General features: G+C 43.2%; 1 long non-coding RNA gene across 1 annotated transcript; it reads right to left on the reverse strand.

Moving 5' to 3' along the window:
• Positions 1–1,804: 1,804 nt before the first annotated feature.
• On the reverse strand, positions 1,805–33,068 carry LOC123652788. The gene is made up of 3 exons (XR_006742279.1): positions 32,710–33,068; positions 22,106–22,193; positions 1,805–2,098 (listed from the first exon to the last, which is right to left on the reverse strand). It is a non-coding gene; the product is annotated as an uncharacterized LOC123652788 (long non-coding RNA).
• Between the last annotated feature and the right edge of the window lie 39,021 nt (positions 33,069–72,089).

Raw genomic sequence — 72,089 nt, forward strand, 5'->3', positions numbered from 1 at the left:
TATGACTACAAAACCAAACCAAGTCATAGTTGAAGCCAGTTTATTACCATAATGTATTGCTTAGGGAATGCTAGGGGTACCAGTTGTATCTCAGGGAGGGCCACAAGGTGACAACATAATCTTTTCTATTGAGCATCCCAATATGATACCCTAAGAGGAATATTACTGGTTTGGGTATTTTATTGAAATAGCCTAAATTATACACGAGTAGCGTTTCTAAATTGCAGCTGTAAGTAAATTCTTGTGGAGGAAAAAAAAATGGTGCAGGATGAATAAAATGGTGGTAATGCCAACCAGTCAACAATGAAAGAGAAAGCTACTCTGGGCTGCACCATGCCCTGGACTTATGTAATTGAACAATGTTTGTGCTTGTCTTCTATGCCTTATTTACATTGTTTCATTTTATTTTCACAATAATCCTAATAGTAGATTTTATTATATTTTACCAAACATAAGAAAATGAACTAGAAAGTGACCCAACTGGGATTAAAACCCAGCCTTGTCTCCCACAAAAGCCACTACTTTTTCCACCTTCCACCTTGCTAAACCATCATCTCTAAGCACACAGTTGAAAACCAAAACCAAAGAGTCTTGGAAACAACACAAGAGAAGCAACTAATCATGTATGAGGATCTTCGCTAAGATTTTGTAAGACTTCTCATTAGAAAGCATGAAAGCCAGAAGGCAGTGGGGCGGCATATTCAGAGTGCTGAGGGAAAAGAATTGCCAATTTAGAAATCTATCTGGCAAAATTATTTTTAAATGATAAAAAATTTAAGACATCCCCAAAGAAATAAGATGTGAGAGAGTCTGTTTCTACTATATGTGCCCTACAATAAATGCTGAGATAGATCTTCAGGATGAAATGAAAGGACACTAGATAGTTATTTAAACACACATGAATAAATAAGAACACCAGGAAAGATAACTACATAGGTAATTATAAAATATAATATTAATCTAATTTTTTTGCAACTTTTCTTTTTTTAAAATCTGATTTAGATGACAACTACATAAAGCAATAAATAGAAGTTGATAAGGACACAATTTGTAAAAATGCAATGTGTTACCAAAATGATATAAAGTGGAGGTATAGAGTGGTATAGGAGCAAAGTTTTAGTATACTATTAAAATTAAGTTGGTATTAATCTGAACTGCATTGTTATAAATTAAGATGTTAATTGTATCTACCTCGCAACTACTATAAATACAGTTAGGCACCAACTAACAATGAGGATATGTTCAGAGAAATGCATCATCAGGCGATTTTGTGATTGTGAGAACATCGTAGAGTATGCATACACAAACCTAGATGCAGCCTACTACTGAAATCATATGTGCTATACTTTTTTAGGACTGGTAGTGCATGCAGTAGGTTTGTTTAAACCAGCATCACCACAAACACATGAATAATGAAAAATGCACTGTCCTATGATGTTACAATGGCTACACCACTGGAAGGAGATAGAAAAATTTCAGCTCCATTATAATTTTATAGGACAGCTTTCATATATATGGAACACTATTGACTGAAATGTTATGTGGGATGCAAGCACATTTGATATTTAGGTCCTCTGGCTGCTGGAGAATGAACTGCTAAGAGTAGTTATGCAGAGACCGGGTGACTGACAATCTGAGCAGCCCAGGTGAGGGTCAGGGCCATTAGCAGTTCCAATGTAGCAAAGCATAGTGCCCAGGGCCCATGGCACATTTTAGTGGCTGGCAAAAATGTTTAGTTCTAGTTTTTCTTAGAACCAGAATTTTAAAATAAATATAATAATGATGAACATATAAAAATGAATCAAGGATTACATTTGTCTTTATACCAACAAAGTCATAAATCATAATTTCAAATATTTTGCCATGAAGGCAAAAGTGCCTAAGGCCCACTGAAATCATATATGGCTCTGGCCATGAGAGCAGAGGTAGAGTGACCCGGATGAATTCAAGAGATATTGACAAGGTTGGTGGTTGGCTGTGGTGGTTGGGTAACACAGCTGGTTGAATGGTGGTTTTGTGCTGAGATGGGAAATGGAGAAAAGGTTGAATTTGGGTGAATAATGTTGAGTTCAGGTTTTGTTTGAGGGCTCCATGGGAACTGAAAAATACAAATGGACAGTTTGTCTGTTAAACCATGTTGTGCTCAGATTAATAGTTTTATTTCTTTGATCTCTGCAACTAGAACAAAAAACTATTTTCTCTAATAGAAGCTTCTTTTCAAATGGCATTCATATGCTTAAATTTTACTTATCTTGTTTTTATTAAAGTAATCTGAGGTCTGGGAACTGTTTGGAGAGATTTGAAGAAGTAGCATTCTTTTGCTAAAATGCATCAATTCTATTGGCACTGATTACATTTTGCAAGGTGCATGAAACCCGTGCTGATTTAAAAATGGAAAACAAAAACCAGAAACAGTTATCCACCCAGCCCCTCTTTGCACATCAAGGCAATAATACCATGAATGCTGAAGCATAGCAATAAATTATATTAAACAAGCCATGCAATGTACACATTCATCGAAAACAGATTAGCAAATGAAACTCAACAGCTGCAAATGTTCTCAAAGATCAGGCTAGAAGGATGTAAATATCTTTTTGAAGCTCTCCAAAAGAATTTACAATTGAGGTGTTAAAAAAAATTAGGGAGATAATATGCTTTTGATAGTGACTTTAGAAACATCTTAAATATCTGTTGATATCTATAATTCAGGTTTCACAAAAATCTTTGTTTCTTCAATTACATCTGATAATATGAAGCATTTTGTACATAACAGAGACATGGATGTCTTTTGCTCACATAAAGATACTCATGTTTAAAGAAGATATGGCTTTCAACTTAGTCTTTTTGCAATAAAGTAAAACCTGACCCAACATTTTGTAATAAAAGAGCAGTTGAGCCAGATCAGATGATCTACCTCTGAGAAACCCACAAGTCATCATTTTAATAATTTCTTCTTCCCGAAATACCAGCAGAAGCGAGTCTTTTGGAAAATTAACTCTATGCTAAGAACCTTTTTTTCTTTAAACTCTTTCCTGAAAATTATTCATTTTCAGGATCAACCAGAGCCATAAAATGCATATACATTGTGATCTCACCATCTCTTTTCTTCTCTTTGACTCTGATGCCTGGGGTAATGGTCAGACCAAAAACAATTAAGGCGAATGTAGGTCAGTTCACTAGGTGATAAATTTACCCATTCCTTTGGGCCCTCATTCTGAAGTTTCTGAGGTTCACACCATGGCAGGTGCTATTTTAAGCAGACATAAAAGAAAAGCGTCTTCAAAGAATATGACTGCACAGTGCACAGCTTGTAGAGCACATGACAAAAAGGCCTGCAGGAAGGTCCTCAGCTTCAAGAGAAGCCCGCTGTCCTGGAAGCAGCCGGACACTGAGAGGCTCCATCGGGCAGCGTGTTTCTTTTAAGAAGAGGGAGGAGCAAATGTGGGCTGGAAGGGTTCAACTGCTCTGTGGGGAGTTAAGGGCTGGGAGTTAAGGGCTGGATTCCAAGCCCTGGGAGATCACTCAACAGCTCTGTGTATGTGACAAGTATTTCACTTCTCTGGGCCTCAGTTCCCTCTTCTTGAAATGAGGGTGTTAGCTGATCATTTAAGTCCATTCATGGGCTTCTATATAAGCCTGAATGGCCCAAGAATCTGCTGTTAAGCCGAAACCGGTTTGACTGAATGGATAGAGCGTCAGCTTGGGGACTGAAAGGTCCCGAGTTCGATTCCGGTCAAGGGCATGTACCTTGGTTGCGGGCATATCCCCAGGGGGGGTGTGCAAGAGGCAGCTGATCGATGACTCTCTCTCATCGATGTTTCTAGCTCTCTATCTCTCTCCCTTCCTCTCTGTACAAAATCAGTAAAATATATTTTAAAAAAAAGAAAAGAATCTGCTGTTAAGTAATCTATTAAGTGTTTACTTTTTCAGTTAGTTCATCTTGTCTTCTTCCCTAGTGTGGGAGGCAGAATAATGCCCCTCCCCCACAACATGTCCACACCCTCAGCCCTGGGACTTGTGAATACGTTTCCTTAGATGGTAAAATGTCTTTGCAGAGGTAATTAAGCTAAGGATCTTGACCTGGGAGACAGTCCTGGATTATCCTGGTGGGCCCCATGAAATCGCAGGGTCCTTTTAAAAGGTCACGAATGTGAGGGCTTGAGAGAAAAACCTGAAGATGCCATCCTGCTGACTTTGAAGGTGGTGAAGGGGGTCCATGAGCCATGGAATGCAGGTGGCTTCTAAAACCTAGAAAAGGCAAGGAAACAGACTCAGCAGAGTTCAGAGAAAGAAGCTCTGCTGGCCCAGTTTAGATTTCTGACTTACAAAACTATAAAATAACACATTTATGCGATTTCCAGCCACTGAGTTAGTGGTTAATTTGTTATAGCAGCAGTAGAAAACCGATACACCTACACTATAAGAACTTTGGTGCCTATATCTTCCCTCTGGTGTGTGGTCAAGTAGCACTGTAGCAGCTCAGTCAGAGTCAATCCATCCCCAAGGAAAGATTTTCGTTTACAAGAGAAACAGAAAGCACTGCAGAGGATGTGCACTGAGCAATGGAGGCGAAGCAACCTTTCAGGCAGCACTCAGCCAGAGGAGAAATCCTTCTCTTTGCCTAAAGCCATAGGAGTCTATACACAGAAGCAGTAGATTTTCAGTGGAGGGTTTGCATCTGGAGGCTGACCCAGGGGCGGCAGCGGCATCTTCAGGTGGAACCTTGCTTAGATTTGCACAGTGTCAGTAGGAACAGAGAACAAGAGAGATGGAAACACCAACTCGGTGTACTGCAGCAGGAAATATGGACTTGAAGAGATGAATTTCAGAAACTGTAGACAGAGATTGATCTAGTCTGTCAAATGGACAAAGTCTCCAATAATTACCTGTTGATTGGTAATGCTCCTGGGAAACAGAAAGGAAGGTTGGGTGTGTGTATGTGTCCCTGAGCTGGTTTGAGCCACCCAAAGCAGAGGCCCAAGAAAAATGCTAGCCAAGGTGCTCTTCAGGCCTACATGACATAACGCATTAAATGATTCAACAGTATGCCCATAGGCTGTGGCTGTTGAAGGGGCATTTAATGGTGCCACACGGGAACTGCCAGTGCTGTGGCATTCACAGATCTCCCACGTAGAGGACGCTTGAGGTTCCAGCTCTCACAAGGAGGCCTGCATGCCCACCATGCTCTTCCTGGGAAAGCATTTCTAAGAGTACCTGATGCCACAATATCCCAGAGAACATACCCAGAGGTGAAGTTCAACCCAGAGAGCTCAGACTTCCCAGACGGGGGCTGCCAGAGGTTGAAGGTAGAACTTGGCAATGCATATGGGAAGAAAGCAAAGATACCCGGAGAAGTCAATTATTATTGAGTCAATGCTGGAAATGCTTAGTAAAATCCATCAGCAAAGATTATACTTGTTAGGGTGAGACTTAAGGAGACATTGCAGAGCAGGCAATATTACATGAGGCAGGATTGTGTGTGACACTTTGGATTATTCACATCTCTAAGATGACCAGAGGAAGAATGCCAGACTCTATTCTAAATTGCTTAGATTCCATTGGATGTACACTGAGTGGCCAGATTATTATGATCTCTGAACGCATAATAATCTGACCACTCAGTGTATATCCTATATAATAAAAGTCTAATATGAAAAGGCTAATGTATCCTCTATAATAAAAGGCTAATATGAACTCGACCAGGAGTTCAACCAAGAGGCAGGCCAGCCAACCACCCATGTCCCCTTCCCCTGGCCAGGCTGGAGGGGCCCTACTCATGTGTGAATTTATGTACCAGGCCTCTAAAACACACCTGTATGTATGTATGTGCATATATATATATATATATATATATATATATATATATATACACACACACACATATATATATATAGTCTAGTTGTGGAAACCCTTATCCTATTGGGGAGTTTCTGGGAAAGCATTTCTAAGAGTACCTGATGCAACTGGCAGCACCAGTTTCTCACTCTTTTCTAAACCCAGCTGTGCTGCTGCGAGTATCAGCAGCCGTGTAGTGACAGTGAGGTTGTAAGCCAACATTCCAGAAATAGCAAAGAGGAAAGATAAAAAGAGCAGGGTTGATCTTCTACACCAGCTTTGACTGCCTGTCTTCAGACTTACTGCATGAGACAAACTCCCCTTTTCCCTCTTTCTATCTTTTGAGCCACTATTTGTTGCAGTTTCTGTTACATTGTTAATGACAGGACTAAACACACACAGTAGTTGTGGAAACCCTGTGTCCTTATGTGTGTCGGAATGGGCTTAGTTTCTCATCATTTCTTCTCTTCCCTCCCTGCCTCTCTCCTGCCCAACACAGCTTTACATTCAGATTAATTGACCTCTTCTTCATCCCTCAGGATCTTCTGTTCAGTGTGGATACTTTGTCTCCTGCTAACAATATGGAGAGCATGCATGGAGGCAGCCTCAGCCTTACATTTTAATCTCTGATCACTAGAACTAAAAACACACAGAAAGACCATTTAAGTTGAAGATTTAAATGAGCATTCTGCTTTCGTGCAGCAATGTCAAGACAGGCTAAATTCCTTATTGGAGTTGTGTAGATTGCCTGGAATTAGAAGCATTTTACCTAAACATGTTATACATTTGGCTATTAAATATATATCAAGCTGGCTAGGGAGATGGATGGCCTATGGTTCATTCCCCCCAGCCAAAGATGGCCAAAACCACCTGGGAGCTCAATATGCAAATTTAAATAAAGTAGTGTAATACAAAGGATTCTCTCTCTCTCTCCCTCTCTCTCTCTCTCTCTCTCTCTCTCTCTCTCTCTCTCTCTCTCTCTCTCTCTCTCTCTCTCTCTCTCTCTCTCTCCCCCAGACTAGTGATTGAACCTAATTTAAGTGTGCATGGGTTCATGAAACACATTCAGGCGATATTTGATGACAGGCTTTAGAGGAGGCTTTTCGGGGCAGCAGAGAGAGTGCTGGGGTCAGGCAGCCCAATTTTATTTCTGATTTTGCCACTACCCAGGTGGGTGGCTGTGGTTGGGTCCCTGAATCTTCTGGACCCCACCTTCCTTCCCTGAAGCACTGGGCATCGAACAGGATGTCTTTCTGGCCTCTATAGGTTTGACATTCTGTGACTCCAAGTATCCTGCAACCATTACACCTTTCCATAATTTTTTTTTCCAGAGAGGAAGAGAGAGGGATAGAGAGTTAGAAACATTGATGAGAGAGAATCATTGATCAGCTGCCTCCTGCACACCCCCTCTGGGGATGTGCCTGCAACCAAGGTGCATGCCCTTGCCCGGAATCGAACCAGGGACCTTTCAGTCCGCAGGCCGATGCTCTAACCACTGAGCCAAACCAGTTTCGGCCCTTTCCATAAATTTTTAAAGAAATAGTAACAAAAACACTGGCTTTTCATGTAATAAAAATTAATCTCCTTAATTCATACCAGTTACAATGATATATTCAGAATGTACTATTGGGAAGATTTTAAAATATTATATGAAGAAATAGAAGAGACTTTGTTTATAACTTTGTGGGTAGGGGTAGCCTCCTGAAAGGGATACAGAAAACCAAACCACAAAGTCAACAGACACAAATTTAACAATATCAAAGTAAAAACTTCCACATTACAAGACATAGCCTGTAGACTGGAGGACTGTATTTGCATATGTGAAATAGACAACAGATTGGCAACCAGAGTATATGTGGGAGTTGATATCTACAAATCAATTTCTGTTACAGGGCTCACCACATTGATTTTTCTCTCAGGCGTCACAATTTTTCACTTATTATTTCCAATGTCTGAAAGAGGTTGCAATGATATCAATATTGGAAGTTGAAGTCTTCTCAAGTTAATGAAACTTTAGTTTCTCCAAGTGCAAAAAGTGGGTCAAATATATGTCAATTCACAGAAGAGGAAATAAAAATAACCAATAATCATATAAAAATAAGCTCCAATCATTCTTTTTAAAAATATATTTTTATTGATTTCAGAGAATAAGAGAGAGGGAGTGAGAGATAGAAACATCAATGATGAGAGAGAATCATTGATTGGATGCTTCCTGCACGCTCCACACTGGGGATCGAGCCTGCAACCCAGGCTTGTGCTCTTGACAGGAACCGAACTTGGGACCTTTCAGTCTGCAGGCCGATGCTCTACCACTGAGCCAAACCATCCAGAGGCCAATCATTCTTACTTGGGGACATTGAGATAAAAACTAGATCACACATTTCACACTGTGGTGACTTTAAAGGCAGGTGGTGAATGAACACCATGCAAGGTTGTGTTATTACTGGTTCATTGGTACTACTGTTTTGGAGCATAATTTGTTAGTAACTACAAACTAAAATCTTGGCTGTGCATTTCTTTTTTTTCACTTTGCTTTCTTGTGGCCTCAAATGCACAGACCTGAATTAATCATAATCTTGTTTATGACACTTTCAATATTGGTTCCATGTATTCCTCATTCATCCAGAATCAAATCCAGGACCCTTCAATCTGCTGGCTGATGCTCAATCCACTGAGCCAAACCAGCTAGGGCAAAATTTCAGTGTTTTTAAAAACTAATAATAAAAGGTACAACACTGTATAAAAAGAGTTGTAAAAAAGAAAAAGAAAAGACCTTTTCCATCTTTTCCAAGATGTATTAACATATAACCACTACCAGGTTAAGCCCAGAGAGAATCCAGTTTCATGGCTATATATTTATAGAATTATTTTCATTTTAAAATTGTTTCCCAAATAGTTTAAGAAGCCACTGTGGGAGGCTTTTAAATTAGTGAAAAGAAAAGAACTCATGCCCCAGTGAAATTTTTATTAATCAGGAGTTACTGTTGAGAATTTGGAAGAGCTTATATGAGATTTATAATGGAAGTAAATTTTGAAATATTCACATGAGGGCTCCATTAGAACATTTGAAAAGGCTTGAAAAGACAGGTTAAAAATAATTCCAAAAGAAGAAGAAAAGAAAGAGAGAGAAAGAGAGAAAGTAATTACCAGATAGAGAGACTCTTTATATGGTGGGGGATAGAACAGGCAGGCATTAACCTGGCAGGTGAGAAACCCCATTGATGGTAATTGGGGAAATGAGGGCTCAGCATGGTAATTATTCAGCTCTTCCATTCTTCTATGGAAATAAATGCTTTATTGAACTGGTTTCATGAGAATCTGTTAAATTTCTTGGAAGAGTTGATGATTCAAGAGGGTTTTGTGACTACAAAACAATTATAAACAATTTCCTGAGGAAAGAGGTTTGGAAGACATTTTAAAAAATTGATGCCAATTTAGCTACAAGTGTGGAAAGTGATCAGGACTTGAATGGGTGTTACCAGTGGCACTGTGCTTCCTGTGGCTTCTAATGTCACATCTTGGCAGGCTTGAGATCTGAGTTCCACCATGGGAAACTAGAAACCATCCCCCCTCCCTAAAAGGTTGAATACCACAATATAATTCTAAGAATGTTGCAAACAATATAATATTGTATCAGGATTTACAGAAGGAAATACACACACACACACACACACACACACACACACACACACAAGGAAAATCAAGCTAAGTGACCTACATTTCCTTTCCTAATGGATATTCATTTGAAGAAAGACAAGCTTATGTTATTACTGCAAGTTTAACAACTTTGTGCTTTGGAGACCAACATCAGAAGACAGTGAGATCTCATGTGATGGTGAGGAACATAAAGTCCTTTTAGTACAGAGCTTAGTACAGTGAATACAGTCAGCCTTCTACTTCCGCAGGTTCCACATCTACAGACTCACCCAACCTCGGCTAGAAAATATTTGGGGGGGGGGGGGAGTTACATTTTTGCTGATGTGCACTACGTAATTAGGCCTATGATGGTTGCATCTGTGCTAAACTTATACACACTTTTTTCTCTTAATCTTGTTCTCTAAACAATACAGTATAACAACTATTTATATATGATTTATATGTATTAGGTCTTTTAAGTTATCTAGAGTTGACTAAAAGTACTGTGTATGGGAAGATGCAAATATCACACCATCCTATATAATAAAAGCCCAGCGACTGAAACAGCAGAATGACCAGAGACCAGAATGGCTATGGTCCCTTGTCCTGGCTGTCCCTGTCCCCCCAGCAGGAACTCTTACCCCAATCAGGGGCATGGCTGGCCTGCAAACTGCCCACGATGCCTCATCTCAGCCAGCTTCAGCCCCTGGGGAGACCCTTACCCTGATACGGGGCCCCCATCAGGGCAGGCCGGCTAGCCCCCACCCATGCACCAGGCCTCTCTCCTATATAATAAAAGGGTAATGTGAAAATTGACCCTAATGGCAGCACAACCAGAACGACTGCTTGACCAGTCACTATGAGGCACACTGACCACCTTTTGTTCTCTTTCCCTGATGGCAAACAGGGAACTGGGGTGGGTGGTGGTGGGGGCATCGAGCCAGTTGTGGGCAGCTGGGGAAATGGCCATGATTGCAAGCCAGGCCTAGGGACTGTACCTGCACACGAATTTTATGTGCCTGGCCTCTAGTTTTATATAAGGGACTTGAGCATCTTCGAATTTTGGTATGAGGAGTGTTCCTGGAACTAATCTCTCATGAATATTGGGGGATGACTGTACACAGCCTGTAGAGAATGGACCAAACAGTTTTGGAAAAGAGTAACATTGCTGGATTAGATTTGTCTAATTTTTTTTTAATTTTTAATATACTTTTATTGCTTTCAGAGAGGAAGGGAGAGGGAGAGAGAGATAGAAACATCAATGATGAGAGAGAATCATTGATCAGCTGCCTCCTACATGCCCCACACTGGGGATTGAGACTGCTGATTTCTAAATATTTTAAATAAATAATTGTGATTCCACAAGATCTTTGGGCTAGGTCATGCTATAATATTTTCATCCTGGAGGTAGAACATGGATTATCTCATCAATTTTTTACAATGCTGCCTGAATTATAAGCATCTGTAATTTGGCTTATGTTTTTAAAAGTCTATTCCTAATTTTCTTTTATCAAGAAAACAGCTATATGCACATTTGTATTTATATCAGCATTTTCTTGCCTAGTTCTTTCAGTGGTATGATATTATTGTCTGCGTGTGTGTGTGTGTGTGTGTGTGTGTGTGTGTGTGTGTATGACATCATGTCCAGTTGGAGAGTGATGAATTGGGTGTCACTTTGAAGCAGTCACAGTGTATCATGTTCATAGTTTGCATTAAGTGGCCAGTTAATTAAATAACCTCTGTCTTTTACTGCAAAAAATCTTGAGCTTTATTAAGTTAGAAAATTTACAACCAATAGCATAATCAATAAAGCATTAACAAACATGTCACCCTCGACAAACCTTTCATATTGATTTTCACATTCTTACAAAGCCTGCCTGTAGCCTGAAATAAAATCACCACCACTGCTACTGATGTAACCACATTAGCCAATTAGACCATTGCACAGGACAGTTGTGAACTTTTGCAGTTACTGCTGGCTCTGATTATCTGGAAGTGCCTACTTATAGATGCTTTTGAAATGGTTTCAATGTCCACAGAAAAAGACAGATGTAATAGCCAGTGTGTCATTTGAAACTTCATTCAGAGGTAACTAAGATTGAAGAAAGAATTGGGGCTTTTTTTTCTTGCTCATCCAAATAACAGCTTTGATTTCAGCCTTAGTTGTCTGAATTTTTCAGGAGGCTATCATTATTTCAGCCTGAAATAAGCAAATGACAGCTTTATGTCTCTATATATGCAGAGATGACCATTTTGTGGATTAAGTATTAGGGAGTTGGTTTAAGAGACACTGAAAATGGGTGGTCCCTATGCCAACCAGTGAGAGCCACCCATGCATTCCTGAAGATCCATCAGGGAAAGTCTACAGTGTTCTATGAAAAGAGAATTTCTAGCTTGGACTTACCATTCTGAGGTTGGAAGTTGCCTGGGAAGATTTAGGAAAGCATTTTGTCTGTGACTCTCCTACAACCTTATTCAAAGATATGGGGTGCCCTGTGGAGGTTATGCTGACCTCCCTGGAAGGAGGGGGACCCACAGGAGGAGAGGCAGCTGGGATTTGGGCCCCTCACATGTACACTCAAGGGTCCTCTCCTTTGTCCTGATTCTGCAAATGCATCTCGGGCAGATAGAGGAAAGGCTGCCTCATCCCCACAGTTCAGTTTCCCATTTAGGGAAACCCTTACTGGTGGATCATTTACTTGAAGAATGTACATAACTTGTCTCATGAAACTTACTTCTTGAATTCCAAAGTTGAAGCCTTCCAAAGTCACAAATACATTTATTCATTCACTCCTTCCTTCCTTTATTCATTCAACAAAACATGCTATGTACCTACCACATGTCGAGATGCTTACATCTTTATGAACAACCTTACAAAATGTTTTAGCCCATTTGAAAACTAAAACAGTTAGAAGGAACTTCTGTTATTTCAGCTTTTTGAAGTCAAGGTGGGGTGTCTGGTGGAGATAACAGCAATCTGCTTGGGCGAGTCTGGAGAACTGCTGCTAGAAGGTCGTCAGCAGGCCCAGAGGGCCACTCCGGGAAATGTGGCCTCTTTCTTCCCAAAGCTCTCTCCCTGAGCCTTTGGAGGCCCTGTCTCAAAGGCTTCCCTGTACGACAAATGTCTGATGCCTGAGGTCCAGTCTCTCCTGTGCCCTTTTGAGAATAGTTATTTGTTTGAAGACTGTAAGTTCACTGCTGGGGGGAAGGAACAATAAATTTTGTAGATTAAAATGACTCTGTGGGATCCCTTTACTTAATCTTTAATCCTGGTAGGACTTAATGCTGTTTTCCTCAACTCTCCCCTTTTCAATGGTAATCACGGTCAACAGAATTGTAGGGCCCTTTAATAACAATGGTTATTGAGAGGGAGATACTTCATTAAAAATTACTTAGGTTGGAAATTGGAAAGCAAGGGGCTTCTCCCAAGCAAGTCTTTATAGAGAAAATTCTGGAACAGAAGCTTCCCAAAGAACTGAAATGAGACAAAAACTATATTTGTTACGTGTCACATGTTGTTTTAAGTTGATTCTATAGGCTGTAATGGGCTGAATGGTGGTCCAAGATATCTCCATGTCCTAAAACTAAATGCGATCTTGCTAGGAAAGTCTGTCTTTGCAGATATACTTCAGTTAAAGACCTCAAGATGGGATCCTCCTGGATTACCCAGGGATACCTAAATCCAATTACAAGTATATTTGTAAGAGACAGAAGGCACAGGGAGAGAAGACAAGGCCACATGAAGACAGAGGCAGAGATTGAAGTGATGCAGCCACTAGCCAAGGAACTCCTGCAGCCACAAGAAGCTGAAGAAGTGAGGATGAATTCTCCTCTGGACACTTCAGAGGGAGCAGGACATTCTGACACCTTGATTTTGGATTTGTGGCATCTAGAAATATGAAAGAATCAGTTTTTATTGCTTTAAATCACAGTTTGGGGTAATTTGTTTCAGCAGCCCTAGTAAAATAATACATGTATTAAATTCACTCCTCAGAACCACCTTATAGATGAGAAACACGAGACACAAGGACAGTAAGTGACCTAGGCAAGGTTTCTCTGCTCATAAATGGTGGCGCTGGGATTAGAACCTGGGTCTACAGTCTTTGTGCAGTATCACTGCATCAGGCTTCCTCGGCTACCCAGACAGAACATCTGCCTTCCGTGGGCTCCTCCAGCTTCCAAGTAGACCTATATTTTTAATGCTAAATTCAGAGGACATAGACATCGAAGAAAAGAAGAAAAGAGTATGCTGAAAGTGTCCATTGTCCCACCTCCCATGGGAACTATTGTTTATGTGTAATTTTCATTCCCCCAAACATCTTTTAATCCATGGGTTGCAAGCCCCTAGATTGTGATATATCTTTCTACAGCCTGACTTTTTTTTTTTTTTTTTTTTTTTCTGGAACCTATTGCAAACATTTTCAAATATCAAAAACCAGTTCTAAAAAGTGACTTTTAATGGCTGCATTTATACCTTGTCACCTGAATGAGCCTTGATTTGGCTGCCCATTCTCTTATTGTTGATGATCTATGTTGTTTTTTCTTTCTTCTCTCTCCTTCTCCCACTCTCTCCTATTATTGATGCTGAACATTCTTGTACCTACATATCTGTGCAGTTGTCTGATTAATTCTTTATGGAATATTCTAGAAATGGAAATGTTGGTTCAAAGTAGAAGCACATTTGAAAACATTTTTAGTGCATTTAGCATAGTTTCCTTTTATCCTAAGCCAGCCCTGAAGTCAGGAATTGTTCTTCAAGCATGAACGTCAATATTGTATCTTCTAAGAAGCCTTTCTTTTCTTAAAAATATTGTATATTTGTATTGGTTTCAGAGTGGAAGGGAGTGGGGGAGAGAGAGATAGAAACATCAATGATGAGAGAGAATCATTGATTGGCTGCCTCCTGCACTTGGGGACGGAGCCTGCAACCCATGCATGTGCCCTTGACTGGAATGAAACCAGGACCCTTCAGTCCATAGGCCGATGCTCTATCCACAGAGCCAAAACAGCCAGGGCATCTAAGAAGCCTTTCTTGACACTCCATCTTGCCTGCCCAGCACCCTGGTTTCTTCTTCTCAGCAGTTAAGACATATTCTTGTGATTACCTTGAACTAGTAGAGAGCATCAAGCTTCCTGAGCATGCATCTGAGTCTGTCTGTCCATGGTTCTCAAAAATGTATGTTAAATGAATGAATAAAAAAGAGTCCTAACAGCCTTTCTAGCTCATTGTTTGTTGAATGACTAAGAAGCATCAACTAAAATAACTCAGTCATGTAAACAAAAAAGAGGGAGAGAATTTCTAATAACTTTTTAGGCCTCTTCATATGTACAGTTTTTAAGTAGGCCTAGGAATAAACAGAAAATTATAGTATCTGTGGCAATTAATGCACTCAAGTTATGAGCCCTGTTATCAAGTTTAGCTCATGCATTCTCTTCCTTAAAGCAAGTGGTGGCCTGCTTTACTTTTTAATGAACCTCTAGAATGTTTGGGAGAAGGATGTAATATTTTAACATGCATGGTCTTCATTCTCAGTGCCCAGCGGCCACCTCTGAAGGCCCTTCTCTCAATAATGCAGAGAGAGGCCTGGAGCCTGCAAGCTGGTTGTGGGTTCTGAACTTGGAAATCCATTTGGGAAAAACAGACCCTGTGCTCTCTGGGATGTGCCTCTGCCAAAGGCAGCAGAATGACCCACAGAGAGCACTGAGGCCCCTTCCTCTCTGGTGTTCAAAGGGTGTCAGTGAATACTCTGCAAGAATAGCTAAAAGAAATGCCAGAGAATAGGGACTTGGGAGTAGAAGGAAAAAGCTGAATTTCAAAATACAAGGAATTTCATATGTCCTGGTGTTTGTTGAAAACGATGGCAAAACCCTCAGGAGCACCAAGATGGCCCTTTTCTATGCCACTGTATTAAAGAGGGAAGTTCTTTTATTTGATTTGATTACTACCTTTTGCATTGCTCTGTCTCAACTGTGAACATTATGCTGTTCAGATGCACAAAGCATGTTAGCTGGTAATGTGGAAAGGTGGGTATATATATACTAGCAGTGTTGTGCACAAATCCATGTGCCAGTAGCTCTCTGTGGGGCCTGGCTGCTCTGTGCCCACTGCCCAGAGGCTCTCTGTGGCCCAGAAGCCCATTCGTGGCCAGGTGCGATGGGGTGATGTCTTACATGTTTTGTGCCTTGGCTTGGCCAGAGGCCCATCTTGCTGTGGCGATGAAGCAAGAATTCTACCAGGCTGCTCAAGCTGCCTGCTCTCAGCGGCACACCCACCCCCCTGGAACAGAGGGACTCTGGCTGGGCTGAGAGGAATGGGCACCACCATCTTGTGGCTATGGGTGCAGCCATCTTTATGACAAAGTGATGGTTAATTTGCATATAATTCTTTTATTAGATAGGATATATAATCCTCATCTGTGAATATTTTTCCCATTGATTTTTAGAGAGAGTGGAAAGGAGCAAGAAAGAGACATTGAACTGAGAGAGAAACATTGATTGATTGCCTTCCAAATGAGCCCCAACCTTGAGGCTGGAGTTTGAACCTACAACTGAGGTACATACCTTTGACCAAGAATCAAACTCTCGACACTGGGGTCAGAGGGCTGATGCTCTAACCACTAAGAAAAACCAGCTAGGGCAGGTGAGTATTCTTTTTTTTTTTTTATGGCTCTTCACCAGGGATGACAAATATATGACACAAACATTGCCACTGCCCATGCTGTGTCACTATACTTTTTGTCACTATTCTCTCTCTAAATCTGCCCCAGCTTCCAGGGCCTCACACCCAGGGCTATTGGGAGTACCACTCCAGGAGGCACAGGTTGTGCTGGATCTAGGGAATTGTGTTTCCCATCCTGGGAATAATAGAATGTAACAGCCTGCATTGTGCATGGGACATAGTAGGCACAAAATAAACACTGCTGGATGAACCCAGACATGACCTGTGAATCCTTCTCAACATACCACTTCAAATAGCCACTGCACAGAGATTGGTTTGGAATGCAAGGCGAACCTATTTGCTATTCCCACTTTAAGGAAGCAGAGTAAGAGGCTGCCAGTACGGAACATATTTAATCATCTTTGCACAAGTGTGTGTTGGGTACATGCATAATGTGTATGCAAATACAGTTTGCTTAGAACATGCAATTCTCGTTTTTCCTTCCCAATCACTCCCTCCCTAAATATACAACTTCATGAAAACTGCACCTGTGACTGCTTATTGGAATGGGAAGGAGTCCAACGTATGTTCTCAAATTTATAACATTTGCCTGTGAATTTTTAAATCGCAGTTCCTGTCATAAACTATGGTGCCTGGCAGAAAGGAACAAAATATTTATATCTGGGCCTAACAACGTTTTCATTGGCTCCCACAACCTGCGTTTGGTTTCATCCACATTTGTGGACATTGCCCTGTTCTCTCTTCCTCCCAGGTTCGCTTTCTTCCTGTTCCTTCCCACTGCCCCAGCTCATCAGACTGAGAGAACGAGGAGACATGATCCATACGAAAGCAGAACTTGACAAAATCCATTATTTGTTAACATTCCCATGAAAATCAACTGTGAAAGTAGCCCCAGAAAGGAAGACAGAATTTGCACATTTTATTTTTGTCTTCTGGGTCCGTCAATGTTGCTCAGTTTCCTGACAGGAGAGGACATGCACCGATTTACTTGCCATGAAACATTTGGAAAACAATTTCACAATAGATATCTTTTCAATTCCATTTCGCATTTTCCTTTTCTGAAAAACAGCACTCATTTAGAGATGTGCCATTCCTAGTCAATCATATAAAACATTTATGTAAAACATTGTCTTTCCTTCTCAGGAATTCTTCCCTTTACACACCCTCATCACCCAGGGGCTTAGTTGAAAAGTTCCTAAACTGATTGGGTTCCATCATTTCCAGAAGCTCATACTGAGTTTACAGGTCTGATAGCATGATTGTCTATCCCTGAGTCTGTGGCCTCTTTTGCTAAAGAGCAGGAGTTACATTCTTAACTTTGCCTGAAAGAAAACAGTACAGGCAATAGAAGGGAAGAAAACTATTTGGCATAGATTGACTGTGATTTGGTTTAGTTAGGACCATGGTACTGGGTTATTAAGAGAGCCTCAAGTAGATAAAATTTGGCCCTAAATTTTGTTGTGATGTTAAGAGTACCATATGGGAAATGCAAAACACCCTTCATTTATTACAGTTTTGGAACATTTTAAAACAAATTCATAGTCTTTAAACACTATTAGAATTGACAAGATTTTTCTGGTGAAAGATTGGATAAAAGCAAGGGCTTGAAGTTTCCTATCAGTTCAGACAACCTTCAGTAGCAGTTGATAATATGAATTAAATGAATCAAAATGGGGAAAAAGCTAATGACCCACTTGGGGACAAAAAATAGCTCCTTAATGAAAGAAAAGGAGTTAGGAAATTTATGGAACATCGACTGATGTGCCCTTTGGAAATCATAAATTTGCCAAATACCCGTATGCAATTATTAGTTGGAGTCGAATTATCACCAAATCTGACTCTGGGGATGTGGTGGGAAGGATCTAGAAGACCGAAACTCTTGCTCAGTCTTTGAAGGCGAAGTGGCTTTTGCTGCACATGAGCAGCATGAGCTGGGGGCTGGATAGAGTCTGAGTCAACTTCAGGTTGATTTTCTCAACTTTTGTTAGTGCTCATTGAGTGTTGGCTTTGCCTTTCTGTCTAGTGTTCAGACATTGGACTCTTGAGAGCACTAATCCTCCAGTTAGGCTTTCTGGGAAGGTTCTTGCTCAAGTAAAGCATGAATTTTCCAAGACAATTTGATTGGAAGTTGGTCTGGATAGAGAAGCTTGCTTTACCAATGGGTACAAATGAAGCTTGGAGTATTATGGTACGTGGCTCAGGGAGAGGATTCAGGTAGGCCATCCTCACCTTAGCAGAGGACTGGGAAACTGTCTCCAAGGCAGCTGAGTATGGCTCTTTCATTACATCCCTGTAATGACCTTCCCACCACCAGTGTAAGGATTGGGTCATGGCAAGTGGCATGTACAGTTCATGAGAATGAAGCCCTTTTCCACCTTGTCTCTCCAGCATCCCCAGGGTCCTGAAAGTCCAATAGGCTGTCAAATGTTGGAAAGAGCACAGGTTCTGGTGAGCCAGCCCCTGCTTCACCATCTGTGGGCAAAGTCCCTGGATCCACCACTTACATTTATAAAACTTCAAATTGTTTGTTTCATAAAACGAAATTATAATAGTTACCTTAGAGCAGTAAGCCTAACTGGAGGATTACTGCTCTCAAGAGTCCAATGTCTGAACACTTGGAGGACTACACAATACAAATAGGTAAAATGCTTATTGTAGTCTCTCTATAAATGTTCACTATTTTCATCATTATGTATAAAATGAGTGACTAATAATAGTTCTTAAGCTATAATTGTTTCAGTGACACATAAAAAATGAATCTCTACTATGTGCTTGGCACTGTCCTGAGTGTTTAGAGGGATATTGTAACTCTCCTGATTTAATAAATGGAAAGAAGGAATTTAAAGGGACAATAACAAGGACTGTGGCTCAGAGAAGAAACCACATAGTCTGTAATCACCACGTGGGGCTGAGAGAAGACACCGGCCATGCAACTTTCTCTCTGACAGGCTCCAGGCTCTCGGTCCTCAGCCAGGCGACCAGCCTCCCTAGACCTTGGGACTGCAGAAGGAGACTCCCATGAGCTGCTACAGCTCGTGCTAACCAAGAATTTATGGAAGATTTTATTGCTATTTCCAACTGAGAACTTTTCTTCAATCATTTATGGAAAACATAAAAGCCAGTGGGAATCAAATAGGATAAAACAAGGTTGGAACCACTCTTCCAGATGCTGCACACAGCTGTTTTTTGCTTAAGCAATGGGAGCAAGAATGGAGGATATTCATTTGCTAGTTGGGTCAGAAACAGCACACTGTAAAATCTCTCCTTCATAATTCATCTCATCTCAAATAAAATGTGAGGTCAAATTTCAGACCCTCAACCTTTTTGTCAGTCTTCCTCTTTTTATCTCATGGGACTGCTATGAAAAATAGTAAGGATTCTATTCCATAAAGGGGGGAAAAAAAAAAAAGAAAAAAAAAAAAACCACAACAAAAATACATGGAATGCACTGGGGGTGGCCTGACGTGCCAAATCTCAGATGGCTCTTTCCTCCGACTGCGATTGGTAGAGCCAGAGGAGTCTTAACCCTGGGAACAAAGGGAAAAGTGGGAACAATCCTGATCTTAAAGTGCATGATTCATGGGCAGGCTGAAAGTTTCTCTTGAAGTTGATGGCCATCCTTTGAACTTCTATTGCCCCTGTCACCAAGGGGCTTAGGGGTGTTTGAGAAGATGCAGCCAGCCAGATTGCTCTTCTCTCTTCCTGACCTATATAGATAGAAGCCTCTCTGGGGACTCAGTATGGAGAAGGCATCTGTCCATCCCACATGGGCTGGCTCTGAGAGTCCAGAAGAACACGATTCTCACTGCCATCAGTAGAACTTTCTTACGCTGCTTGAGTCCATGTGTAACTGCAGACAGGACCACAGGTGATACCAGATTGGCACAATCACACAAGTAGTATTCTAGCGTGCTGGTCCTAACACAAAGCCCTTTCCTCCTTTGGGGAAATACCCTGGATTGGCCCAGAGAGAGTTGAGGCCCCCGCCCGAAGTGTGGTAGAGTAGTGTGGGCATAGTCTCCTGGTAGGGAGCTGTATTGGCTGATTCCAGGGATCTGTGCCTCCTGAAAGCAGAGGAAAGCCTGGGTTTGTACTCTGACTGTCACCATGCCAAAGGGTCTAGAAGAGAGGCCAGTGAGACAGAACAGAAGGATGATTATTTAAAAGATGCAAGCATTTGCTTTTATAGTGGGAGAGGGGAAGCATGGAATTTAAAATACCCTTGAGTCTGCTCATGGGAAAGCATTTAGGGAGTGACGGGGAACATAAAGGAGGCCTGTGGGGGAGGACCAGAGACAATTAGAGCCTTCATTCTTGCTCTTTCTGGGGATTCTTGTGAGCTATGGACAAAGAGGTGCTGGAGAAGAAAAAGCAGGAGTGAGAGAAGTCTGAGACAGAAAGGTGTTTGCAAACTTCAGCATGTACCATAATGAACCGGGTGTATTCATTAAGGAAGGTGACTTATTCAGTGCATTTTCCCAGGGCCCATTGAAGGTGCAGTGCAATAGGTCCAGGGAAGGGGTCGGGAATTTTCATTTTTCAATATTCCCCCTTGTGATCATCCTGTGGGCACTCTGCAGACCACACATTGAGAAGCATTAGATCAGAGTGGGATTTGCTTAGGAGACAAGGGTGCAGAACCAGGAAAGCTACCAGGGGCCCAGAATGAAGGAGGGCAGATGCTGCCAGAGCAGCAGCTTCCAGGTAGCAGGTCTGTGTCTTGTAGCCCAGGTTGCGGAACTCAGCAGGATCTGCAGGGTCCCAGCGTGGACACGAGGACAGTGTGGAATGCGTGGGAGGCTGGCGTGCGGAATGCATGAGAAAGCTGCGCTGGGACTCCTGGCTCCACCAGTGTGCGGATCGTTTAGTGGTTTGCAAATGACTTAACATCCCCCCCAGCCAGAGTTCCCAGGGTAACTCCTCTCCACTCCCACCGCGAGAAACTGTGCTGTCCGACTGGGAGCAGGCAGGGAGCCTGCTGTGCTGGGTGCTCTGGCCAGACCTTACTGGAAGTGACACTGGAGCAGTTACTGCCTAAGAACGAACTGTAATTATTCATTGTAATCCTAACAACAACTAAGGTCATGCATAATTCTTCTCGTGGGCTGCCTTTTGCCTGCAGAGCTCATTTCTCAAACATCTCATTAGTCTTTTAATAGTCCTCCCCACCCCTTACATATTTTTCTTTCCAAAATCAGTTACATGTGAAAAAGGACTATAGTGAGAACTCTAGTTATTTTTCTCCCAGAGGTGGCAATACTCAAGCTTTGGGTGCAGTGCTCCTTCCCCTTTTCTACTTACATATTCAAATCTATTATTATACTGGGATTTGGCCTCCTTATTGAGGTAAAAGTAGCGAAATAAAGGAACACACTTAGAAACTCATAACGTTATACACTTAAGTGCCAGGATAAAGTATATAAGTTATAATTAGATTCTTGATTTTTACTGTGGATAGAGTTCAGAAATACTACCGAAGTTAAAAAGTAAAAGCCCAACATATTACCTCCAGGAAAAAAAAAACAAAAACAACAAAACCACACACACTGAAACCCATGACACAATGCATTGTACTTAGGCATTTACAAGCTTAATTGTTTAATCTTTACACAAACAAAACTGCCTGAGTGGTAGCTAGTTTCTTAAAACCAAGAGAGGCGAGTACTATAAGTGCCCGTAAAACGTGCCTGCTCATCACACTGCGTCCTCTTCTGGTGGGAGCCTCACGGGGCCTCCCCTAACATCAAGCAGGGGCTTAAGTCACTGAGCGGCTCCCAGCTGCTGCTGACATTGCTTCAGAAGCACAGAGCCCTCCTGGCTGCTGCAGATGTAGCTCCGGGCTGGAAAGGAAGTGGGGAGAAATCATTTGCATCAAAAAACACTAGCTGTCTATTCCCATTAGAAAAAACACTTTGTGTTTTAGTGCAAATTATTTTAAAAGGGAAGATAACTTACGGATGCAGAAAGGGTAATCCATAAAGATGTATGCAGTTTTGTTTAGTTGGATGTCCTCAGGGTGAAAGCATCAAGGATAACAAGTGCACTAAATACAAACAGACACAATCATAAAACATGACACCCGTGATTAACATCCCCTTTTCAAGGGTTCTCTGCACTTTGGAGGGACGCTGCCTTGTTAATATCAAGGCCCCTCATTTCCTAGCTTCAGAGGCAGGTTAACACAATTATATCTTTTCTTTCTAGACTGTATTCTCCGAAGGTCGTGAAATTCTGGGGCTTTAATCAGATGAGCAGAGAATCAGAGCTGGGCGGTGGGGGGATTAGCTCAAAGGCTGGGAGCTCAAGCTTTGGAGAGGACGGACCAGGTTTAAAATCCCAGTTGTGATACTTATATACTATCTTCTCTGAAGCCTGGGTGGCTTCATCTGCAATTGGGAAATTGAGTTGTTGAGAGAATTAAATACAACACAACAAAACAAGAAACCCAGAGGTAAAGTGCTTAGTGTAGTGCCTGGGGAAAGGGGAAAAAAAAGGATATTGTGTGTTTTTCTTCCCTTAGAGCCTGATTACAAAAAAGATTTAAGAGTGGAAAATCACTAGTACATGATGGGAAAAGATTTGTATGGTTTCAGGGAAATTGCATAAGATCTCGGTAATTATAGATAGCAAGCGGAAAATGGACCCTCATTACTATCTAAGTTTGTGGATGACACAATTGTTCGTTGCCAAGGCTTAGGTACATCTGCTTCATTTATATGAGAATAACAGTTAACAGTACCAAGCACTTACTTGGTGCCAGGTACCATTCTAAATGTTTTATATGCCTTGTTCCATTCATTCCTCAGGTCATCTTCATGACTAGGTACTAATATTATCCCCATTGCACAGGTCAGGAAACATAGACACAGAGAAGTTAAGTCATTTGTCCAAGGTCACACAGCTAGTAAATAGTGGGACCATCATTTAAATTCAGGCACTTATCACAATCTATCCTCTCAGCCATTGAGCTGTGTGCTTTGTTTATTTATTTTTAAATCCCTCAGTATTATGCACAGTGCTCTATATCTAATGGGCATCGAATCTTTACTCAATGACTATTTAAACTACAGCCCGAGGGCCACATGCGGCCCGCAGAGGAGTCTGATCCGGCCCGCCAGGTTTTTTGGGCAGTGAGCGCAGCCGAGGTGTTACAGTAGGAATTAGTAGTTCATATAGTCCGGCCCTCCAGCTCTCTGAGGGACCGTGATCTGGCCCCCACTTTAAAAAGTTTGAGGACGCCTGATTTAAAGGATCAAACATTTTCTTTTAAAGTGGGGCAGACTGAAAGGGCTGGCTCGTTTCTGTTGGACTTCAGGGGAAAAGGCCAGGAAACTGTGTAGCCAGAGGACAGATGGCATCCTATCAAAGACCAGTGGATAACACTGTTCATGCAGCCCCGTGGGCAGGGAGCAAGTACTGCACACTAGATTTAATTATTCAATTCAGACCCAGACAAGTATTAGCAACAAATGCATGCAGTTGAAGAACTACCCTCAACACAGTACTACAGAATGACCTAGAAAGTTAAGATCAATGTAAAATGATCATGGTTAACATCTTGTAAAATTATCATGGTTCAGTGGAAAGATCACAGGGCTTGGGTCTCACTAGACCACATGTGTCAAACACAAGGCCCGTGGGCCAAATCCGTCCCGCCAGGCCTTGCAATGTGGCCCGCACCGCGCTGTCATCACTGCACTCCGCTGCGTTTCCATCACAATGACAGTTTATGACTGTTCAGTAAACCATTCGGCCCGCGATTTAGGCTGGATTTTAGATTTTGGCCCCTTCTCTGATTGAGTTCGACACCCCTACACCAGACCTAAATCAGATACCTAACTCCAACTCTTAACTGCTATGTGGTTACATTATTTAGCCTCTCTGAGCCTTCGTTCACCCAATTTGCAAAGGGGTGTGTGTAAAAAAAATAGTACTTGCTCCCAGCTTTATCACATGAGATAAAAATATATGAAGCTGATGTGTTAGTAATAAAATACTGAATATGCATTATTAAAGTAACACTAACAACTGTAACACATAACCCCTGTGTATCTATAGTGTAATGCCATAGAAACCTTTTTCCAAAATGGGACATCTTAATCTTCAAGTAACTCCACTCTGTGTGAAAATGTAGAGACCCAAACTCCATGTAATGGCTCCTCCATCTCCACAGGTTTGCTGAGGAAGGAAAAATGTGGAGGAGCTCCTGTGGGAATTTTTATGGACCAGGAAGTGGCTCTATCCATGGCCACACCTAAGTGTAAGGGATGCTTGGAAATTTAGTCTAGCAATGTATCCAGGAACAAAAGGAAATGATTTTGGTGATTGGCTAGAAATTCCAACCTCCATCTTTCCACAGGGCTGCTATGAGATTACATGAGTTAAAGCATAGGAGAGGGTTTTGTTAATCATAAAACATTGTAGAAATATTAGTATAGCTGATTGCTTATGTAGATGTGGAACCACAGGAAAATTCCAAACAATGAAATTTCAAGCTCTCATCCATTTTTTTTTTTTTTTTTTAAATACCACTACCAAGAACAGTTTGCTAAGGCACATGGTATGTGGTGATTTTCCCACCAGAAGAGCAACCTCATGGTGATTCAGTGTGGGCAGTAATGGGCAGATCAAAAATTACTGTAGAGCGCATTTAATCTTGTGCAAAGAGCCCAGATCTCAGAGAGCAATGCTGCACATTACCTACTGTGCAGCAGACTCATCAGATAAAGAGGTTGAGAGGAATCTGAAAAAGAAAAGCAGAGCAAGGGTCAACCAATGACACAGATAGTTCTTTGCGAAAGAGCTGTTGCCCCTGCCTCCCCCCTGCTCCTTCCCTTCCATTTAGAAATGCCATAACAACACCATCTGAGGATAAATGCCACTCCATTGTGCAATCAATAAGGATTTCCTGATGAAGAAAAATTTCATATATTTTTTATTATGCCATACATTTTTATTTGTGTAGGTCATTTTTGAAGGAAGTGAGTATGCACTGAATATCCAAATTTTCTAGGAAAGAATTGAAAAATGACATATTCATTTTGTTTCCATCACTAAATAATGTGTTATTTTTTGTTTTAAGGTAAACCCAGATGTATTCAATGGATATAGAATGATAATAGATTTTTAATATATTCTGTGGTGAATTCAAATGGCATGTGTATATTATATAAAGAGTTTTCTAAGGCATATCTTTTTTGGCACCTTTATTTCTTACCATTTTTTTGTTTCTCAGATTATGTGCCATTTTAAACCTGGGAAATATATTTTTTTAATTATTGTACTCTTTGGAGCCAATAGGTCTAAATTCTGGAAGTAAAGTTGATGTAGGGGTAGGTTATTAGAAAGGCCTTTTGTGACTACTTGACCTAATATACTACACCGGCTTGTCTCTCTGCCTCACTGCATTGTTTCCTTCTTAGCCTCACATATATTCATGTTTATTGAATGCCTGTACCCACTAGAATGTAAGCTCTACAAGGGCATGAATTTAGGATGTTTATTCTTGGGTGCTTGGCTCCTGGAATTGTGCCTGGAACCTGGCAGATGCCCATTAATATTGGCTAAAATATAAGCATACATGAAAATTAGGTAGGACATTCTGGATCAATGATCTTTTGCTGTATATATTTTTCACTCTTAATTTCAGGAATTTTTTTATGTTTTAAGAAAATAGAGGTATTCCTTGGAATCTACACCGAAATACTGGTAATTTTAGGTAGGGAAGGAAAAATGACTTTTATAAGGATCTATGTTTGTAGTTAGTACTGACCCATAATTGTTCATAATCAAAGCGTATGCACATCTGCTTTATTTATCTAAGAGCAATAGTTCGCAGTTATCTAGCACTTACTAGGACTTGGTGCCAGGTGCTATTCTAAGCACTTTATCTGTGTTGTTCCATTTAATTCTCACAACATTTTCATTAAGTAGTATCTCAGGAAAATGACTCAGCCCTGTCCCGCCACCTGCATTTATGTTATTGCAAATAAAGCTTCCAGATGTCTCCCCCTGCCATGGGTGGGCAGCTCCCCTCTGCTTTCTCTCTCCAGATTCAGCCAGTTTAAGAGCCACACCATCTTTCCCCTTAGCTCGGACAGAATGAAGCATGGGAAACAGGAGGGGGAATGTGTGCAGGGACAAGTAAACTCACCAGCTTCCAAGGAGTAAATATTTCTCACAGGAAAGGGGCACTGTGATCTTGGGTAGGGAGTGGAAAAAGTTAGGAGAAGAATTTAAAAAACATTCAGTGCTTTATGTTATTTAAAGTTTTCCCTTTTGTTATCATGGGCCAGTAGATAAATAAATACATACATAAACTATAACACAGGGTAAATAACTTGCCATTTAAAAAACATTTGCTAACAATTCCTCTTAGAGAGAGAATTGCTCTGGAAATGCCTTTTTTGGGGTCAGTGTTTCTATCCTACAGGAATAGACAGAAATAAAGATTAGGGGAAGAGTTCACTGCTTTGAGGAGAAAAGTTGGAGAAGGAGGAGAGAAGGAAAACCCACCAAGATGGCTGGACTTAAGAAAGTGAGGGCCAAAAAGGTCCCATGGTAGTTGTGGTAGCGAGCCTTCAAGATGGTCCCCTAACAATCCCTTCTTCCTGGGGTTCACACCCAGTATTCACACGATGTGACTGTCCCCAACACTGTGCCACAGCTGGTCTGTGTGATTAAATATTGAATAGAATATGGCAGGAGTGATGCTGTATCACTTACAAGGTTAGGCTGTGAAAGACTACAATTTCTGTCTTGGACTTCAGTCTCTTACTCTCTCCTCCCCCACCCCCCACCTTGAGAATAATTGCCACACTGTGGGCAGCCAGGAGAAGCCTTGGTGTGGAATAGCATTATAGAGTGAATGCCAAGGCCCTGTTTGTGGGTGGTGGGTGGGACTCTGTTGTTGTTGTTGTTTTGTAAAGATATGTTTTTACTGATTTTAGAGAGAAAAAGAAGAGAGAGAGATAGAGAAACATCAATATGAAAGAGAAACATCGATCATCCTCTTGTATGCTACTGGGGATCAAGGCCACAACCAGAGCATGTGCACTGACAGAGAATCGAACCAGAAATTTGATGGTGCATGGAATGATGCTCAACCATTGAGACACACAAGCCAGGTAAGGGACTTTGGTTTTAATGTAAACACCTTTCTTTTCAGGTCCTGGGAACCCAGAGAAGGAGAATGATGAACACTGACTGTAGGGAAAGGAGAGTAAGCATTGCATGTGGTTTATTCACATACAGACTCGCTGGAACACCCATTCCTTCTTCCCAAAGGCTCCTCTTTCTCTGCACCTGGGATCTGGGGGGCTCCTATATTCCCTCTGAAACTGGAACATTTTGTAGATGTGTGGTCAGCAAAAACGTGGCTGCTTCTGCTGTTGCTGCTATCTTGCATCTCAGCAGAGACGCATTTCCAAGGGGTGAGGCTTTTCCAAGGGGCCCGGATGTTATTGGTACACATGCTGACTCTCTGCTCCATCGCACACAAGGCACAGAGCCCTGCCAGCAGCCTCTATTGCCACTGGGATGGAAGATGGGTCTCTTATCACCAGAGGAATCATTCTTTATTGAACTTCTCTTTCTTGCTGCTTTTATTTTTAACTAGCTCTTTTAATTTTTAAAAAACATGTTTACCCAAGGACATGTTTTTATTGGAAAAAAAGAGAGAGAGAGAGAGAGAGAGAGAGAGAGAGAGAGAGAGAGAGAGAGAGAGAGAGAGAGAGATGTGAGAGTCAAACATTAATCTGTTGCCTCCCACACATATCGAACCAGCAACCTGGGTATGTGCCCTGACGAGGAGGCGAACCTGGTGGACAGAATGATATTCCAACCAACTGAGCCCTCCAGCCAGGCACCAGCCCTTTTTCTGATGAAAATATTTGTAACTGAATCAGAGGACAATAAATGGGTCTATTCAATGTTACACCCCAAAAATCCCACAGCAACAGTATTCAATGTGTGCTCCAGATGGAACCAGAAGCAGCTCCTTTTAGCTGTAATCTACCCAGGGCATTTACTGGGAATTAAGCATTAGCCTTGGCCCTTGCCTGCTTTTTATGTACTTGTTTCCAGGGTCCCAAGCTCAGCCTCCAGTTCTGAGTGTTCTTTCCCATTCCTCCCAGTCGATTCAGGATTCTCATACTGCAAGGAATCCCTGCTTTTGTTCATGAGAGTTGGACAAAGACTGGGTTTCAGAGTTGGAAGAAATCTTAGAAAGATATCTAATTTTGCTCCCTTGCTTTGCACAGAACTAGAGAGGTGAAGTAATTTGTCTGTAAGTTCACATCTAGTTGGGGGCAGAGCTGGAATCAATTCTCGCTCTCTGAGCATCGAAGTCAGAGTTCTTTCCACTGGAACGTTCATTCATCCCTCCAGAGGGATTCCCCAAATAGTAATTATCACCTCAGGGAACTGACAGGGGGTTTCTATAATATATGTGTGGTCAGCAAAATGTGGGGCAGTTTTTAAGCAACTAAAAATAGACCAGAAGAGAAGTACATCTTTTCTGCAAAATTGAATTTATTGGAGGAAGTGTAATTTATATCCACCATACAGACTCAAGATTAATCTAATATAAACAAGTAATGGAGAATTAAAATTTTCCACTTTATTCTTGAGAATATGTCTAATTGCTTCCTCTTTCTTGATAATGAGTAAGATTTTTTATTGTTTCTGACAGTTCCAGTATTTTCAAGACAAAAAATGTGCAGTTTCTTGAGGTTGACATTCCTCAACGGATTATTTCTACTTAATCCATTAAATAAATGTTAATCATTTGTGTACTATAAAAACAAAAAAAAATATACTTTCCTCTCTCATCTTGGTGGTCTTAGGATAACTGGCCTCACCCATGAGTTGCTTCAGGGAAGGAAAGAGCTCTGGCTGGCCCTGGGAGACAGTGAGCTTTGCAGAACAGGGACTATGTGACCCATCTCTCCACCATGATTGTCCCTTGCTGTATAAATGGCCATTTTTAGTCTTAAACATTGTGGAAACCAAACATTCCCCAAGGCCTGTGGAAATTCTGTTTATATCAGCAAGATCATTTCATTCCAGGGACTTCTAGTCTTCAGTCACCTGGCATGTTATGTAAGCAGTGCTTCATCTGATGGAACATGTAGACACGTTGTGCCTATGAAGAAGCAATGACCTCAGATGTGGGGAGATCAGAAACCAAACTGGGCTTCCCCATGCCCTGTTCTGGACACTCCAGCTTCCTGAGCAAGAGGGTTCATTGCTATTCCTTAGCTATACATGGCATGATGGTAACTAGGAAAGGACTGGAAGATTTAGAAGCCAGGCTTAGTTTCAGGGATGTATTGTATGAGAGAATGTCACTGAGTTCCCCTGTCACTCCTAGCTAGGAGTTTTGGGGGAAGCTGTTGCCGCCTGGATTCTGAATGCTGGGGCATGGTCACTAGTCTAACCTCCTACTTAGTCCTCACAGGGGTGGGCAGGCTGTCAGTGAAGTACCTCCCTCTCCCCAAGTAGATGCTTCCGCCCTTTTCTGCTTCAGCAGACTCTCTAAAGATCAGAGAATAGTAACTAATGTAGGCGTGATCTCTATGAGAAGCTCCAAGGAAGTCAAAGTGAAAATTTGATATGAGGAAAAAAATTAAGTTTCCCTTTTTGGATGAACTCTAAGGCAGTTCATTAGTATGAAAGGGGTGAGTACAGCTTGGGAGCTGGGGAAAACTAGGTTCAAATGCCAGATCTGCCACTTATTGTGTGACCACAGACAAATTTCAAAACCTCTCTAAGCCCAGTTACCTGATCTGAAAAGTGGGGGAAATAATTTATATATTACAGGGCTTCTATAATGAAAAACTGATAAAGAATACAAAATTCATGACTCAGTAAACATGAGCTGTTATTATAGTTAAGCTTTGTGATATAAAATATGACCCAGTTTAGCCTCTCTCATTTTTCAGATGAACAAACGTGAGGCTCAGAGATGTTATGTTATGTTCTGATTGCCAGACAGCCATAGGTCATGGTATTTACAATTAGCTCCTGTCATCCCGAAATACAGTTCAATGCCTTTCTATATCATACTTTAAATCAAAATTGAAATGTGTCTCCCCAAACCATGAAAAAAAAATCAAGTGAAAAAAATGGTGTGTATTTTTCAAAATATTTCTGATGAATAAACTTAAATATAATCTTGTTTTATTTGTTGCCTTCAACTTATGACATCCGATCTGTGCAAGTGTGTACTTAATAACTAATTGTTGACTAACTGAAGAAAGCTAGAGTTGATGGTTTGAGAGGAGTTAATATTAATTAATTAATTAATGCATTGTTTCCCCCAAAACAGGCACAGTTAAGGATAGCAAGTCTCAGTTTTATTTTTACCGTAAAAGTTTTTCTATTCCAAGAACAAGGAGACTTTTTTTTTCATGAAGTCAGATTAGTGAAAGTCAAATTGTATGAACTTGTTTGAACTATGGGATTAAGCTAGAAGACCTGCCTGCCGATAGGATTGTGGGATTAGAGGTCACCAAGAAGGTAGAACTTGTGCATCAGTTGAATACCATATTGTTTACTGCTTGGAATAAAATCCCCTCTGCTGCTGCTCTTAAGCACAGCTTCATACCAATTACTTAGGTCCAAAGTTTACTTCCGATTCCAGCCTTAACAGACAAGTGCTGAGCCCATCAAGTTTTATTGCAGTCAACACATCTCCCTTCCAGAAGCAACTGGTCACAGCCATTTCCAACACAAAGCTGCTTGGGACACCCTTTCTTCTTTTATAGTCTGTTTCCAGACACTCAGGGACCCATAAAGTTAACTTATAACCAAGTCACAGCCATGACCAGCGCTGTTGTTTTTGTGTTCACCCCTAAAGCTTCCTGGTTTCCCCGTCAGGGCCTGCAGCCTTTTCCCAGGATGTGCACACTTGGAGGCAATGAATCATGCTGTCGGTCCCTCCTTGGGTCACACCTTTTGTCCAACCCCTGGGTCCTTAACCCAAACTGTTTCTTTAAATATTCTCCAAATACAGATTTTTCTGGTTTGCCCGTAGGAATGGCCATACTGTGTTTAATGCCTGGCGGAACCCTGATTATGGAGATGTGGCTCCTGCTTGGTGAGTTGGGGTCAAGGCACACTGTGGGCTCCAACCACCTGTGCAAACAAAACAATGATCAGTTGATATTTCTAGCTTCATGTCCATGTGGTGTCATTTACAACCTAATTTGCCTTTAACTCCCCTTCCTCTTTAAATAGGATGAAAAAATATATATGAATGAAAGAGCAATAGAATAACTTGGCCTGAAGGCAGGGTGAAATTTGAGAATTATTTAATTTAAAAGAAACTTATTCTGGTGTGAAGTTCATAAATGACCCAGTATCTATGATTACTAAGTCACTCAACCTTCTCATTTAAAATATTTGGATAGGTAAGTAAAGGTCCTTGATTCCATCAAGGTTGTGAAGATAGTTAAAGGCGGGGCCAGGGTTAGAACTGTCTTCTTACTCCCAGTCCGGTGTATTTCTCATTACACAATACTATACTCCATCAAAATCTAATTTCATTTTGTGGCAGAAAGATTGACTTCACAAACAGGGAGAGAGTAATGAAATGTGTTTTGGTTTCAGTAAAGCTGGTAACTATCTCCCGCAACATATTAATAAATGAAGAAAAAAATAGGGGTTAAATCTCATCATAGAAAACACAATGTTAGAAAATTATGATTTACAGAATTTTAGAACTGGAAGGTACGTTATAAAAGAATCATCCAGCACAGTGAGTTTCACATTGTGTTCAGTGGAACCCTACGGCACAAAGGGCCTTCTCTAGCTAGGGGAAGAGAGTGTGTGGGACCTGGAGCCTTCTCCCTCAGGGCCACAGGAGCAAGCCAGTCTTCATCTGTTTTATAAGTTGGGGTTTCACGTTACATTTTATTTTAAAAGATGAATCTACTTCTATAGAAAGTTTGCAAACCCTAAACCTAGTTCAAACACCTTAATTTACAGATGAGAATATGGTGCCCTTGAATCACGCCCTTGTGTGATTGAAAAGCAAGAACAATCCCATTTTAGGGATGTAGAAACCAAGATTCAAATCTTAAGTTATTTGTAGAAAATTATGGATTTCATCAAGTGGCAGAACCAGGATTGGCACCAAGTATATATATTTTTATTCATAGCCTGTGACTTTTCCCATCTCTTCGCATTATTTCACATTAAAAATATGTGAGTGAGTTGCCGAAACCAGTTTGGCTCAGTGTATAGGGCGTCAGCCTTTGGACTGAAAGGTCCCGGGTTTGATTCCTGTCAAGGGCATGTACCTTGGTTGGGGGCACATCTCCAGTAGGGGGTGTGCAAGAGGCAGCTGATCGATGATTTTCTCTCATCGATGTTTCTAACTCTCTATCCCTCTCTCTTCCTCTCTGTAAAAAATCAATAAAAATATATTAAAAAATATGTGAGTTACCTTATTGCTCCATGATCAGATAAGTCCCCCAAAAGAATGAGGAACCAAAAGATAGGAGATTGAGGGGAGCAGAAAAAGAGAAAGCAACAATCAACTAATGATGACTTACTCCTGCAAGGAAAACAGGTTGATCCATTCTCCCTTTCTTTGCTCATGAGTCCACTTCTTTATGCAAGTGCCTCGCTGCAAAGCTGTATCTCCAGGACCCAAACAAAGGTGTGCATCTAGTTAAAGCTCTGTAACTATTTGTTGAATCTTCCTTACATCTTCAAAACCCTTTGCTGGTCAAAACCCTTTGCTGGTCAAGAGTTTATGTTTAAAAATCCAGTATTTGTCAAATTAGCATAAACATAATTACCAGATATAGATTTGTTTTCACACAGGGTATGTGCACAGGCCTGTTCACTGACTGAACCCAAGAACTCAGCTGGCATTGCTGGAAGGAAGGAAGAAAACATGGTACAGAGCGGGTCACTACTCAAAGCCGCCTTGCCCTGGCCAATCCCCACGGTGCCTGGGTACCAGTCAAAGTCCCAGTGGCAACTGGCACTGCTGGCCTCTGTTCCCTGACATAGAGAAGTGCAAAACCTGCCCATGAGCTGCTGGGCAGATGTTCAGCTCCCCTCTGTGGTGGTCTGACCCTGAATGAGCTCAAACAGGAACAAATAAGCCCTGGGGTCAGAAACCTTCTATCACATCTTCCCTAGAGTGGTTAGCATTTGCTGTAGATTACCACAGAGCACTGTACAACACCTTTCCCTAGGGAACTTTAAGAGTAGGATGGGCCCGGCCCGCAGGTTGGAATGCTCCTGTCTCACTTTACCCCGGTATCTTGTTGTAGTCTTTCAAAAAGCCCCAAGCAGGGCAGTGCATTGGATGCCCTTCTGAAGACACCTGTTCTTCAGGTTCGTTTTAGAGAAAGAAAGCACAGGGTGGACTCTTACACAACAAAAGCGCATTATAAGGCCACCACCACCACACCACCACCACCACCATCACCACCACACACACACACACACACACACACACACACACACACACCCTATTAACAGGGGGAAATATGTGCCTGCCCATGAGACCGGAGAGGGAGGGTCTGATGGAGACCAAGTTGCCTCGGGGGGTCAGCCCTGACACTGAGTGTTGGGTCGCCCTCCCCTGCTCTCAGGAGCCGGCTGGTGTATGTCACCCAGTGGCATCACCGCAGAAGTCATCAGATGCACTTCTGGATGTGGCTTTTCCATTTACAATAATTAAAACCAACTACCAAGCTGATTTTTTCCCTTTGACTCCATTCCTGACTTCCAGCTGCTTTGGCCTCTGGGGGCCAAGTCTTGACTCTGTCTGGGAGGAGGAGCTACGGTCTTAGCTACCTGCACGATCAGCCACGGCCAGGACCCTCGTTATTCTTTTTGTTTCAACCCCCTTATTGGGTCCAAGTGGCAGTGCCAGCCCTAAGGCGCTGGCAACGCAACAAGTGGCTGGTGCAGGGGGAAGGGAGGGGAGACCGATGGGCTGGGTGGTGGGGAGGGAAAGGGGGGCCCCCTGCCTGCTCGTCCTCCGCTTCCACCCGCCGCCCTGGGTCGCTGCCTTGGAGTGTGCGAGGGAAAGTCCTATGTTAAAACGCTGCTATTTTCAGTGCTTGGCTCCCCCTCCGCGCGAGGGGCTCCCGGCTGGAAGGCACCCTCCCTTCCCTTCCCGCCCCACTTAGCGGGTGAGAGGCTGCCTCCGCTCCCAGCCCGCCACTCTGAGGGCGGCGCGCACGGACCACTGGACTCGCGCTCCCATTGGCTCTGCCTGTTGCTAACCCACGTGACCGGCGCCGGTGCGCCCCGCCCCCGGACTTCGCCCCCTCCACCCCGCCCCCTCTAGGCTCTGGCTCAGCGGAATCCAGAGGCACCCGACCCTCCGCCGCCCGCCCCGCTGCCTGCGCCGCCGCTGCCGCCCAGAAGGTGGCAGTGCCGCGCTGTTTGTGCCCGGCCGGGGTCCCAGCCAGCTGCACTGTCTGGTAGATGCCTGCGCCCGCCGCGACCTCCTGCAAAAGTTTTCATGAATGCAAACACGCCCAGGCCTTGGGCTCCCCCAGGCAGCCGGTCCGCAACCTTCCGATTTCGAGGGGACCCCCTGCTCTTCATGGCTCCGATGGCATCTCCCTTTGTCCCCAACTCAGAATCAGGACTTGGGCCTGTAATTGAAGCCAGGTCAGTTGAGATTTGCAGGAGTGTTTTGTTTGTTTTGTTTTAGGGACCCTATGCTGAGAATGGATTCTTAAAGAGACACACAAGCAATCCGACAATTATTCTTTGTGTCTTGAGAGCCTTCTTGCCAGAGAAGCGCCCCTTTCCGAGGTGGAATCGTTCCCTGCACCGGTGTCCTGGGATCCTGGCCGGCTTAAGGAGAGGAGGACACGGAAGCCTCCGCTCTGCAGCTGTCCCAGGATGCCCTTAATTCCAGGCACACGGAGAGATAAGCTCCTCTGACCTCATTTGACACCGCGGCAGGCGCCGGGCGTCCTCATTTAGTGTGTGAGGCATTGCAGGGCCCACATTTCTCTTGCTCAGGGCATGCTTTTTTTCTTCCTTCGTTTTTTTCTCCTTGGTTGTGACTATGTCCCCCACAGCTGCCCAAACCCCCTTCAATACCTCACCTCAGGCTGTATGATTGGAAAGAATCTAAGGATCTAGGAGAAGCCAGCAGTGAACTTTTTACATGTTGTGCTTTTTCATCTACTTTGAGATAAGTGAGGAGGGCTCTAGAGAACAGCCGGGTGTCTCCTAGATTTGTGGGACATAGGGATCCATGCGACCTGAGGGCAGAGAAACCTGTTTGCTGTGGTGGGAGAAGGAGGTATCTGGAACAGCCTCTACTTCCAAGAGTTGGCAAGGTAAACATGCACTCACTCTTCCTGTTGACAGAGTGGACCTACTTCCCCTGGCAGGGGCAGGTCAAAGTGAGCAGCACAAATAGGACCCCTGGAGGAACAGGGTGTGGCCAGCCAGCACAGGCTGCCTTGGACCGACCTCTAGCTGTGGGGGAGGGGCATGGAAAAAACCTCAGACGTTCTTTCCCCCAAGAGTAGGCATCAGCATTTGTACATTTGCCACCAATCCCTAATTACAAGTGAGCCCTCGAAGAGTTTTGTACTTCGGGTCCTGAGAGACCTGTACCACCAACCAGTGACAGGAGAAGGCTGAGGATCCAAGAAGGAACCAACACAGATCGTGTTCTCTCAACTGCAAATTCCCATGCCTAAGCCCGCCTCCAGCTGTCACTGCTACATGAGATGGTCAAATTTTAAATTTTGATTAGAACCAGCTCTTTAATATCTGAGAATTAAGGCGATTCAGAGAAGATTGTCAGTGAGACTTCATCCTTAGGTGACAATAACACGGACAGCAGCAAATACATTATTCACGTCGCACTTGGTGTTTCACATGGATTAACTCATTTAGTCCTCAAACAGCCTTGAGAGAGAATCTTATTATTGCCATTTTGCAGATGAGGAGGCTGAGATCCACTGAGGTTAAGTACATAGTGCAAGGTTTGTAGCTTGTAAATGCAAACCCAGGATTGTAATCCTGGCTTTGGAGTCTAGGTGTGGAACTAAAGTGCTTCTTCATCTGGGAATCTTTTTTTCCGGTCACCTGGTGTGAAGGCCCAAGTCTAACTGCCCTGTCTGAGAACCTTCCTGACTGTGCCAGCTGGAGGAGCTCCCAGGGGAGTGGTCCTGTGCAGAGAGAGCATCACCGTGGACAGTGAAGACACCTTCTGAGGAACCTGGGGCACATCTGGTCCATGCTGGCAACTGCTCTATTGAAGATGGTCATGATATTTGTAACTATCCAGAAGTCATTTGGAGTTCAGTCAAAAGTAGTGATCTAGCTAAGAGAAACCATTTTTTGGTAAAAGGAAATAGGGTGCATTCTATCAGAATGATACTAGTTTTTCTTCAGTGGTTTAAAAACTTGTTTTAAATGTAAGTCCAAAGAAAAAAATTCCCCCAAAAGGTAAATCATGGCAGCCTTACTAAGAACACATTATTCGAAGGAATCTTGGCTGGGTAAGACTCACCTGGAAGTATATGTTCTTTTTAAAAATACAGTCATTTTCTAATCATGCTCATCACTTTATATCCAACTTTCATTTATATGCTTTCGATACAACTAGATTATGAAATGGGAAGAGAGAGAGAGACTTTCACTTCTTTGTATTTCCTTTCATGTAACTTGGTGACTTGCACATAGTAAGTATAAAATAGGGATGTTAACCTTGTATGTTGGGAAAACTTTCTACTTGAGTAGAATTAAGAGGGGAGTCATGGCCATGCAGATAAGCCGGGGTGCAAGGCTGAAGAAGAAGTACCAGAGTAGAATAACATGAGAAATACTTGACCTACTTGAAGAGAGCGTCTCTTGGGGGCAGAGTTTATCTAGTGAAATCATGGGAGCTATAATTAGAAAAGGATGTTTGATGAACAGATTGAATCTTTATCTTCTAGGCCAGTCATTTCTATTTTTTTTTTTTTTTTTTTTTTTTTTATTACTAGAGATTTTCCTCTGCTTCCTCCTACAAAGGACCCTAAAACAGAAACACAATATGTAGAGCAGATAAAAGTAAAAGGTCTCTGGCCAAAGTCATGGATGCGGAGACCTAGGACTGGCTCCCTCCATGGGATCCCTGAGGTACACACTCCTGGTGCCTCTGGGGAATCCTTGGCTCTTCCAAAGCAGTTTGAGCCATTAGTATAGACACCAGGAAGCCCTCAGACCGTGTGCTTATTTTGGGTCTTTATGTAAGTGCAGCCTCCAGCTCCCTGTCAGTTCCAGATCTGCTCTTCACGACTTCCATCTCTCCTCTTTCCCGGGAGTGCTGTGGGATACCCTGCCAGCAGCCACTCTCCTTTCTTCCTCGCTGATGGAGCCACGGTAACCTGTGCAGCCGTGCATTCAGTGACAGTATTGAATCATGATTGCTCTAAGGCAGGGATTGGTCAAATCCAGCTGCCGACTCTTAGTAAATGAAATTTTATTGGAACACAGGCATCCTATTGTTTACCTCTTATCTATGGCTGCTTTCATGTTACAACAGTAGTATTGAGTAGTTGTAACAGAGAGCCTTTCGTTAGCAAAGACTAAATTATTTACTATCTGGCCCTTAACAGAAAAAGTTCGTAGGCAACCAGGCAATCCCATTCTCCTTTGCCAGGATTAAGGATAGACATAGTCACTTTTGACCAAAGAAATGTAAGGTAAAGTTTGCTGGACATATCTTTCTTCCAGATAAGAAAGAGAAACATGAGGAGAAAGTTATTTTTGTCTTCTTGCCTTCCATTCTATCACATGAGTATATGATGTCTGGAGCCGTGGCAACCATGTTGTAATCATGAAGAAGAATTGATGAGCCAGATTTCTCATTGGTACCTTTAAGTCTCCAAACCTACCACAGGACCATCTACGTTCAGACCTCTTCCTGAGCAAGCAAATTCCAATGGTTTAAGTAAGTCTTCATTGAGTGTGTGTTACTTGCCACTATATGTAGAATAAATTAAGATATTTTGTTTAAACCCTAATACTAAAAGGCAGAGTGTTTTTATGGAAGTTGTGCCAATGGAGTGCAATATAGCAAATCTAATTGATACTAATACTGATAACCAATAATTACTGAAAACTTATAACATGCCAGTCACTGTACCCAGTACTTTACAATCATTTTTCATTATCACAAAACCTTAGGGAAACACTTTCATTATGACTTCCATTTTACAGATGAGGAAAGTGACGTTTAGAGAAATCTAATGATTTTCTCAGTGGCAACAATTAAGTTCAAATTTGCACCCAAATCTGCTGACTTCAAAAGCCAAGGTCTTAAAAAAAAAAAAAAAAAAAAAAAAAAAAAAATATATATATATATATATATATATATATATATATATATATATATATATTATTTTTTTACAGAGAGGAATTGAGAGTGATAGAGAGTTAGAAACATCAATCAGCTGCCTCCTGCAACCCACCCACAGACTACTGGGGATGTGCCCACAACCAAGGTACATGCCCTTGACTGGAATTGAACCTGGGACCTTTCAGTCCGCAGGCCGATGCTCTATCCACTGAGCCAAACCAGTTTCATCAAAAGCCAACGTCTTAACCACAATTTTACACTACCCTCTCTACTTTAGACCTGAGGTCAAATTCCAACTCCTTCACTTAGCAGACAAGTTACTTAGTCTTCTTGAGCCTCAGTTTTTCTGTACTATTGTAAAGATAATACCTTCCTCACAAAGGAAAGTTTCTGCTCCCATGCCTGAGACACAGTGGGTCACTGCTTACATGCTTGTTCTTTAGGGGTAAATGGATGGATGGCAGTTAGTGAGCTACAGGGGTAACCACAAGTCAGAAAAGAGAGTAGCCAGAGAAGTGAAAATAGACTTCAGTGAGCAGAGAAAGACACACCAGTTCCTGAAAAATCAAAGGCGGCCTGGAGCAGGGTGGACAAGGGAGAGCGTGACACGGTGGGAACCAGGACGCGCATTCCTGGCTTCAGGAATATTTGAACAGGAACTTGACAATCTTACGGTTCAGCTATGTCCTGAGAGTGTTTTCTAGTCAATTGTCCTGTCTCCAGGTGCTTTGAATAATTACAAAGAACTGAACAAAAGGAAATTCCTTTGGTCATAATCATTCCCCTTTGTGCAAAACTGAGTATGTGTCCTTCAGTGTGTAGGTCTTTGGTCCGATGACATTGGCATGCTGGCATCTTCCTGACTGTGGCGAGGCCATTCGCTATGGTGCATGGAAATCTGAGGGCTCTGAGGAAGGATCAGAGATGACCCTTTTGGTTATTAGCTTAATTTGGTGATTTCCTCTCTGAGATTTGTTGCACAGTTTTTAAGGGAAAAGAACAATCAAAACCAGTCTGCTTAAAAAAGCTTATGAAAAAATATATGACATTTAGAGTTAAAAACAAACAGATTTAACTGTTAGGACTATTTTTTTTTTTTTAAAGAGAACAAAGGAAAGCAAGAGAAACGACCCCAATGGCTTACTATGTAGCATCCAGATGTTTAGCATCAACCATGCTAGATGAGGGGGTGACGTTTTCAGTCTTCTTCTGGTTGCTTTGGCTGTGAAAGAGAGAGTATGGAAAAAGCCTCCTCCTTCCTCTCTCTGGACTTGCCCTTCAGAGATCCGTGAAGGTTCAGTTACATTTTTAAGCTTAGATGTGGCTGATTCCTAATAAACACATTCCTTAGAGGCAGCACGGGCTTGAGAAGCTTCTGAAAATCGTCTGATGATTGGTTTCAGGTAGACAGAGTAGTGGGCAAAAGAAATTCTCCTTCCCATTCAGGTGTTTTAGGCTCAGGTAGACCTAGAATTGTTGTATCGTGAACGCACTAATCTGACATAATATTGAAATATGCCTGTGGGCTTGTAACAGGTGACAGCTGCTCTTCAGAGTGATGGATAGATGTCCACGCTTCAGCCTGCTTTGTTTGTCAGCGTGTATGTTTGTTCCTGCCGGAAATGCCAGTGAAGGGCAGCCGGCACGTTCTGCTAGAATACGAAAACCGAGACCTGATTAGTGGAAGCGTTTGTTGAAAAAGCATTTTCGCTGCGCACTAATCTCTACATATCCTGTGGGGAAATCCTTTCAATCCCACACCTGATAAATAAATCTGGCAAGTGCATAAACACCCTGGGAGGCTCTCGCTGATATATAATTCCACCTGTTACGGGAGTTCTGCTGGCCTCCGAGCCCAGGCAGCGTTGTGGACCTTGCAGACCGACCTGGAACAAAGCCTGCCAAGGAAAAGAAATGCGTGTGGCGACCCCACTGACTCTGAGCACTTGACTACAGCCTTTCACAGGAACCGAGGGGGTGCTCAGGGCCAATGTCGATGTCCTGGATTATGGTTGTTATGATTTGGCACTTTTGTTGAACTTGAATACTCCACTAGGCATTGTATAATGCTGCAGATCAACAACACCGTGCTCTTTTTCTTCTTGATTTCCACTCAGGGCAAGGGTAGGGGTCCTGAAGCTGCTACAAAATCCTTTTTAAAAGTTAGAATGGAGTCTGCAAACACTTGCTCTTTTTTAAAGCCGTGCAGTCTCCCCACTGTCCTGCAGGAGTGCCATAATGCTGCTCCTCTAAGGTCCAGACACACCCACGTTATGGTGATTATCTTGTAGGTCCCAGAGGACACAGGTCATGCTTTTTCATCTTTGTAAAGATTGGTGCCTGGGAAATCCATTACAAATTATGTATTTATTAGAGGCCCGATGCATGAAAATTCATGCACTGGAGGGTGGGGGGTGGGATCCCCTCAACCTGGGCTGCCCCCTCTCACAGTCTGGTAGCCCTCAGAGGTAGGATGTGACTGGGTGATCAGGGGAAGGTTACATCCCATCATACCTCTGCTGCTGCCACTCTCAGCAGCACAAGCCTCGACCAGCCCTGGTTACCTGAGCCTCAGGCAGCCCTGGAAGGTTGGGAAGCCGCCATCTGAGGCTTGCCTGCGCCTTGGGCTACTGGAGGTGGACTGGCTCAGTCTCTCATGAGGCTGCAGGCAGAATGTCAACAGAGGCTGCATTCATCGGAAGGTTTGACTGGGGTTGGAAGACATGCCTTCAATATAGTGCACGCATATGGCTCTTGTCACGAGGCCTTAGTTCCTCAAGACATAGGCCTCTCCATATGCTGCTTGAGTGTCCTCAGCATGTGGCGTTCACTTCCCCCTCGTGGGTGACCCAACAGGAGGAGCAAGCAGATACCTCGGTGCCCGTCTCTAAAGTTGCCCACCATCACTTCTCCTTTATTCTGTTCATTAGAAGTGAATCCCTAAGTCCAGCCAATATTCAAGGGGAGGCGAATTAGGCTTTGCCTCTTGAAAGGAGAGGCATCGAAGACTTTGTGGACATACTGTGTAAACTCATCACAGAGTTATTGCTTCAATTTGAAAAGGACGGTTTGAACACTACTTGGCCTTTCCAGATGCGCATGTTAAATGCATAAACCCTGCTTGCTCTGTGCTCTGTAAGTCTCACAGTGTAAGGAATCTACATACAATTACCCAATATTAGAAAGAAGTTGTCTGAAATCAGGACCTGTGGTTTTGGGTGTTTGACCTTGTACCCTCTATTTTGAAACTGAAATCCATTTGCAGCCTCTCTACCGAAGAACGACAGTAACTCTCACTGTTAGCTATGCTAAGTGTTCCACGAATACAAATTCATTAAATGCTCACAACTACCCTATGAGCCAGGCATCCTTGTCATTCTCCCTATTGTACAGACAGGGACACCAAAGGCTGAAGGCATTTGCTCAGAGTCACCTGGCAAGTACAGGATAGCACTGGGGCCTGAACCCAGGGAGTCTGTTCTCACCACGGTGCTCAGTGCCTCTCCCTTCAGGGAGACTCTCTCCACCCAAAACTCCTGAAGTCAAGCTTAGACGTATGCTGTGTAGCTTCTCCTTTAAGTCAGAATATTTCAAAACCACTCTGCAAAGTAGGACAGGACTGAGGTCTGGTATTTATCCTCACTACCACCTTGGGTCCCATTTTAGACCACCCACTGCTGTCCCTCATTCTGGGTTTCGGAACGCATTCTCTTTCAGGCCTCTTCAGACCTGGTGACGGTAACAGCTCTCCACTGTGTGACAGGCAGAATAATGGTCCCTCTTAGATGTCCGTCCTAGTCCCTGGAGCCTGTGAATATGGCAGAAAGCAAGTTATAGATGTGATTAAGTTAAAGGTCTTGAGAAGAATAGATTATCCTGGACCACTCAGATGGACCTGAAATACCGGGATCCTAATGCGGGAGAGTCAGAGTTGGATAGGGATTTGAGAGTGCTGTGTTGCTGGCTTTGAAGAAGGAGGAAGGGGCCTTGAGCTAAGGAAAGTGGGCAGCCTCAAGCAGCTGGAAGAGACAAGGAAACAGAGTCTCCCCAAGAGGCTTCAGGAGTGAGGCCTGCTGACACCTTGATTTTTGCCCAGTAAGAACCATTTTGTACCTGTGGCCTCCAGAATGGTAAGATAATAAATCTATGTTGTTTTAAGAAGAAAAAAAAATCTGCCAAGACTGATGAAAACCCACCCTGCTGTTTTTATCTGATTCAATAACAAATGAAGAAGCTACATCTTCTTAGAGAGTCTGTAATTACATAAATTTAGCACATGCTTAAGTCTCAGACATGCAAGCCCAGGGATACAGCCCTGCTTTCAAGAAACTAAGAAACTCATTGGGAAGAAAAGGTGCACACCCGTAAGGCAAGCAAGAGAAAAACATCTGTTTAAGGGCAAATGTGTGCAGCACTGATAACAAGCACTGGGACAGTATGAACCAGGTCAGATCAAGAAGGGCTGGGGCCGCTGAGCTTCTTCTAAATTCTGCTGTATGGACTTACCATGTCTAAAAGGCTGTGGAGGAAGCAAGAAAATCACCTTCCTGCAGGCAGCCCCTAGACAACATCCCAGGTATAAAACAGCCCTCTCCTTTCCCACTGGCCTCCTTTTGTTGGTTTAGAGCAGCCTCAGGTGAGCCCCGCCTTCCCCACTTGCCCACTTTTTTGTGCCAGCACCTAGAATGGTCCAGAGGTGGAGAACCATGTCTGAAGCTCTACCCAGAGTTTCACACACTTCCTGGTCCCTCACACACCTCCCTTGCATTCACCTGTGTTCACCAGTCTTTAGAGATGAGCATCCACAAGATAAGGAAGCTTTCTCTTCTCTTTACAGGTACCTCCTACAGCCTGACTTACACTCACCAGGTAAAAGGGCTGAGGAGGATAAAGAGGTCAGACTATGAACCTCTCATCGGTACTAAGCCGACCTCAAGGTCTAATGGAATCTAATGAAGGGCCAGGCTGTGAGCTGGGGAGCTAGGAGTTCAGAGCGTCTCAGGCAGGGAGAAAGCATCCCCAGAGCCCAGGAGGCAGGAATGGACATGCGGTGCAGAGGAATAGCGGAGAGGTGGACTTACTTGGGGTAGAGGCTTCCCTGAAGGAAGAGGGAAAAGGGGCGTGAGCTGAGCATGATGGAGCTCTGCTGCTGGGAATGCTGTCGTGCTGAGTACATGTTTGGGGTCCCATTCAAAGAAGTGACTGAATTATTTTACTTCCCACTTTTAGCCCAGTTTTTGACATTATCTAAGGGTGGCTAAAGAAATGGAAGGCAGCCAAAACCGGTTTGGCTCAGTGGTAGAGCGTCGGTCTGTGGACTGAAGGGTCCCGGGTTCGATTCCGGTCAAGGGCATGTACCTGGGTTGTGGGCACATCCCCGGTGGGGTGTGTGCAAGAGGCAGCTGGTCGATGTTTCTCTCTCTTTGACGTTTCTAGCTCTCTATCTCTCTCCTTTCCTCTCTGTAAAAAAATCAATAAAATATATTTAAAAAAAAGAAAAAAAAGAAATGGAAGGCAGTTGCAGGAGGGGCCTCTAGGGCCAATGTGGGAAATTCCCAGTCCCCACAGCCCCCATGCCTCTTCCTACAGGGTTCCAAGTGCTGCCCTGGAATCCTAAGAGGATATTGTGCTCCAGGAATCCTAAGAGTTATTGCCAGGCCTTGGGGATTATTAATATACTTACTGAGCAGAATAGCATCCTGGTGTGTGCTGGTATGTTCCAGGGCGGGCTGCTAGGCTATTTGTTACATTTTCCAGGAGGCTGCCTGGAGCCCAGGGCCTGCTGTAAGTTTTGCAGCTGATCACATAGGTGTCTGACCATGTTAGGGTTGAACTTGTGCCTGGCTGTCATCTTGCAGTCCCATGAAAAACATTTGTTGGGTTGCATGCAGAAGGCAGCGATCAATGATTCTCTCTTATCATTAATGTTTCTATCTCTCTATTCCTTTCTCTCTGAAAATAATAAAAATTATTTAAAAAACCGTTTGTCTGCTTTTCTATTTATAGCTGAATTCTCTGATCCCTGCTATGTGGATAGCCTATATAATAAAGAGGTAATAAGCAAATTGACCATCATGCCCTCACACAAGATGGCCACCCCCATGTCCTTACAAGATGGCTGCCACAAGATGGCTAGCAGGGAAGGGAAGTTGGGGGCAATCAGGCCAATAGGGGAGCAGTTGGGAGACAATCAGGCTTGGTGAGCCTTGGTGAGTGATTAGGGAGTGATCAGGCTGGCAGGCAGAAGTGGTTAGGGGCAATTAGGCAGGTAGGTGAGCAGTTGGGAGCCAGCAGTCCTGGATTGTGAGAGGGATGTCCAACAGTCCGTTTATGGGCAGTTGGAAATCCTTCAAGGGGTCCCAGATTGAAGAAGGTGCATGCTGGATTGAGGGAAACCCTCCCTTCTCCACTCCAAGTGCATCATTTTCATGCACCAGGCCTCTAATCAAATATAAATTATTCCAACCCCGGTCTTTGCGGGTTTAGAGACTAAGCCATTAGTGTGTTTTTCTGAGTGATATTCATGAGGTATTTTCCGAGGAGATGATTTGCATTTTGTTCCTCCACAAGAGATCATGACATTTCTTTTCTTTCTTTCTTTCTTTCTTTCTTTCTTTCTTTCTTTCTTTCTTTCTTTCTTTCTTTCTTTCTTTCTTCCTTCCTTCCTTCCTTCCTTCCTTCCTTCCTTCCTTCCTTCCTTCCTTCCTTCCTTCCTTCCTTCCTTCCTTCCTTCCTTCCTTTCTGTATATTTTATTGATTTTTTACAGAGAGGAACTGAGAGAGACAGAGAGCTAGAAACTTCGATGAGAGAGAAACATCGACCAGCTGCCTCCTGCACACCCCCCCCCCCCCACACACACACACTGGGGATGTGCCTGCAACCAATGTACATGCCCTTGACCGGAATCGAACCTGGGACCCCTCACTCTGCAGACCGACTGAGCCAAACCGGCTTTGGTGATCATGACATTTCTTTGGTTCCTTAGCACTGATATGGAGAAGGTGGTCTGTTTTGGAGGCAATATCTCATCTAGAATTTCCATCACTTTTGTAAGTGGGGAGGGGGACATTTATACAAACTATAAGTAAACTGGTTCCTTACTAAAATATTATTTAATTTAGAGTGGAATTTAGTATAAGACGTTTCCTTCTGGGACTCCAGCCAGAGAGTTTTAGGGGATTACCCAAAGGATTTCATTAGAAGACTGAGCCACTTACGGATTGTTTCTGTGGGTAGGGGCTCAAGTGATGTAATGTGGTTACAGTGCAGCCAAAAATGAGGAAATAATTTTGGGAAATTGTCCCAGTCTATATTGCCATGAAAGGGAGAGGCTGCTAGATAGAATTGGGTTTATTAGGTAAAATGGTTACTACTTTTAGCCCTACTTAAACGGTGACCTTTCGGCTCTTCTGCTTCCTGCTTTTCCACATGGTTTCCATAGCAACAAACCTAGTTTATACTGTATTTAAGAGCTTGTGTCCTGGGATCAGGTGACTGGGATTTGAACCCAGCTCCATTTCTTCCTAGCTGCGTGACACCAGCAGAAGTTATTTACATCTCTAATAATAACAACAACAGTAATCTCATCTATTTCATAGGGTTATTTAAAAAGTTAAAGCACAGTATCTGGCACTAAATAAGCAGTCAAAATGTTATATTTTGTTATTAGTAATAATAATACTAATATTTCTGTATAGTTTGTAATGATTTGAAAGATTCATAGTACATAAAGTAGAGAAAATGCTGATGACAGCAAAAGTTTTTGAAAAGTATGAAACACCCAAAGTTCTGGATAATAATTGGGAATGAAGTCTCTGCTTAACCCTTTATAGGCACTATCCCAGTATTTAGCTCTAATAAGATATATTCCTGCTGACTGAAGGAGCCTTCCGCCTTTGGTTGTCAGGTGTGTGTGTGTACATGTGCATATTGCTCCATCTGGTACACTATTGCAAAATATAGAGAGAAGCATTATGGGCTGTGCAATGTGAATGTCACAGGAAAAAAGATTTCTCTTCAGTCCTTTGCAATGGACAATAGCCCACCAGAAGGCTCTTTTCTTCACGTTAAAGCCAAGTAAAGGCATTGGGGCTGACAGACTTTCAACAACACCCTTCTTTATGGTGCCCAAGAATCTAGAAAAGTAAATGAGAAATAAAATAACTTATCTTTTAACAGTCTAACTGCCCATCAGCAGATGAGTGTATTAGAAAACTGTGGTATATCTAAACAATGGAATACTATGCCGCTATATAAAAGAAGGAATTTTTACCATTTGCAATAGTGTGGATGGAACTGGAGAGCATTATGCTAAGTGAAATAAGCCAGTCAGAGAAAGATAAATATCACATGATTTCACTCGTATGTGGGATATAATGATCAGAATAATTTGATGAACAAGAATATATCCAGAGACAAATGGTAGGGGAGGGGGAGAGGTTAAAGAGCAACCAAAGGACTTGTATGCATGCAAATTAGCATAACCAATGGACACAGACACTGGATGGGGTTGGGGGTGTCGATTGGAGAAAAAAAAGACAAATGTAAAACTTCAGAAAATAATAATAAAAACAAAGCTGACTAATACAAAACAAAACAAAACAAAACAAAACACAACTTATTCTTTTTCCCCTTTGGAGTGAGGGCCTGCAGAAACAAAGGAAACCAAGATCCGTCCAGTAAGATCTGTGTAGGTTTTAGGGAGCAGGGACAGCAATCATATGTATGGCCTAAAATAGCTATACATCAGGGTAGACATGAAGTACAAGAGAAATTACGCTGGTGGCTGTCCTAGCCACTTAAAGGATGCCACCCCGTCTCCACTCAGCATCACAAAGAGATGTGCCTTCTGATTGCAGACCTCTCACTTTGGCTAAATAGATAGCACTTAGCGCTGCAGGGGAAGCTGAAGTGGGAAGGGACAGAGACGTTGGAAAACAAAGAGGTGCATTATTAATGTTGCCTGGAGTTGGCACCTCTGGTTCAAGAGGTGGTTTTCAGGGGCTTTGCACAGGCCACTACGAGGTGTGAGCATGGCGGTACCTGCAGGCCTGGTGGGGAGGAATGGCCTGACTCTGCTTTGCTGTCCCTCCTGAGAGCTGGTAAGCACATGGACTGCAGAGAGCGTGGTGTTCAGAGCACTTTGCCAGGAGCCTCACCTAGTCAGGAAGGGGGTTATGCTTTGGAAAATAATAGGTAAAGGATCAGGAATGTTCTAGGAGGAAGACACAGTGATTGCAGTCTCTAACATCAGAAATATTTTGTGTTTGGGAAACTAAATGGAGAGCAGTATGAATGGAGAAGGCAGAGCAAAGGGAGGAGGAGAGAGGCAGGCAGAGGGTAAGAGAGCCAGGCAGGGCTGGTTCCTGACATTCAGCTCAGACTGTTACTGTTAGCGCTTTGGTGAATCTCGGAGGACCTTTAAGCTGGTTAATCAGAATGATCTGACATATTCTCACATTTAGGGAGAGCTCTAAGTAACTTCAGGACACCTCTTGAAATGAGAAGCTATCGATAGTCCTCAGCAGTATTCAACCCAGCATCTGGGGGGCAGTGGGATAATAGGGACCTGCCCACCCCCCAGCATCACCCAGGCTGCTGGAGGGCACAGCTTTTCAGAAGTCTCTCTTCACCACCTTCTTGTGCCAGCAGGTCTTTATTCAAATCTGAGCTTACCATTTTCGGGAGACGGGGAAATACTCTGTGTCCCTAGCTCCAGGCTGAGATGCTAAAGGGGAAGGTCACAAATGAAATTTCACCCTGGAAATTTCTGGCTTAAAAACTCCAAAAGTGTAACTAAGCTGGAGAGAACATAGAGATCACTTGAGATCAAGAAGTCTTCAACATGCCATTAACAACGTGCTCTCCAGGTTTCTTTCTGCTGGTCAGGTCTGGCTACTCCCATTTGTAAGAAAGCAGCAGACCCTACGAAGAAGAAGAAGAAGGAAGAGGAGGAGGAGGAGGAGGAGGAGGAGGAGGAGGAGGAGGAGAAGAAGAAGAAGAAGAAGAAGAAGAAGAAGAAGAAGAAGAAGAAGAAGAAGAAAAAGGGAAAGAAGAAGGAGGAGGAGGAGGAGGAGAAGAAGAAGAAGAAAAAGAAGAAGAAAAGGAAGAAGAAAAGGAAGAAGAAGAAGAAAGTATAGCCCAGTAGGCATGGCTCAGTGGTTGAGCATCGACCTATGAACCAGGAGGTCACGGATCAATTCCTGGTTGGGGTTGCAGGCTTGAACCCCAGTGTGGGGTGTACAGTAGGAAGCCTATCAATGATTCTCTCTCATCATTAATGCTTCTATCTCTCTCCCTCTGCCTTCCTCTCTGAAATCAATAAAAACATACACTGAGTGGCCATTATATTATGATCTCTGAACGCATAAAAATCTGGCCACTCAGTATATATCCTATATAATAAAAGGCTAACATGCAAATTGTCCTTTTGACCAGCAGGCAGGCCAGCCAACTGCCCATGTTCCCTTCGTCTGGCCAGGCTGGCTGGACCCCACCCATACACGAATTCATGTACCAGGCCTGTTATACTGAGTGGCCAGATTATTATTCATTCAGAGATCATAATATAATGGCCACTCAGTGTGTGTGTGTGTGTGTGTGTCTTTTAAAAAGTGTAAAATAGAGGTATATGCCTTTATCAGTCAACCCTAACTCCCAAATCTTTTAAAAAACAAGGTCTTTTTCTCCCTCAAGCCACAGTTTACAAGCAGCGTCATGGCAGAGGGAAGAGCAAGGGTAAGACCTGTGCTGGCTTTCAAAGCTTCTGGCAGGAGTGACACTGCACTTCCGTTCCCATTTCATTGACCAAAGCAAGTCAGATGCTCAAGCCCCATGTTAGCAGGAAGGGAGGTATTAGTGTTTCCCAGGAGCTGGCCTAGAGGCAGGGGTAGTGAATATTTATTATAAATAAGAAAAACAATGTATAAAATGGCATTTTGGTTTTCTTTAGTTTTTTGCCAACTTTAAAGTGGAAATTCAGTAACAACCTTACTTTTATAAAGTTGGAAGCTTTCAGATACTGTAATTCTGAATCCTATTCAATCCCTGAACATATCACCACAAACATTCTTTTTCAAGGATAACTTCTGAAAGTCTGATATGAACTGTTTGGAAATGATTAAGCACAATTTTATGAAAAGAACATTTAATAAAGCAGAGTTCTTCATTCCTAGGCTAGTTTTACGCCAATCAGAAATTTGAGACTGACTATTAGGAGGACTTTTATGCAGAAAAAGAAAGAAAAGAATCTTGCATTTTTTTATTTAAGTTAGGGTGATGGGATGGAAAGAATACATTGATAACGTACGTTTAGTCAACATTATGTCCCATTTAAGGAAGTCTGGATTATGTGGTTAGCTATGGAATATGAAACTATTTTCACCCAGGAGGAAAAAAATAGCTTATGCGAGTGAAGGAAAATATATACCAAACATCAACAGTGTGTTACACAGTTAAGGATTCATGAGTTCTTGCCTCGCTAGGAGTCAGGAGTTCTTGCAGTGGGCCCCTCCCTCCCCAGGTCTGTTCTCCACACAGTGGCCATAGTGGGCCTTCAAGAACTTGAAGTATTGCCGAAACCAGTTTGGCTCAGTGAATAGAGCGTTGGCCTGCTGATTGAAAGGTCCCAGGTTCGCTTCTGGTCAAGGGCATGTACCTTGTTTGCAGGCACACCCCAGTAGGGGTTTTGCAGGAGGCAGCTGATCGGTGATTCTCTCTCATCAATGTTTCTAACTCTCTATCCCTCTCTCTTTCTCTCTGTAAAAAAATCAATATAATATATATGTATTTTTAAAAAAGAACTTGGAGTATATCATATTCTTCTGAGAATCTCCAGAGTCCACCGAAGAGACCCAAAGTTCTTTCTGTGGTGCCCTCCAACCACCTTTCCGCCCTCCTCTCCCACCGCTCACCTGCTCCCTAACCCCACTGCAGCCACACTGGCCTCCTGCTTCTTCCTCTCACCACGCCTGGGCTGTCTTAGGGCTTTTGCTGGCTGCTCCCTCTTCTTAGACAATCTGGTTCTGGAAATCCACATTGCTAATTATTTTGCATTATCAAAGGGGCCTTCCCTGACTTCCTTATTTAAAACAGCACCTTCACTCTCTCTGATCCCTTTACCCTGTTTTACTACATTTTCCTTAGCATATTTCACTACCCGATATCATCTAGGAGCTTATTCTCTATCTCCTTTCCCTAGATCATCATCGCCAAAAGAGCAGGTATGTCACTTTATTCACTATTTTACCCCTGGTGCTAAGAACAGCAACTGATACACAGAAGGTGCATAATAAAATAGGTTGGGAGACTCTAAGGAACTCTTGCTATATTCCTAATTTCATCATATCCATGTAAATATTTAATGTGTGAATGGCAAAGACGCCAATAAAAATGTATTTCCCTGCCTAGAAGATTCACTACATAAAGCTATGTTTAAAAAAAAATACCCCTATGCATTACATGTTTTAAAACAGAACAGCACACACCACCGTATAATTTCCCCTGCTTCTTGTTAATTTCTTCTGCAAAGTCCTGGTGTTTACAGCACCTGGAAGCATGACAGGAGATCACAGGACCCGAGTTAATGGGCCGGATGAAACATGAAAGGGTGGTCAGGCACATTTCCCCACGAACGATTAACTGTCCTCTGTAAGTTGAACATGATAGTTACTGTTATAACAACGATTAGGGGAGTAAGAAGAATAGCAAATACAGGGGTGATGGGAAAACAACGGGCTGCCCAAAGGCAAACACAGGGCCTAGACAGGTGGATAAGAAAACTATGAGGACCATAGCTATCTGAAACTAACAAACATCAGGCTCAGAGCAGCCTGGCTATGATCCAGTTCACACTTGAAACCAAGAAGTTTCTGATAGGTACAGATTCGCTGAAACCTTGAAAAATCATGGCCAATGTCCTCCACTCTTCTGTTTCCACGACGACAACTGCAACCACTTTTCTCCACTTGGCTGTCGCCCTCTGGAACATGGCTACTGCCCTCGTGATTTGTTCCCTCGGCAGCTTTCGTCCACACAAAGAGCTGGCGCGTGACAGCAGGAGGTCCAGCTTCCTGCTCTGACTCTGAGCACCTGCAGGAGATGTGTGATCTTGGAGCACTCTGAAGGAGACGGGTCTTATTGTACTGTGATGTACTTTCTGTCTGCCTCTGATCCCAGACGCCATGCGGCAAGTCCTCACACATACGCATGGAGAGAATGGTGTGATGGAGGAAATGAGCTGGATTTTCTTTGGAGATGTGATGAGCCCTTTCCAATGATAATCAGTGGTTAAGATGCTCTAATGATTGAGAGAGGAGGTGATTGACTATGATTAGGAAAGTGCCATCCGCGAAGGGAGACCTCTCCAGCAGGATGAGTGGATTCTCATACCGCTGCCTGGAGGCAGAGATCCTAGGGCCAGAGGGCGTTTGCAGCCTTCCCTGTGAAGTTAGAGCACATAGTGTCCCGGGTTTTCCTGGGCGGGCAGGCCTGGCGATGGTTGGCCAAGGCTGCATCTCACCCGAAGCTCGTGCTTCTCCTCCAGCTGTGGGCTGATAAAGTGTCTTCTCCACAGGCTGCTCACACTGCCAGGCCAGGTGCTTCAGGGAGCCTGGACCCTGGTGAGGGGCTGGAAGTTCATTGTGGCCCTCATCTCCCTCAGGAAGGCTAGGGCTGGGTGCTTGTCTTAAAGGAGAGAAAGGAAATTCATGCATATTCTATTGTCCGTACCTAATACATGCCATCTCAGCCTTGAAACAACCTTGCCCAGTAAGTATGAACATCCTCATTCAAGATGTTAACTAACGGTCCCTATGAGTCAGCCTTCCCCACCCTCCCTCCCACACTTACTCTACCTCAAACCCACTGGGCATGCGGGCACCAAAACATAAGCCCTGACTCCCTCCCTGAGGGACTTACAGCAGCAGCAGGTTAGTATGGAACTTGTTCCACCAGGGGTACGCTTTTTTTTTTTTTTTTTTTTTTTTTTTAAAGCACTGAGCAAAAATTACTTTAGAATTTCATTTATAAAAAAGAAAAGTCCTTGGAAATCCCCAAAGCAAGATTCAATTTGAAGAAGTCTCTTCTCTGAAGGGCTCAAGCATCCGAAGCTGTCCCTACTCAGCTGACCGCACCCCACATCGGTCAGCTGCTGTGTTCATCGATGTCCTTTGTGATGTGTTCATTGATGTCCTTTGTGATCTATTTTCTACTGTGTTCATCGATGTCCTTTGTGATCTATTTTCTACTTGGCTGCTGTGTTCATCGATGTCCTTTGTGATCTATTTTCTACTTCCCCTCACGTCAAAAGGACGTGCACCTTTCTGCTGCCCCTTTTTGGAGGTTCTTACAACTGTGAGTTTTCTTGGTAAAGTGGGGTGCTTGGAACCAAGTCCTATAACCAGGTGCTCCTCTGTCTGGACCATGGAGACTCTCCCCGGTAGGAAAGCAGAGCGTGGGAGGCAGGATCTGACTCGCTTCCCTGCCTCCTTGTGCTACGATCTGGGGCAGAGCACTTCTACCTCCCTGCACCCCATTTACAAAATGGACGTAATGACCCTTTTCCTTTTAATGGGAGTGCGGGAGGCTTTTGTGCGTTTCTGTATTACTCGGAGCCCCCATTTGGCGCGCAGAAAGTGCAGGGCGCGCCGTGGCTCTCATTATTCTCAGAAAGGCACATTCACTTCTGCGTGCTCTGCACCCTTGCATTCTCCCTGGTATTATTGACTTAAGTACTTTTCAAGAAGAATTTCTCCGAGGCCCCCATGTTGACATCCTACCAGTGTTTGGAGAGCCAGCCTTGCTAGCTGTTTGTTCCTGCGGATGAAAGCCTGCCAACGCTCTACTAAACACTCTCTATTCAGCGGGAAGAAGGAGGGAAACGGGGAAGAGCAGGAATCCAATAGCTCTGCTCTTTTGCTTCTCAGTGTTCCCACTCCTGTCTTACAATAGGGGACTTGGATGCTTTGAGAAAATAACTCAGGAGCATGGGTACCAGCTGCAAGGGGAGTCGAAGTTTTGCTCAGGTAGGCTGATCTGAGAAGCACTGCAGGGCTGGCCAAGCTTGCTGGACTGACTCACTGGCCAGGGTGGAGATACAACACCCTTTTCTGGCAGTATAGGAGCATCCTTGGCAGGCAACCAGGGAGGTAGAACAGGTACCTACAATCAGAAAACACAGGTTTTTTAATATAGGCTTCTTCTTGAGCCAACTTTGTTACTTTGGGCAAGTCATTAAACATCCTCACACTCCAGTGTTCTCAGTGATAAAAAATAAAAATAAAAATAAATGAGATAAACCTGGCCCGTGTGGCTCAGTGGTTGAGTATCGACCCATGAACCAAGAAGTCGCTGGTTCAATTCCTGGTCAGGGCACATGCCTACGTTGCTGGCTTGATCCCCAGTAGAGGGTGTGCAGGAGCTAGTCTGTTGATGTTTCTCTCTCACCAATGTTTTATCTCTCCTTTCTCTCACTCTAAACCAATTTTTAATAAAACATATACTTAAAAAATGAGATAAGGATATCAATGTCACAGGATTTTTGTGAGAATTCATTCATTGACCCTGCAAATATGTATCGAATGTTTGCATGCCAAGCACTGTGCTAGGTGTTGGGGTCATCAGTCTTTGCTTTCAATATGGTTCCAGTTTGGGGAAGAAATGGAGAGTAAATAGGCAAAAACAATAGTGTTTGGTGCATGAGTACAGTATGCTACCATAGGAGGGAGAGGGGAGGGAAATGAGTTACAGGAGTCCCATCCAGGTGGTTAGGGAAGGCTGCTGGTAGGAGGCCACAACTGAAGTAAGAGCTGACCTGTGGAAGAAGTTGGCAGGGAAACCGGTGCAGAGGTGGGAGAGGGCACTGCCTATTGATTTAGAATGGCTGGAATGGGGGGAGAGATGAAGAGTGGTGAGGGTTAGGGGCAGGGCGGTGGGTGCATGCCTGGAGATTTAGGCAATCATGCCTTGTCTGGATGGTGGCAAGAGATGCAAACAGCATCCTGGGGCAACGTGGAGACTATGAATACTTTTATTTATTTATTAATGTATTTTATTGATTTTTCTTACAGAGAGGAAAGGAGAGAGATAGAGAGCTAGAAACGTAGATGAGAGAGAAACATCAACCAGCTGCCTCTTGCCCACCCCCTACCGGGGATGTGCCCGCAACCAATGTACATGCCCTTGACCGGAATAGAACCTGGGACCTTTCATTTCGCAGACCGATGCTCTACCGCTGAGCCAAACCGGTTTCGGCATCTTTGAATACTTTTAAGTGAAGGGATCCAACTCAGATTCGTGCTACAGAAAAGTCACTTAAGCTACAGGTGGAAATTTAATAAGAAAGTATATATTAGCTATTTCCCATTTGCCCCTCGACACCCATATGCTGCCCTTCCATGCCCCAGGACTGTATCAATAGGCAGCTATGTTCTCTGGTTTCTGGGTGGGGTTAGCCCATAGTAGATGGGAGGCCAGAAAAGAGAGGAATCAGGGCATCTGCTCCTCAGCTGCCTCTCTGCCATGGCCTCAGGCTGCCGGTGGCTGTGTTCCCTGCCTCAGCCACAGCTCCTGCCCAGGGACCTGTCTCCCAGCCCTGGCTCCCTCTCTAGGCTAAATAGTAACTGATCCCTTCAGCTCCGGGCTCCCAAGGCTCCCCACTGTGCTAGTCTCAGGGTGCTTCTCCATCCCTTGCTGGTTTACCGTAACCCTGCCAAGGATTTCTGTATTCAAGGACTCTTCAAGGGCAGTGTGCCACAGGCAGGCCCATCCCTGACCCAGAGGACTGTGGCTGGAGCAATGGGAGCCACTCAGGGGCCAGTGATGGTGTGAGGCTGCAGGAGAAAGTCAATGGATTCCAAAGATACCTAGGGGATAAAAACAATAGGCAGAGAGGAGAGCAAGAAGAGAAAGAAGGCAAGACAGCCACCCTGAGGAGGATATACTCAAAGGGCTGGGCTCATGGACTGGAGTCTGAGAATCCACTGTCTGAGAACGAGGAGGAGAACCAGGAGGCTGCGATGCTCTAGGAACTGAGGAAAGGGAGCTGAGTAGGAAAGTACAAGCTGTGACTGTGGACACGAGTGCAGAGAAGTGTCACTGGGTTCAAGAGCAAAGCCATGGCTAACCTGGTGGACTTTGGCAAAAGCCATTTCAACAGAGTCCCTGGAGACCCAAGGAAACGTTCATGTGCAGGTGAACTGGTAAATGAAGGGAGAAGGGGTGGGTCTGGTGTGTTGTGGTGTGTGTTCTCTGTGAAATGAGAGTGGAGGGCTGCTGAGAGGGAAGCCATGTAGAGGTCTGAGAGGTGCAAGAGGCACCCTGAGAAGTAGGGGGGCCATGGAAGGTATGGAAGATGCTCTCAAATTTGAGTGTTAAATAGGGCCTTGGTAACACACCCTCATCAGCCCCTGCTTTTTCTCTGAGGTACCCCGCACCTGCAGATCCACCTGTACGTATCCCAGCAGCCCCGGGAGCACTGCTGCCATGTCACTGAGTACATGCTGAGTACGAGGATGCCATGCTCAGGACGTGGATGCCACGCTCCAGCTGGGGGATGAGGCACCTTGTGGCAGCCCTTCTGAAGCCTGAGGTCCTCCAGGCCCCTGAGAGGTGTCCCTGGAGTAGAGCATGCTGGGACCAAGCAATGCTATGAGGTGCGGGAAGGAAGCAGGTTGCCCTGTCAGTAAATCTTGCCTTACCGGGTGGTGATGTGGTCTCACTGCCCTGAGCCCTTCCTGGAGTTTTCTAAAAGGCTTGTCGGGTCAGTGAAAAAGCTGGGCTTGTGTTCCTGGACAATGACTACTGCAAAGAGCAGGTGCCAGGCTCCCCTTGTCTGTGGAGCTGAAAGGACATTGGGGATGAGAAGCTGTTTCCCACGGGCCACCAGGTGGCTCAGGAAGCGAATGTCTCGCTCTGCCTCAGGATGTACTTCTCCATGGTCCGCTCCATCCACTGGCACATGAGGCCCTTCGCATACATGTCTGGAATGGTGCCTGTTACAACCTTACAAACACCCAGGAAGTGGTCCACCACACAGGACAGCAGGACCGTCTCTGGGAGCAGGATGCCCATGACCTGCTTGCTGGAGGGATTCTTGTCAGAAGCGTCTTATCTGATACAGTGGGCTGTCTAGATGTCCCTTATAGGAAGAGCATCTCCTCCTCGGGTGTGGGCTGGAGGCCCCTGTGGGCCATCCCCAGCTGTACACGGTGGAAGGTGCCAATCTTCATCAGAGGCTCCTTATGAATATCCAGCGGAAGCCATGGATGTCAAAGAGGATGTGTTCATACTTCCAAATTTCCTTTGGGAAGTGCCAGTGCTCAATCAGGATGCCACACATGGTGGCATTGAAGCTCGCAGGTGCAGTGAGACTTCGGCGTTGTGTAGGCTGATCATGCTGTCGGTGTAGGTGGCCCTGGGACCAAGAGCCTGCAGACCTCCGGGGACATGAGGCAAACACTAGTCGCTAAAGACCCTGGTGAAGAGTGTACAGGTGAAAACTGAGCTCACCACCCGCCTGTCAGATCAGTAGGCACCAGGACCCATGATTCTCAGTCAGAGCAGGAGGGGGAGGACCAGGTGGCTCGCTGGTCACAGTGGCCAGGACACAGCAGCCAATGCCCAGTGTTGCCTGCAGCCCCACACCTGCCATGCGTGGTGCTCATCACCTGAGTGAACCCTGGGCAGTCAGCCATTCTGCCACCCTCCAATGGGAGGGTTTCTAAATTATATGTTTAGCTTGGGGCATGCATTACTTCTTTTCCATATTGTATTACCTAGGACCTCTGAAACCTGCAGGAGGCTTTTGTGAGAGAATTCTTTAAAACGGAAATATTCCTCTGGAATACTTTTCTACTCATCAAGGCATTTATTTTCTTACTCATTGCCTGAACTGGTAGCCATAGGGAACTATTACTTTTGTGACTGTCTTATTTCATTAGCATAATATCACAGTTCACTCATGTTGTAGCATATGTCAGAATCCCCTTCCTTTTAAGGCTGCATGCCTCCCATTTTACATTGTAGCATGCTTCTCAGTTCTGAAGCCCCTTCATACCCATTATTTCCTTTAACCCTCAATTTCTCCATATGGCAGCCAGGGAGTAGCTGTTACTCCCAGGTTGCATTGAGGACACAAACCTTGCAACCTCGGGACCACTCAGCAAGCCAGACCTGGGGCCAGAATCTAGGTCCCTGGTGTCTGGTCCACTGCAGGCTCCCTGGTGCATGGCTGTGTGTGCAGGCCACTTGCACAATTGTGCGTTCCACATCCCTCATCCACACAACTGCTGCCACCTAGGTGAAGGGGCAGGAGACCTCGGAGAGAGAACAGGGCCAGCGACACGTCAGTGACAGGGCAGAAGTGGAGGAAAGGCCACGGGACCTGGCAACAAGCTCACTTCGGGCCCAGGCCAGGCAGTAGGGCTCCTCTTACCAGGACAGCTCGCTTTCCCTCTGGGACACGGGGATTTTGCCAGGAGCTGGGTGACACAGAGAGCTGTAGGAGTAGGCAGCCCTAACAAGGTGAATCCTCAAAGTTAATAGTCAGTGATTAGATCAACCAGACAAGAGAGGCTAGTAATGAATAGGGATTTGAAATATGTAGTCCTGGCTGTGGGCACGCTGCCTCTCAGGCTGTCAATGGTGTTAGAAGCTCCCTAAATGAGCGGAGTGAGCTACCATGGAAGGATTCTATTTGGGGTATTTTGTTGGGGTTGGTGGGGATTACCTTTGAGCTGGCTGTAATCACCCCTCTTAGCATTTATGTCCAGGCCCCCAGACCGTCCTGAGTAAGAATCAACTTTTTGTTTTGGAGAATGTACTCATTGCAAGCACTAGCTGTTTTGGGATTCTGCAGGCAGTCAAAATTCCAAGCAGCAAAGCTCCTGTTCCTGAAACAGCGGAATAAACCAAATGGCCAACATGTCAGTAATGATCTCTGCGCCAGGACGTGGTCGGTGGGGGAATGTGCAGGGATCACTGTGCCTGGATCCCCGCTGGGAAGCTGCTCCAAGCACTACCCAGCTCAGCATTCTCATTCAAAGACTGTTCCAGAAGGCTTGCTATTCGTCACGCTGAGGGGGTGGGCTATCCCGCACAGTCAGATATTAGCTATCATTCTTGGAGAGCAACTTTTCAAATGAGTCAGAATGCTACAAAATGCTCTGAACAATAAATTACAAGGAACACACTCCAATGTGTCTTTTAAAATTCTAAAGGCATGTTTATTTCCTTAGGAACTTTATTATGAACCCCATGCTCCAAGGAATTGGTAAAACATGCAAATGTTAGTTAATAGCATGCTGGATAAGTGGCTTTTAATGAATTTCCTGTCTTGATTCGGTCATGTATTAATTTTCTTAAAAGACACTGAGAATGTTTGAATACGATTAAGATTCAATAAAAAGCTAAAACAAGAAAGTGACCTTAGCAGCAACTCAGACTCTGCATCGGAATTTCCCTCTATTAACTTCCTGACAAGTTTTCCTGCTTTTTCTCAAAAATATCTGGTAGCAGGAGCTCACAAGTCCTCCATTTATGAGTTAACTATTGGAAAATTCCTTTATAATGTTCACCTCTGAAGCCATAGAGGATAAAGTCTATCTCTCTGCTTCTCAGTTCCCTGGATAGGTAAGACATTCCATATCCCCGACCCCATCCCAGTTTCCTTTTAGCCAAGCCTGTCAGCTCTAGTTCCTGAGCACTTCCTCAAAGATGTGCAGGCCATCTCTCCAAGGAGAACAATGACCGCAGACGTAGTAACCCAGCACCAAACGCCATGGGACCGTCACCTCCTTCCTTCTGTAGGAGTGCCTGTGCGTGCTGGTTCTCCCCAGGGTCCCTGGGTTCAAATCCTGGCTCTGCACTTTCTATTTTGTGACCCCATGCAAGCAACTAAACTCCTTCATGCTAAGTTTCCTCATCTATTAAAGGGGGCTAACTATACTATCAACCTCATAGGCTCACAGGCCACAGCAATTGGGGTGGTACATATAGGTACTTAGCACAGTCTGACAACATAGTAAATGCTCAATAAATGTGTTTGCTTGGATAGCAGTGATCATGAGCACAGATAATGAGACATAAATGGCTGGGTTCACATCCCAGCTCAGGTTCAAATTTTCGCTCTGAAAGGCCTTGATTAAGTGGCTTAAACTCTCTCTGCCTCAGTTTCCTCATCTGAAAAAAGGGAGTTCTTATAAAGTGCTTGGAACAGAACTTGGAAAGTTAAAAGGGCCCTATAAGTGAAGGCCATTATTATAGCCTAAAAGTGCATCTTAATTTTAAAAGGAGTCACATCAAAGGTTGGCCCATATTGGAGCTATGAACACCAGATGCCAGTTCCCACACTCCTCCTCAGCTGATGGCTTGTGCACCAAGAGTTCTCATTATTTATATTTTTGTATCTCAAACTACCCCTTAGCAGAGCATCTTGAACATGGTAGGTACTTTTAGAATTTCTGATCTAAAAGAAGGATCACATCTATTTTTCCTCTGTGCTTTCTTAGGTTCTAAATAGTTTAACTACATACTTTCTCTCCAGACTTGACTTGAGAATTGCCTCTTAGGAAATGGCCAGGATCCTCCCCGGTAGAATCCCTCACCACACTGTAGCACTTGCTCCACGTCACTCCCCATGCGTCTCCATGGCCCTGGCACAGAAACATGCTCATCCATTTGTCTATATTTTTGGCTCAGGAACATTAAGAGTAGCTCCCATTTTCTTCTTGCTCTTGCACACTGCCACTGGCAAGAAAGTATTTCTTTCTCAGAAGCACTTAGCATAGAGTGGGTGTTTGAAATATTTTTTGAATAAATGCTATACTTAACTTGTCTAGTATCTGCATTTGTGACAAAAAGAAGAAAAAAAAAAGATACTGATGTTGGAGAAACTCGTTAAAACTGAAAAAGTATTTCCAAGTGACTATTTTTGTTACTTCTGAAGTTAGCAAAAATCCAAGATCACTTCCTTTTCTGCATCTAAAATGGCACTTCTCTGAAGAAAAGTCAGAATCCTATATAATAAAAGCCTAATATGCAAATTGTTTGACCAGGAGTTCTATGGGAGTTCAACTGCTCACTGTGATGTGTGCTGACCACTAGGGGGCAGCGTGGAACATGGTGGGTGGCAGTGGATGTGCTGCTGGCAGGGATGAATGGGCCCCCGTGAGAGCAGGATGGTGGTGGGATGGTGGATCAGGTGAGTGGGTGGCACCAGGCCAGGTTGGGTGTGAGCAAGGGCCTGATCGCCCTGCCGATCACCCCACATAAGGTGACCAGTGTGGTGGCAAGTGGGTAGGGTGCTGAGGGAGCCTGTCAGGAGGACTGGCCTGGACTGATTGCCCCACAGGCAGGATGTTGGAGCAGGTGAGGGGGTGGCGCCAGGCCATGATGGGGTGCCAGGCAGGGCTGTGGGGCTGAGAGCTGGGGCTATGAGCTTAGGGGTGCAAGCTGGGGCCCGATTCCTGCATGCCACCCATGGGATTCCACCCGTGGGTGAATTCGTGCACCAGGTCTCTAGTTAATTCTATAAAATAAAATAGCTTGTTTATTTTCTATCTTATTAGAGTTTAGTTATTCAGTGTATTTGCTAAAATAAAATATTGTACAAACCCATACTTTGTGTTTAACAAAATGAGATAACACCGTGTACAGGTAATTAAGAGATTGCCGTTGCTCCTATATATTGCCCATTGGCCAGTTTTGTCACACCTTCCTCCAATTCCCAATTCCCACTTCTCCACATTCGTACTTTAACTTGTTTTTTCCTGCAGTAGAAACAATAAGCAAAGGCATCACAAATAAAGTCAAAAGTAATCAATACCTGCAGGGTACATTGATGACAAAATGTTAGTTTCAGTAAATCATTAAGACAAAGACAAAAACCCCAATAGAGAAATGGGAAAAACAATAGGAGCAGGTAATCCACAGAATACAAGGAAGTGTTCCACCGATGTTTAAAAGCTGCTCTACATCACTAGCAATCAAAAAGGTGAAAGTGTAAAATGTAATGAGATATTCTTTTCCTACCAGATTGACAAGGTTGAGAAGAACGGAAATAACAGAAACCAGTATTAGTGTGGACTTGGGAATGCAACTCGCCAGAAGCAGTTGTAAGGACTATAAATAAGTATTAGACTCTTGGAGCAATTTAGCAATGTTAATGGAGGACTTTAAAATGTTGGTAAGAATAACGATACAATTCACTTTAGAAATGCATTCCTAAGAATAAAACTGGCAATTGTTCAAAGATATACATAGGGCAGCCAATGGAGTATTGTTTACAACAGCAAAAAAGAAACCAGGAACTACAGAGATCTCCATTGAAGAGATATTAGTTAAATAAATAATGGAATGCCCATAAAACAGAGTACTATGCAGCCACAAAAAATAATGAGGTGGAGGTATGTGCCCACAATATGCACTTAAGAAAAAAAGCAGATTATAGAAAATGATATGGTATGATGTATGTTTATTTTACAAAAAACGTAGAAAATATCTGAGAGTAGTTAAGAATATATTTATTCTCTGGTTTTACACATCTATACTTTTTGATATTTTAACAGGTATATCTTAACACATTTTATAATAGAAAAATATACCTGTTTTGAAAATAGTATTAGGGAACTCTTATAGATTACTTGCATGTATGCATGTATGTATGTGTGTGCATGTCATTTAAAAATTAAAATAATGTTTTTGAGACAGAAAAGTAACACAATGGAGATCCCTTCCAGAAGACTTGGAAATGGTGACAATCATTGGCAATGAGGAGGCTAGGAACCACAGCTGGAGTGTCAGATGACTTATGCATGGTACCTGATGGCTGGTGTGCGCTGGGGAGTGACTTGGAGTTTGGCAGATAGGCAGTGATATCTCCGAATACTTTGAGATTCAAAAGCTTCAGGGGAAGGAAAGCTTGATCACCATGGACAGGCTTAGCCTTTATTCTTGTGGGAGTATCCAGCAACGGGCTGAATCTTAATAAAAGCAAAGCATGGGCATTCACACAAGTATTTCGGAAAATAGTAACATCATTTTTATTACCTCAAGCTCATCTAACCAGTCAATCTTATCCACCCCAATGCCAATCATCTTTAGTTTTCTACTGGCTATCTCTTGGGCATCCCACAATGATCTAAAACACAAGATTTTATCAAATTCTCTGAACAAAGGATCCTTTCCCACTTATCTCCCATTATCCTTCTAATCCTCTCTACTTTTGATGACCATCCCGGTAGCCACCAGCCACATGTGACTCCTAAACACTCCAAGTGTGGCTAGTCTGTCCTGAGCATAATAGAAAATATACACTGGATTTGGGATTCATAGTATAAAAACAAAGTAAGAAAAATGTTAACTTTAAATGATGATATTTTGGACATATTGGGTTACATAGAAATATTAAAATAGTAATATTATTCATCTAATTTTTTTTTTTTTTTACTTTTTAAAATATGGCTACTAGGAACTTTCTAATTACCTATGCAGATGGCCTTACATCTTAGTTGCACGAAGGCTGCTCTAGACTGCAGCCACGGAGTGGTCCTTTATTTTCTTACTCTTAGGATTTCATACCAAATCTGTCCAGCAGTCCTGGTACCTGGTCACCTGGCCCTTTATCTTTCCTCTTCTTTTTCTGAGTGGCTGCTCCAGACATGCCCTTCCCTCTGTCTCAACACCTTCCTTATCCCCTACTTGCAGCCACTCTCTACTCCAGGCCGAACTAGGCTGCCAGCAAACAAACTCAATAACCTGATAACTGAGAACTAACTTCGTTAAAACCCCCTTGAGATTAAAAAGAAAACAAATAACAAAATTAACGTTGTGAATAACTGCACTGTAGAAGAATTTCGACGAGCTGGAAACGAAATAAGCAGCCACTCAATTTTACAGGCTGCCCTTAATACAAACAACTGTGTCTGGCCCACAAATGAGACCCTCCTTGAGAGAGGAGCAGGAAGCCCTTTTCAAGCTCCAGAGGAAGGAAACAGAGTCTCTAACTTTCTCAACCACAAACAGACACACAAATTCTCTTTTCAGTTTGGTTTCAGTTCAGTCTTCTAGACACCGCCTTCTAGGGTCAGGCTTCCTTTGAAGAAGGCTGGTGCACACACACATTTCTAGTCTCAGACTCTGAGCTTTGGGGATCAGGATTTGAAAAAAAAAAAAAAATCCAGAAAATCTCACCTCTTCCCTGTTCAGTAAAAGAACCAATGGCAGGGAGGTCAGAATGAAAATGGCCATTCAGTAGATTAGCTATTGGGGATGACAAGGAATGACCAAAGGTGAGGCCTAATCAATTCTTATTCCCTTGATCCATTTCTGCTTGTCTTGTGGGAGTGGCCAGTGCATGTGAGGGGTGTCAGCCCCCAGCCAGCACGTTTGCTTGGGTGGAGCCTGGAGCCTCCCCAGGACAGAGCACCTCCTCTCCAGCCACCAATACTTCTCTTCCTCCGAAGGTTGGCCGGCCAGCCCTCTTGAGCCCTTGCTTTCCACCTGAGCGAAGGCTGAAAGCAGTCATCGTTTGTGTAAGGAGGTGTGTCACCTAATGTCCACAGGGGCTGTAGTTCTCGACTAAACCACCAGCCTACAGCCACTTCAGAAAGAAAGATCAGCCTCTTATCCACCAAGAACTGTTCTCTGAACTCATCCACTACTGATGACTAGAGAATAACAAGGTGGTCTCCACAGGCTTTAACTCAAGCTGATCTCATTTTCAAACTTGCACCTCGTAAACGTGTCCGTCTCACTGGTCAGACATGCGGGGCCTGGGGGAGCGACGCTGTCACCATGACAATAGATCTTTGCAACAGTGAACACCAAAGACAGGAAGTACCTGGCAGAACTTTAGAAAAGGATGTCAATGGGCTGTTTGCTACATCCCCAAAGTGAATTTTCTTACACACACACACACACACACACACACACACACACACACGGATGTTTAAAATTTCGCACAGATGTGAAGTTAGGCAGAAATGCAGGCACAGATCCCCCTGGTATGTATGTGTGCTGAGGGGGGAACAATGCCCAGTGCCTGCCTGGTGCTGCCAGCAGAGCCAGTTCCTTCTTTGGGAGGCTGGCTCCGTGAGTCCCTGCCGATCTGTAGCAGCAAGAAGAAAGGAGAGAGCATCCCATGAAGGCCTCATCACTGCCCCAGTTGGGTGTGAGCATGGCATGCGGTCTGCAGCTGCCCATGGTACAACAAGCTGTCTCAGGCCTGCACCCACACTCATCCCCAATATGGACAATTCAGCCTCTGCAAGGGGTTCCTCTTGAGACTGGTTTCAAATACTCTGGTTGATCCAATGTATTCAGAAGACATGGGGTTTGCACTGATTGCATCCCTCTGACTACAGTGCCTGCAGGTCTAGACTGTACAAGAACAAAGACCTTAGCTGCTTAAGAGTAAAGAAATTATGCTTCTTTAGAAGTCTTCTCTGGGACAGTACTATGGAGGCATCTTATAGAAAAGTCTCTATGCACTCATGACAACAGCTTTAATAGCATAGTCTTATCCCATTTGATAGTTGAGGAAACTATGGCTCAGAGAGAATATTAGTCAGACTAAGCCAAGTGATGCTATCATGACAACCTCAAAACCTCAGTGGCTTACGACAGTGAACTTCCCCCAGACTGCAGGTCTGAGGGCTCTCCAGGGCAGTTGTTCTCCACAGAGTAACTCACAGACGTGGGCTGCTTTGCTCCTGTCCCACCTGTCATCTCCACACTAAGCTTCTAAATGTGACCCAGCAGAATCTCACAGGGACTTCTACTGCCTGAGGCCTGGAGGTGATACATGCTATGTCTGGCTCGATGGCCCTGTTTAAATGCTGGGAGCTGGGGAATGCAATCTTTCCATATGCCAGAAAAGGAGAAGAGAACCAGATGCTGGTGAACACTGTAATGTCAGCCAGAGAGAGATGAAGTCATCCTCACTGTCCTTGTTCCATCTCTTGTTTGTGCCCCATTCTGCCTGTCTATCTAATTCTTCTCTCCCTTGCATCCCGGCTCCCTTGAATCATGTGGTTCACATGCTGAAAACTAGGACACCGGTGCTGCTCAATGTTAATGGTATAGACTCAGCCACATGAAGCATCTGATCTCACTCCCTTCCAAAATTCCTAGGGAAGGGACAAGTTAGCCCAGTTTGGGATATCTGTCCTCTCTAAAGGAATCAACTGTAGCAGGGAGAAAGGCTACTTTATAGGAATGGGCAGTTCCTGCTGCAACCCTGTAGCCAGAAAGTGGGTAAAGGGGGTTGACCCTGCAGAGTGTCATTAGAGATGAAAAGTGCTAGAAGGAGGATTCTGATTCAGGTCTCTCTGACTACAAAGTTCTTTAGATTTACGATACAACAGCCTCCTAAGTATTTTAAAAGTCAAAAAGTGAGGATAAATAGCCCATGTTTATACAGACATATGGACAATGTAGAAAACTATAGCATGCACAATTTAGTCTGAAATTAAGGAAGATGCTAATAGGGTTATCAGATTTTACAGGACTGAAAATGTGCAGCCATCCCAAAGCTACCTGATAAAGATTATTTCTTTTATCCTCAAGGGTCGAGCATCCACATCAATAGATCTCCAGTTGAGTAACCACTAGCCATATAGTTATTTAACTTTAAATTCGTTGAAACAATAGTTCCCAAGGTTAAAAAAAGTTGAGGGCAATGCTGGGTTAGGGTAGATCTGGGAGCATTTGATATCAAGTGTGTCTTGGGACTTGCCAGGAGGATGTAATAATACACCACATTTCCTAGACTTGTTTGACCTCAGCTCCCCCTTTAGTTTGCAGGGTTTTCTCACTGACACGAAATTCAGCCCTAAAGTACTAAGTCTGGTTTTCATGGGTGACTTACCCTGAAGATAATTTCAAAGGAATGCTTATTTGAATGAGATTTGAAAGTATCAGTATAATAAGAATGTTCCCAAGTTGATCATGAAAAGCAAGCCTAATTTGCATATATGTTCTGTGTAGTCATCAACAAAAGTTACTTTGTAGATAAGTATGTTTAACTGACAGATAAGTTTGGAAGTAAAGAAAACAAGGGGATAAAAACGCATACAAAGTATGAAGCCATAGAGAGAGAAAAAAAACCTACTCTTAATCTGAACTAGACTTGACTTCAATAATTTAAATCAGTGATTTTCAACCTGGGGTGCCTCAAGAATTTTTTAAACTTGCAATACCTGATTATTTAGATGGGGCACTGACCTATTTTCCCTTAGGTTGTCAAATACAAAATGACAACAGCTAACACAATAGCCGTCTGGTGTGAATGTCCTGTCTTGAGTCATAAATATAAAGGTCAAATAATAGAGTTGCATCTAATTGGTTATGTTGCATAATAAGGTTGCATCTGATTGATTAATTCTTGGTACCAGAAATCTTCATATACGAGTATGGGCACCTGATTTTTAAAAAAAATCACTTTGGTGCAAAGAGGGTAGGTAATTACTATTATTATTCTTTTTGGTAAATCAATCAAAATTGGAGCTATTTTTTTTTTGTTAGATCAGAAAAAAAATATTTTTTGGTGTGCCAAAGAATTTTAGTAATTAGTTTATGTGTGCCATGATATGGAAAAAGTTGAAATTCACTTATTTAAATTGTCATGAGTAATGATATGGTGGATCACTCTTATTGAAATTGAGTACAATTGTTAAGGAAATAGTATAATAGTATAGGAAGTTTCTGGCAATCCTTGGGAATGAGGTAGTTATTCTTCCTAGCCAAATCTAGTCTGGCAAGGATTAATTTCCTTTCTAATGCATGTGGTTTAGTCCTGTTGATCTAAGATAACATGGTAGTTGGTTGGTGCCCCTTCCTTTCCAATCTTTCTTGCCTGCATTGCTTTTGTTATAGTGGGAGGGCCAGTAATACTTCTGAATTTCTTGTTAAAATTGATTCATATAACCAAGCCAAATTCTGAGGCTTTGGCTATATGTATATCAAGAAATGTGGTAGGTGAAAGAAACTCTACAGTAACTATTTCTAGTGCTAGTTAAAAGTATAATTCTAGAATGATTTGGTTCAAAATCAAGAACATTCCCATACTGAACAGTACTTGAATGAAAACAAAAACTATCACACAAAAGTACAGCTGTCAGGAAATATTAGATTTTAGTCATATCATATTAATTCAGCTTCATGTTGTGTTGGGGCAAAAATTGCCTAGAAGGCCACACATATTACAGCATGCTACATACTTGGCAAGCTTAAATACAATCTTAAAAAGCTAATGAAATGAAGAAAAAGTATTTGACAAAATTAAACAATCATTTATAGATTAAAAAAAACTCTTAGTAAAATAGAATGAAAATTTCTTAAATCTGAAAACAGGCAAAGACAAAACTAAAATACTTACAGCTAACATTGCACTTAATAAAGAACTATTAAACACATTTTGTCTAACATAAGGAACAGGACAAGAACATCTGCTTTCCTCACTTTTATTTAACATTGTACTTGAGATCCTGGCCAATGTAATAAGGCAAGAAAAAGAAACAAAAGCATAAAAGTCAAAATACAAGAAAAAGGTAATTAAATACAAATGACATGATTGTATACATAAAAAAAAATTTTAAGAAATCTACAAAATAACAGTTAGAAATAATAAATGTTTATCAAACTTTCAGGATATAGGTCAATATATAAAAGTCAATTTTATTTTGATATACTAAGTAGTCAACAATTTTAGAAATATAATTAAAAATTCATTTGCAATTGCACCAACATTAAATATTTAGGAATAAATTTAACAAAATTACAAAATAATACTAAGAAATATTTAAGAAGTTTTATTTATTTATCTTTTAATATATTTTATTGATTGTTTTTATAGAGAGGAAGAGAAAGAGATAGAAAGTTAGAAACATCAATGAGAGAGAGTCATCGATCAGCTGCCTCTTGCACGCCCCAACACTGGGGATGCGCCCACAACCAAGGTATGTGCCCTTGACCGAAATTGAACCCGGGACCCTTCAGTCCACAGGTTGACACTCTATCCACTGAGCCAAACCGATTTTGGCAAGAAATATTTAAGAAGTTTTAAATTAATGGAGAGATAAACAATTTCAGGAACTTTATTTCTTGACTCAAGACTCAGGATGATGGAAATATTCTGCATCTTGATTGGGTAGTGGTTATACAGGTATACTAGTATAATTTTGCCCAAACTCACAAAATTGTACATTATGGTCTGCACATTTCACTATATAAAATGTATCTAAAAAATAGTTGTTGATTCTAAACACCTCCTTTTTAGCTCTTGCTTAAATACTTCATGTTTTATGTTTGTTGCTGTTGCTGGTCTTTTGGTTTGAAAGAGAAACTCTTAAGAACAAATACTAGGTTGTACATAAAAATGTGCATCCTATTATGCAAAGGGGTCATTTGGGCAACCTAGTCTTGTTTCATTATGGACACATCTCATTATGCATGGGGGAGCAAAATGACTTGATAATTACACTGCCATCAAAGCAAATAGCAGATCTAGTCAGAGCTTTGGGTTTAGGCAAATTCAGGTTTGAACCCTGGTTCCACCATTTGACTTTGGGTAAATCATTATGCTTCTTGTTCCCTTAGTTTCTCACCTGTAGACCAGAGTCATAATGCCTCCCTCACAGAGTTATTAGATCAGATAATAAAGTGCACTTTGATTGCTAGGTCAGTGTCTTTTGATAATCCTATCTAATAAAAGAGTAATATGTACAATAAATAGACTGTCACTCCAAGATACAAGATGGCTGCCCTCATATGGACACAGGATGGCTACCACAAGATGGCCTGCAGGGGAGAGCACTTGTGGGCAGTTAGGGGTGACTAGGCCAGCAGAGGAGGGCAGTTGGGGGTTACCAGGTCTGCAGACGAGGGCAGTTAGGGGCAATCGGGCTGCCTAGTGAGCAGTTAAGCATTGATCAGGCTGGCAGGAGAATCATTAGGGGGTGATCAGGCTGGCAGGCAGAAGCGGTTAGGGGCAATCAGGCAGAGGCAGGTGAGTGGTTGGGAGCCAGCAGTTCTGGACTGTGAGAGGATGCAGGTTGGGCTAAGGGACCCCCTGCCCCCATGCACGATTTAGTGCACTGGGCCTCTAGTATTAGGTATAAAATGGGGATTGCTTTTAGTATCTATAATATAATAATAAAAGTATAATATGCTAATTAGACAGCTGAACAATCTTTCAGTTGTCATTCTGGACATCTTTCTGGACGAAGCCGCAACAGCAGAGGCTGAGGCAAAAGTGGTTAGGGATGATCAAGCAGGCAGGCAAACAGTTAGGGGTGATTAGGCAGGCAGGCAGGCATGCAAGCGGTTAGGAGCCAGCAGTCCTGGATTGTGAGAGGGGTGTTCGACTGCCAGTTTAGGCCCCAATCCTGCAAGGATCCCTGTGGGATCAGGCTTAATCTGGCAGTTGGACATTCCCTGAGGGGTCTTAAATTGTGAAAGGGTGCAGGCTGAGCTGAGGGACTCCACCTCCCACTTTCCCCCTTGCATGAATTCTGTGCACCAGGCGTTTAGTAGATATATAATTCTCTAAAGGATGCAGTAATTTTATTTAGAAATTCATCTAAAAGTTCCCAGAAAGATTTTCTTTAATGTTTTTCAATTTACTAATGAGTAAATTAGTTTATGATAAAGAAAAAAATATATGACCTCCTGGATTCACATCTCTCCTCCTTCCACAAGATTATTTTCACCTCTACTCCCAACTCTATTGTTTAGCCTCACCTCTAACATTTCACACAATTGATAAGCAACACTTTTACATATCATTGAGATCTGGGTTACTTTAAGATAGCTTAAAGTCTTAAATAAAGAAGCATGGAACCTTAATATCCATTCACAGGACAAGTGAAATGTACCCATCTCATGTGGTTTTGGGAGTTAGAATCTGTGCCAATCTGATGATACTCGAGGTGAACAAATACAACCAATCAGACAGGTTCTTACAAAGGAGATAAGCTTCCAGAATGGTCCAAGTTGTAGCCTGAGCTATACAGTGTCCTCCTCTGACCTTGGTCCCCAATACAAGAGTTGGACAGCACCTTGTTTAATTATCACCCTTCACAGCTAAGGGATCTGTGTGACATCACAAAAGTTGCTAACCTCTTCAGGACTTAGACCTAGGAATGGAGCTCAAGTTGCTCAGAACTCACAATTCTCCCACATTGCCAACCAGAGTCCAGTTGCCTGAGATTTTTTTTTTTTTTTACCTTGGTTCCAGGTCAGGCCCAGTAAGGCATTCCTGATACCCTGCAGAGCAGCTCTTACCCTGTGAATTTCTTGACAGTCTGGAGCTCAGTGTTCTGTCTCCATGAATGACCACAGCATTCACTCTGTTCCTCTCAATGACACACAAACAGGAATGGGAAGTGCCTATGTGCTTTGAAGTCAAGCAGACTTAAGTTCAAGTCCTGCCTTACTGACCACAGGACCTTGGGCCAATTCAAATTCCTCAATCTCTGTTTCTATAAAGTTGGTCTAATAACAGCTCTTATCTCTTTCCCTAAGGACTGGATGAGATAACATATGTAAAATGCTTAACAACGGACCTGGGACTTAATGCAGGTAATCCATTATTTTGTGTTGTTTTCTGATTTTTGTCTCTTGGTAAAATCTTGAGTCCCAAATTAGATTGTCCTTTTTGTGAGAGTGAAGATAGTTTGTGTATTCTTTTTATGTATCCATCCCACTGTTCCTAGGGAGGTGCTGTAGACCGGGGACAATATCAATAACTACTGAATAAGTGATTGTGAGTGAGTTGATGGGCCTCTCCATATACAATTTACATAATAAATAGGTGATCTGATCTAATTATTTTTATATTGCAGTGGTCTTTCCCCCAATTTTACTTTGGAGACACATTTTTTTTTTACATGTAGATGAAATATTTGTATGTATGGCTGGTTCATATTTCATTTTTATTTTCTTTAAAAATGTTTCTTTTTGATAAGCCCAGGTTAAACCCTGTTGGGATATTAGTTGCTCTCTTTTCTTTCTGAACGAGGACAAGGGATCAAGGCATTATTTAGCAGATTACAAAGATTTTTTTTTATCCTCCTAACCAGTTCAGTTACAGTGTATTTGTTACAGTAAAAAAGATGGCTATCTCCGCTGGAGGCAGCATAGAGAATTGGGTGACGGAAAGATACAGGCCAGCTGGATCGCTAAGAGAAGTGTCCTCGGGTGACTCAGGCTTTGTCCTGAGAAAATAGGCATGTCCTCCCTGCTGGAAACAGCAGAGGATGGCATGCTTCATTCATGCCAGGTTATAAAATGACTTCAGCAGGTGCCTCAGGAGAGTCCCCTGACCTTGCAGTCCTTGGTGATGGCATGTCCTATCCAGAGCTTCCTGTGAAACTTCCTGCTTGGGGACAGAGGTCAATTGGTGTTGGGGGGCGGGGGGTGGTGTGCTCCGGCTTTGGCTTCCTGCTCCACACTGCCAAGACCAGAACAAAGCCAATGACCCCATAGCCTTTGAGACCAACTAATGTTGCTTATTTCCCTGAGGAAAGATCCTTAGAATAATTTTTACATGTTTTTCACATCCTTTTGTAAGAGGCTGGCCTGAGGGAGAG

The sequence above is a fragment of the Pipistrellus kuhlii genome, unplaced genomic scaffold (genome assembly GCF_014108245.1).
Source record: "Pipistrellus kuhlii isolate mPipKuh1 unplaced genomic scaffold, mPipKuh1.p scaffold_m20_p_2, whole genome shotgun sequence".
NCBI lineage: Eukaryota > Metazoa > Chordata > Mammalia > Chiroptera > Vespertilionidae > Pipistrellus > Pipistrellus kuhlii.